This window comes from Nymphaea colorata, chromosome 13 (genome assembly GCF_008831285.2).
Source record: "Nymphaea colorata isolate Beijing-Zhang1983 chromosome 13, ASM883128v2, whole genome shotgun sequence".
NCBI classification, from domain to species: domain Eukaryota; kingdom Viridiplantae; phylum Streptophyta; class Magnoliopsida; order Nymphaeales; family Nymphaeaceae; genus Nymphaea; species Nymphaea colorata.
Window position 1 is genome coordinate 1,786,452 of NC_045150.1, and position 72,089 is coordinate 1,858,540.

At 36.7% G+C, this 72,089-nt stretch overlaps 2 protein-coding genes and 1 long non-coding RNA gene across 7 annotated transcripts; all 3 read right to left on the reverse strand.

Annotated features, from left to right (window-relative positions):
- Positions 1–6,970: 6,970 nt before the first annotated feature.
- Positions 6,971–9,617, reverse strand: LOC116266748 (uncharacterized). Its single transcript, XR_004175419.2, has 3 exons — positions 8,719–9,617; positions 7,916–7,962; positions 6,971–7,545 (listed from the first exon to the last, which is right to left on the reverse strand). It is a non-coding gene; the product is annotated as an uncharacterized LOC116266748 (long non-coding RNA).
- Positions 9,618–19,149: 9,532 nt separating this feature from the next.
- Positions 19,150–24,203, reverse strand: LOC116266817 (WEB family protein At3g51220). 2 transcript variants are annotated; one of them, XM_050081210.1, is made up of 4 exons: positions 24,143–24,203; positions 23,910–23,938; positions 20,224–20,408; positions 19,150–20,126 (listed from the first exon to the last, which is right to left on the reverse strand). In XM_050081210.1, the coding sequence occupies exon 4, from the start codon at positions 20,096–20,098 to the stop codon at positions 19,385–19,387; it is 714 nt and encodes a 237-aa protein (XP_049937167.1). In that variant the 5' UTR covers positions 20,099–20,126; positions 20,224–20,408; positions 23,910–23,938; positions 24,143–24,203; the 3' UTR covers positions 19,150–19,384. The 2 variants fall into 2 exon arrangements, with proteins under 2 accessions (XP_049937167.1, XP_049937166.1); XM_050081209.1 differs by lacking the exons at positions 23,910–23,938; positions 24,143–24,203 and adding an exon at positions 20,779–21,807 and having other exon boundaries at positions 19,150–20,408.
- Positions 24,098–31,712, reverse strand: LOC116266816 (probable magnesium transporter NIPA6). Of its 4 annotated transcripts, XM_031648214.2 has the most exons (11): positions 31,551–31,709; positions 31,333–31,410; positions 30,934–31,165; positions 30,767–30,823; positions 30,566–30,656; positions 30,284–30,444; positions 30,035–30,162; positions 29,783–29,920; positions 25,652–25,744; positions 25,454–25,571; positions 24,098–24,716 (listed from the first exon to the last, which is right to left on the reverse strand). In XM_031648214.2, exons 3-11 carry the CDS (start codon positions 31,082–31,084, stop codon positions 24,586–24,588), a joined length of 1,068 nt encoding a protein of 355 aa, XP_031504074.1. In that variant the 5' UTR covers positions 31,085–31,165; positions 31,333–31,410; positions 31,551–31,709; the 3' UTR covers positions 24,098–24,585. The 4 variants fall into 4 exon arrangements, with proteins under 4 accessions (XP_031504074.1, XP_031504073.1, XP_049937165.1 ...); XM_031648213.2 differs by having other exon boundaries at positions 31,333–31,709; XM_050081208.1 differs by lacking the exons at positions 31,333–31,410; positions 31,551–31,709 and having other exon boundaries at positions 30,934–31,317.
- Positions 31,713–72,089: the final 40,377 nt, after the last annotated feature.

Here is a 72,089-nt window from a genome sequence, read left to right on the forward strand (position 1 = left end):
ACGGAGAAGCTCTAACCTAGGGGCAAAACCGCAACCCTAGGAGAGAGAAAATTATTTCCACTTAATCAACTAATTTACAATAAGTGGAGATTATAAGAGAGAGAGGTAGAGAGCTCTGCCTAGGGTACCGAGCCAGCCTCGGTATCCGCACCCATGGGACCGGGTCCATACCCGGACCCGGTTCCCTATTACAAGATATTCTAACACTCCCCCTCAAGCTTGGCATACTTGTCGAACATGCCAAGCTTGCTAACATTCTTCTCAAATTGAGATGTACATAAGGCTTTAGTCAAAACTCAAAACATCTGCAACTTGATCTTCAGACTTCATATAAGGCAGGATTAATTCCTTTGAATCTATGCGTTTCCATATGAAATAGCGATCTATCTCCACATGTTTGGTTATGTCATGAAGGACCGGATTATTAGCTAAGTTAATCGCAGACTTGTTGTCACAATACATCTTCATCTTCTCTTTCATTTCAACCCCAATATCTGCTAGAAGAATCTTTAGCCATAACATTTCTGTAACCCCCATAGCAACTGCCCTGTATTCAGCCTCAGCACTGGATCTAAAACAGACTTCCTGCCTTTTACTCCTCCATACCACCAGGTTACCCCCCAGAAAGATACAGTACCTTGTGGTAGACCTTCTAGTATCTGTGCACCCTGCCCAATCGGCGTCAGAGTATCCTTCAATATTCAGTTGGTCTTGCTGAGTATACAGTAATCCTTTCCCTGGGTCATTCTTTAGGTACCCCAACACTCTTTCTGCACTCTTCCAGTGACAAACAGTAGGAGCATGCATAAACTGACTCAACACATTTAAGCATAAGTAATATCAGGGCGAGTAAGAGAAAGATAAATAAGCTTACCAACCAGCCTCTGATATCGTCTTTTTCCTTCCTCGTCTAGGATGTTACCAGTTTTGATACTTATCTTTGTACCAGACTTCATTGGAGTTAGAAAGGGCCTGCATCCCAGTTTACCTGTCTCCTTTAGAAGATCCAGAGTGTACTTCCTTTGGCTCATAACAAGTCCTGTCTCTGATCGAACAATCTCTATTCCCAGAAAGTACCTTAATTTTCCCAGCTCTTTAAGATCAAATTCAGCAGCTAATCTCTCCTTCATCTTCCTTTTCTCTTCTTCGTCGTCACCTGTGACAATCATATCATCAACATATACAAGAAGAAGGCTCACCAGACCATTTCTCTGCTTAATGAATAGGGTGTGATCTCCGTTTCCCTGTTTGTATCCATTAGTCTTCATTACTACCCTCAGTCTTTCAAACCATGCTCTAGAAGATTGCTTCAGTCCATACAAGGCTTTCTTGAGATGACAACATTTTTCGCTTTGGACATACCCAGTAGGCATGCTCATATAGACCTCTTCCTCTAGATGGCAGTTCAGGAATGCATTCTTGACATCAAGCTGGTCTATGCTCCATTTCTTTTGCACTGCTAGTGCTAAGATGACTCTCACTATCTTCAGTTTAGCAACAAGAGCAAATGTTTCAAGATAATCAATTTTATATTTTTGGCTGAACCCCTTTGCCACTAGGCGAGCCTTATATCGTTCCACAGTACCATCAGGTTTGTACTTCACATTAAACACCCACTTGGAACCAACTAAGTGAGTCCCCTTGGAAATATCAACCACTTCCCAAGTGTTGTTCTTTGCCAAGACATCCATCTCATCTGTCATGGCATGTAGCCATTTAGGATCCTCTTTAGCAACTTCCACACACCTGGGAATCACAGACATAGACAAGGAAGTAATAAAGCATTTGTAATCCTTGCTGAGTTTCACATATGAAACAAATCTCTGAATGGGGTGAGAAGTACATGACCTGGTTCCCTTGCGCAAGGCTATGGGAAGATCTTCATTTAGTGGACTTGGTTCATTCGGGAAACTCACAGGATTGGGATTGGTTACATCAACATCTTCAAGCACATCTTTCTTCTTCCTGGTGTACACCTGGCCAAACAAATGACCACGGGCAGTGGGCTGTTCATCCCCAGGGCCCCCTTCCACATGACTGTCTCTATCATCTCTGACTGTGTCTGCCACACTGTGACTAACCTTGTAGTCCAAGAAATCCATAAACTGAATCAGCTAATTTGAAGAATACTTTTCCACACTGTTTCCTATACACTCCCCCTAAAGAGGATTCACAGGAAAGTACGCCTCATGTTCATGAAAGGTAACATCCTGGGAGACATAAATTTTGGAGGTGGTAGGATCAATACATTTGTATCCCTTCTGAGTTGAGGAATACCCCAAGAAAACAGCTTTGATAGACCGAGGGTCAAGCTTCTTGAGGGTTGGACGTGGTCATGGACAAGACAAACATACCCAAACACCCGAGGAGTTAGAGGCCAAGGGTTACATGAGCACAGAATAAGGGGAACGACCATTCAACACACGAGTAGGCATACGATTAATTAGGTGAGCACTAGTGAGAAGAGCATCACCCCAGCTTAGGAACGTGTCTATGAAACATAATAGCCTGGGTGACATCTAATAAATGGCGATTTTTCTGTTCAGCCATGCCATTTTGGGGAGGTGTGTAACTACAAGACGTCTCATGAACAATACCCTTGCTCCTCAAGAAGTCATCTAGAGATTGGGAGACATACTCTCGAGCATTATCAGTGCGGAAAGCTTGAACAGATGTCTGAAATTGAGTCTCAACAAATGCAACAAAATTTTTGACAATGACGAGAACTTCACTACGTTCTTTCAACAGGTACACGAACGTACAACAGGAGTAGTCATCAATAAGAGTCATAAAGTAATGAAAACCACGACAAGTGGGTACTCCCGAAGGACCCCAAACATCAGAGTGAACCAAAGCAAACGGACGGGTGGTTTTATTAAAAGAAATAGGGTACGAAGCCCTAACATGTTTAGCCAACTGACACACTTCACAGGTGAAGGAGCCCATGGAAACAGAAGTAAAAAACCTAGGAAACAACTTCTTAATCAACTGGAATGGAAGATGTCCAAGCCGCTCGTGCCATCGCATGATAGTAGATTTGTCATCCACACCTGACAACTGTCCACTAGTGGCTGAAATGAGAGCAGAAGCAACCTGCACGGGCAGTCTGTAAAGTCCATCAATAACCGAACCAATCCCAATCTTCTTCCCCGTCACCAAGTCCTGCAGGAAACAACGATCAACAGAGAAGATTAGATTGCAATTGAGTTCTTTGGTAATACTGCTGACAGATAACAGGTTTACAGGAATATTGGGAACATGAAGAGCATTACGAAAACAGTATTTATTCAACAAGGACAAACTCCCTTTTCCAGCCACAGAAATAGAAGACCCATCAGCCATAGACACGCGTTGCTGCCCGGAAGACAATTTGTATTCTTGAAACATCTTAGGGTCCCCAGTCATATGATGCGTAGCTCCACTGTCAACAATCCAATCACCAAGAAAGGAATTACCTTGATCGCTAGTGGCAACAAGAGCTTAGGCTAACTTAGCTCTCTCAGACGTGGATGCTTCCTCTGGAGTAGTAGAGGCCATAGATAGCCTACTGATGTAAGCTTGCAATTCCTTGATTTGATCAGAGGAGAGCTTTGATTTTTCAACACTCGAGGAGCTATCCTGACTAGAAGCAGGCACAAGAGGACCCCGCCGACTAGAAGGAGGACGACCATGGGTAAGCCGCTTTTCAGGGTGAATATCCCAACAAAAATCAACGCCCCAACTTGTTACAATGACTACAACGTCGAACATGACGCTGTCCAGTCCCTGAAGTACGGCTAACAAAGGCTGAGGGGGAACTCCCATGACTGGAGTCAATATGCATCACCTGACGTCGTTGTTCCTCAGATTCCACCCGAGCATACACTTCCTCAATCCCAGGGATCTCATCACAGTTGAGAATTTGACTCCTAATGGATTCAAATTCATCACGCAGACCTCCAAGAAAAATAAAGGTCCGGTCCATCCATTCTTTTTCCCAGTACAAGGCATGATCAGAACCACAATTCCAGTCATCATTCACATGATAGTCCAGTTCCTCCCATTTAGTTTTCAGGGCTGCATAGAAGGATGCCACAGACAAGTCACCCTGTTTAAGGGAGTAGATGCTACGTTTAATCTGGTACGTACGCAGGACTCTTTTCTTACGGCCATACATCCTCGCAAGCACAGTCCACATATCATAGGCGGTCGACTTTCGCAAAATAAGTGGCTGAATATCAGCAGAAACAGAGCTAATGATCCACACCTTAACTTGACTATCTTCCAATGCCTAAGTCGCCCAATGAGGATCTGTTTTACTGGGCGCAGGTTTCTCTCCCGTGATATAAGAAAGACGACCGCGACTAGTTATCCCTATTTCAAGTGTAGCAGACCAAGAGAGATAGTTGTCTTTATTCAGCCGAATGGAGGTGACTTGAACCGGCAAGTGCTCGCTCTTAGTATTGTTGTTTGTGTCAAAGGCAACATCGATCTTGAGAGTCATGTCTTCTGCCATCAGGAACACCAAAGAGAGACAAAGAACCAGCACCAGGAAACACGACCAGGGTTGTGGCCCAAGAACCACGACGATGGCACAGGAGGCAACGGTGCCAACGGCGGCAGCGCTAAGAAGATGACGGCGGCAGTGGCGGCGCTAAGAAGACGACGGCGGCGACGGTGCTAAGAAGAACCGTAATTGGCAAGGATTCTTAGGAGCTGTTTGGTAACAGTTATTACCGTTCTGTGATCAATTTGAAGGATAATCAATTTGTCCCTCAAAAAAAAAAGAAAAAAATAAACAAAAAACAAAAAACAAAAACAAAATGGAGAACGCTTGTAAGCAAGCCAACAAGAATCATCACTTATTTTTAACAGTCTTCATTGACTACGATATTAGCTTGTCGAGCCAATTCTTGGAGATGAGAAGTTTGTGAGGCGCTTGAGTAACTTCAAGCCAAGGTTCAACATGATAGCTGTTACTGTGTGTTTCAAATGCCATCACACAAGTTAAGAGGAGATATTTTCTTGCTGAATGTGACAGGCAGCCTCCTGCTATTGGACAAATACAAATATAAAACGACAATTCAGTTGGTACAGATGGCAAAGGGGCCAAAAAACATGATCGTTATGCTCTGAAAATCATCATTTCTTCCGATAACACACTGTCCTCTTCTTGTGATGGTTGCTGCTCTCCTGTGTTTTATGTGGTCCATGCTGACAGCATTAGGGCTATCAAATTTACGTTATAGTGAGGCAGGAAGCTCTAGAAATGTGATCACAGTTGGGCTTTCCTTGTTCCTCTCTTTGTCAATACCAGCCTACTTCCAGCAATATGGAACCATACCAAATGCTAATGGTTCTGTACCAAGTTATTTTCAGCTATACATTGTTGCATCTCATGGGCCCATCCAAACAAAGAATGATGGTGTATATTTCCTTTGGTTTTGTTTGTTTATTTTTCTTGTTTTCATCTTACTCTGTTAGTAATAGAAAGCGGTTTCTGAATTTCCTATTTGTTATTGGTTTTAGCATCTATTCATATATGGAACTATTAACCAAGTATCATGCACACAATTCCTTTTCTTGTTTAAGAACGTAGACAACCTTATGGTCTGTACAGCATGCTTACACAATAATGCACTAATGCAGCTCCAAATGACTTCACTCTTAGGCATGCATAGTATGAATCAATGTACTCATATAGAAACTGAGCTGCTAGGTGAAATGGTCACAGTCCATAATTTAAAAAAAAAAAATTATGAATTGATTTTTTGTGTTTAATTTTCTGGAGTTCTCTGTTGGATTGTTGGTTCTAACTTTTGGTGTATTTATTTTTCTGTAAGGTTCTTTGTTAAACACCAGATCTCTTTACATTCTGCTGGTATTAGTGATTCTCTGATGTTCCTAGTAGGTGGGCGACTGAGACTGATTTTCTTTTCTTTGTCTTGCAAAGTCGAGAGGAGTTGGAGTTTTATGGAGGCAGGTGATTGAACAAAAAAAGAAAGGAATTGGTGGGTGTATTATACATGTACAAGTGTGAGGTCTCCACAATGAAACGGAAGAGCCAGATGGAAAAGTCACTGTAATTTTAAGAGATTTTTTGACTTTTTTCTTGAAATTGCACAGGCATTATGTGAAGGCTAACAATTCATGAGCGGTTTTTGTTTAGAGTTTTGTAAATGTATGTGAGTTTCCCATATGAAAATATGTTGTTGGGAGGTTTCTTTTGTGAGCATCTATTAAAATTTCACTGTCCTTGTCCATTTTTTGAAGTTGGAAGTAACTCACATGTGAGCTAGCGTTATGTGATGTCCACTATATGATATAACATGTTTGAAAAATAAGATATCATATAGCAGACAGAACAAATATAATAGCCAAAATTGATTAGAAAAGATACAAACACCAGATAGAACATGCAGTTCAAACAAAACATAAACAAACACCACACAGGACAGACAGAACTAACCATGGAAGACACAAACATTGGACAGAACGGGTGGATCGGATAAGACAGAAACAAACGTCAGACAGAACAGACAAAATAGACACACACGAAACAAACGCTGGACAAGAAACGCTGGACAAGAAACGTTGGACAAGAAGAACACAATGTTATGTTCTTAAAATCATCAAATGGTGGACAAGAAACATCATTGTCCATGAGGACATGGCATTAGTATAATGGACAGGACGTCCTGTCTGTCCTGTTCCAATGGACAACAATCAAGCGACCTCTTAGAGGTCGTTTGATTGCTGTCCATTGGGACATGACAAACAAGACGTCTTGTTCATTACACTACTGTCCTGTTCTCATAGACAATAGTGTTCTTTGTCCACCGTTTGATGATTTTAAGAACGAAACATTATGTTCATCTTGTCCAGTGTTTGTTTCGCATATGTCCGTTTTGTCTGTCCTGTCTGACATTTGTTTTAACAAAGATTTTCTCATGAACCTCTTTGGGTTTAAGAGGGATGTCAATGGTTCCGATGCATTATGACATTATATTCAAACCCGAATTCAAGTAAACAAATTTGATAATATATATCCAATTACGACCAAACAATCATTATATTCACTCCACAAATTTTATAATCATTATAAAAAACGAAATTTCGTCTATGATATGTGATTGGGACACATAGAGACAAGAGTAGCAACATTACAATTTCCTTCTTTTTTTTCTTCTTGCCCTTTTGTTCTTCAATAAAGTGCTGAAGAAAAGGCTCCGCCTTCATGATGACAAATGGTAAGCAACCAAGGCTGTCTATTTCCTCTCTCGCTCATTCTCTTGTTCTTGGGGATTGCGTATAGGCCATAGGTTACACTTTCTTTTATAGCAGCTACGATCACAGACTCACACAGTACTTGAAATGTAGAGATTCGTCAAACTCAGATGAATTGTGTGACCAAGAGCTGTTGTTGATCTTCCCTTCAAAATTAGCAAGAACACATGATTCCTTGACGCCAAATTCTGGGGGGAAAGGACGCCGGCGACATTCATTCTAAAACATGAAGCTGCTAATCTCGTCAGAAGCCTGACAGAGGACGCACCGTTTGCACGTCTGATCACCATAAATAAAAATTTGTAAAGCAAAATTATATGCCTTATGACATGTCTGATCAGTTCTAAAGAAACATGCTTCAGTTCATGTGCGTAGAGAAAAACTCAACTTCACATATGCAAAATTCCAGCAAAAAAACATATAAATTCAAAAAATTCAAGTTGGCATATGACAATTCTAGCCAAACATAGATAAACCACAAAAATGCAAGCATATACATGAAAATTAAGCAAAAAACAGGTAAACTTACATAATGCAATTCTAGGCAAAAGAGGCAAACTCAAATTTACATATGGTGACTTGATTCTAGACCAATTAGAACAAAATCTCAAATTTATAGATCTAGAGGTAGAAGTTGGCGAGTACTCACTTGTGCTTGATGCGATTAAGCTACTTGAGTCTTCAGCCATCAAGAATCTGCAACCAGATGATAAGTGGTGTGCTTTAGTGCCCTTTCACCTCCCATGTTCTCATTCTTTCTCATTTTTTTCTGCATTTTCATTTTTTCTATTCTCTCTAAACTAAATTCATGTGCACCTTTAGATTCATCGATTCTAATGAAGAGAAAATATCTGAAAATCAGTTTCAGAATAACATGAATAACAGAAGATCCCATTCATTCATTTGTTTGGCATGCGAGCTTGTTCTAGGCATAAAACAGAAACCCCACAATGTTCATGGAGTACTAATAGGGTAGAGTGTACCATCAGTATGTTTGATGATGAAATACACATAATATGTACAAATCGTCAGTCTAAAAAAAGATCAGTTTGTTTTCTAATCTACTCCTACTTACAGTTTTGCACCATTGAGTAGAAGATATCATGTTGATTAGTTCAAGCTACAGTATAGGCCTGTGAGGTAGATGCTTTGGTTACATGCAAGCATGTCTAGATAGAAAAAAAGAACATCCTCAAAACCAGTTCCTTTCGGCAAAGAATCATTCAAGAGGTGAGCACCCTGTGAGGTAGATGCTTTGGTTACATGCAAGCATGTCTAGATAGAAAAAAAGAACGTCCTCAAAACCAGTTCCTTTCAGCAAAGAATCATTCAAGAGGTGAGCACCAAGTTTTTATTCAGAAGGAGAAGAAAAGCTTCAAGACCAAATGGCCAGAACTACATAGCCATTAGCCATGATAGAACAGTTTAACACAAAAGGGCCCATGAAGTTACCTGTCCTCCCAAGAAAAACCCAGTGAGCATCTATTGCATTGGGATCATGCTGACAACAAAAAAATGATATGCCTTGGCTGTGATGATCCACAAGATTCCAAGCTGCACCAATAACAAGAAGCCTATCACCTAGAGATTTGAAAACAATGCCACATCCTCTGCTATGATTCGCTTCCACAGGGACTACACCTAGGTCCTTCCATGAGTTGCTCTGCTTCAAGTAAACTTTCAGTTCGTTTGTGGTTGTTAGGGAACATATAACAAAATTGAACGGGTGCTTTTACCGACAGATGTGCAAGGGGATCAAAACTGAACCAACCAAAAAGAAAGAAAAAAATCAATTCAATCAGTAAATTTCTTAGAAATCAAGAACTAGCAGCAGATTCACGCAAGAATACATTCAGTGAATCCAAGATTATCCATGACCAATAAGCTAAAAGTTAGAAAGGAAGACAACAAAAACGACAAAAATCGTCAAGAATATCTGGAAAGTTGAATCAGAAATGGGGGAAGGGTGCAACAGATGAATCGATAGAGGCACAACAGGAAGAGACGGAAAGTGGCAATTTTTTTGCAGGAAACACGGGAAGGAAATGAGAGTAGTACTCAATGATGAAAGGCAGGACACGGCTGACAATGGAGATGGTGATTCCAGGTTGTCGTGACTAAGAAGTCAGCGATGAACGGCCACTACGACGGCACAGACCGCGACAGTGAGGACGATCTGCACGGTGAGGATGCAATAGATCTTCAGGATGAGAAAGAGAAAGGGCGAGGGCAGCTCGGGGGTGGAGACGGAGGAGAAGGAGCAGCTCGGGCGGAGGCGAAGGAGAAGGAGAGAAGAAAAGAAAGAGAGGGCGAGGCAAGATCGGGGTCGGGGGAGAGTCTGCATTCTCGATACGCTGTTCCCTGGTTTACCACGGAACACATTGGAATGCCTCACCCATTTATACCCCTTGTTCTCCGTTCGTCGTGTCCTAAGCGTTCTCTGTCTGACGTTTGCATCCATTTTACCAAAACATAACGGTGTCTGTTCTGTTCCAGGGTGTTCCAACGCAATCAAACGACCTCTAAGTGTATATGTATCATCCACCCCTCCCTCCTCTCTTACCCTTCCTTGTCGTTAGTGGCACTACAACAGAACTGGGAAACCCCACACTGTTCCTCCTATGGCATTGGTGGCAGACATAGAGGACCTTGCTCCGAATGCTAAATGAAGAAAACTAGTAGTGCTGGCATCTCCAAGTGTTGGTCTGTTCATGTTTAAGTTGCCAATTTCCAATGGTATGCTAGTCATCAGAGCTTCCAAAAGAAGATTTGTGAGTCATTAAGTTGGCATTGTCATGTTTTTTCCTATATTCGATGGGCTTTGGGTGCATTAGGATGCACTAATTTGATTATCAACGTCAGAAGTATGCATTGGCGCTACACTTTGATCGATCGACAGTGGACCTGCATTGATGCTAAGGATTTAGTGCCATGTAGAAGCAGTTAATGCTAAGGACATGCAGCTGATGGCCTTTCACTTCTCCTGGCTAGGCAAGCAGATCACAACCAAAGTCAGACTTGCTCTCTCCCATTCTCTCCCTCTTTTCCTCACTCGCTGATGCTTCATTTGTTCATGTGATGGCTTGGGTGACATGGGAGAAGTATGCATGGAGGCCACATCGGATAACTATGTGTAGATGTTCTCCAATTTCAGGATCGCCGTCATAGCCACAATTTATTACAATGGCCATGACTACATGAATCTCACTACTCGCACACTGTAGACTTGGCTATGTGTTCTTTTTGCCGACCTGATCGATCCTCAGGCGTGCACTTCATTGTTCCATGTCTGCACCCTTGGTGGTTGTGTCTCAGCGAGCAAAAGCATCCGTGGCCACTTGAACACCATCGTTTGCTACCCTGACTTGTTCCTTTCCTACCACCTCATTGATATGTATGCCAAATGTGTCTGGCCATGATTCACAGGGAGAATGTTTGAGGAATTTTTTGAAAGAAATGTAGTGTCTTGGACTGCACTTCTCAGTGGCTCTGATAAAACCGGAAAATAGAACATTCAATGAGGAAATTTTTGTCCCTTTGGAGTGATCTATAACAAGGATAGATGATTTTAGTTCCACCTTATGAAGGTACAAATGCAACACCTGCATGCACTTGCATTTTTTTTTATCAATTCATATCTAATTGCTGCATTCTGCATTGATTGTCATATAATTCGGTAGATTCTTTGTCCTGTGGCAAGAAAAGCACTGAAAATAGTTGTCACAAATAAATAGATTAGAGAAATCTTCACTTTTTGCAAGTTGTATTATAACTTGTATTGCATGAATTTCAAACAGTAGTTGAAGGCGATTTAGTTACTTGAATTTTTCCTTAAAAAATAAATCAGTTTACATACATTCAAGAAGAACACCTTTTGTCCCTCTGAGTTGATAGGAATGAGCCATTTTAGATCCTAAGAAGGCATAATGTAACTCCTCATTGCACTTGGTTTATCTATAGATATGCAAATTGATTGTTATGTAATTAGATGGTTCTTTGTCATGGGTTGCACCCATCAAGCACCAGGTATCCGAATCCAATTTGAACTAGTTACATTCGGTTGAGCAGAGCCAATTTTGTTGGGTAGCAACTTGTACATTCTTTTGGCATTATTAAATCACACATTCCACCACAACCTCAATCCTAAATAACTAGCCAACAAAATCAACTACATTAATATGTTTGCATACTATCACCGTGCAACCAAGCCACTTAAGGTGGAGAGATAGCGATCATTATAAACTTTTAAGCAGGTTAATGTTTGATCTAACGTTTCCCCTTTAGTATTGCCTTTTAGCATGGACATCCTCTCATGGTTCCAGCATTTGGAGTCCCTCTCACTCATCATCCTTGACTATACAGTTTATGTTGAGGATGATAAAAAGGGATATGTTATCTATTGTTTCAAAAAAGAATAGAAGTTCTAAAGCTTGGAACATGTAATATCTCATTAATTAGCCCCTCATCACAGAAAACACGTTAAAAAAAAATAAGAACGTCAAAAATTGGTAACCCGAATAAATCTAGGAAAAAATGTTCCTTTTTGAAAAAAGATGCAAAAAAAGAAAGAAAGAAAGAAAAAATGGTATCTGGGAACCAAAGTAAGCCAGTATATGGGAAATTGACATTGTGGAAAATCCTTTCCTTATTTGTCCTTCGGCATTTTCAACTCGTAAGTGATGATATCAGTTCGGATATTCAGGTGGGTGATTAATTGAGCCTACTTACGCCGTTTTAACTTTCATGTGTGTTGTAAATGAAATATTTTCTCAAAAAATCATGAACGTATATATGCTATCATTCAAGTCTTCGATTAACACGGCTATATCTTGAAATTCTAGAAGTTTCCTTTGTACATTGTTCCCAACCTGCATGGGTTCTCCTTGTTTCATGTGAAGGAGAAGAAACTGATAAGAGAGGCTTTAAAAGACAGAACCTTTCACAGCTCAGTTGTCTCTGATAGGAATATAAAACATATGCTTAGAGCAATGCATAGACCTGAGATTCACTTTGTTGGTGCATTAGTATGATGTAATGAACCAATGGCTGCTTCATGACTTACAGGGTCTTGGAGAGGAAATTTACACAAAAAAGGAACTTACCTCTTCAATTTTCACAGTATGATTCTCTGATGGTGAAAAAGCCTTTGATGGTGACAAAGTCATAAAGTTATTATTCTACATATATCAAAATATGAAAGTGTACTTGGCTACCCATTGCGCTTCAATAGTAATTTAATCTGGTAATGTCATGTATACTGCTTGTTGTATTTCAAATTTGTTACATTTAATATTGTTCCTATTTAAGTTAAATTTATCAAAGTGACTATTACTATTTGCTCATAGTATGCTTCTTATGACTACGGTGAATATGACTTGTCCATGGTCTTAGTAGGCATCGGTGATGGACCTTGGGGTATGATGCACCGATCTGATGACAACATCCCAGCGTTGGTCTTTGGATAATTTTCAGCAATTGGAAACTAATATTTATAGCCACAAGTGTGGGTCTTATGTCTATAGTGGGATCATTGTTCCTGCACTTTGTGAATTTCACAAAAATAATTTTCAAGAATTCTCCCATGTCTAAAATGGAGACAAAATTTGCTCTTCCGGCTCCAAAGTAACATTGGCCTCGCCGACTTGCCGTTTGCCATCCGACATCCACTGTCGCTGCACGGTCGGCCCGCCACCACCACCGCCATCGCTTCACAAAACGGTGCATGCCCTGTAGCTACGAGCCACCACAGTCCACTATCGTTCGACATCCACGGTCTTTTTTGGTTAGAAAATGGTGATCTAGGTCTTTTTAAGGACGGAATTTGCTGGTTGACTCTATTGTTTGGCTGTTTGGTGCATGAATTTTGTTCTTAGTTTATGGAGATCGATCAAAATCGTAAACTTTTTTTTGCGATTGCTTGTCGAATAGATCAACTTTGGGTTCTGTTTATGGAGCTTCTTCATGGATGCAGAGATTTACTTCGTCTTCATTTTTTGCTTCATTTAGATTGCTGAGATGTGCAATTTAGTAGATGTATTGGTGTTTTTTTTGGCTGGATTTTGTCTCCATTTTGATGGTTTTCTCGCTTGCTTAGTTACTGGAATTGAGAAGCTTGTTATTCTAGGCGAGTTGTGTTGTGCTCGTACGTGATTGTGGGCAAGTGGTGCTCGTATGATAGGAAAGCTTGATTGGGTAATAAATTTGATATATGTTGTCATTGTCTTTTTAAGTTGTCTTTTTGGTGTAAATTAAACGTGCTCTCTTGATCTCTCTTAGCCTAATAAACGAGTCCATTTGTTTGAGATTTCCCTCCGCTGAGCTCGTTATATTTGCCAGTTTGTGAATTGTATGTTCAGTTAATTTTGATGGTCTAGGTTGAAGAATTACTGTTTCTGGACTTTGATTCATGAATGAATATGTATTCTACATTAACGTTCAACAACGGATCTTGATTCTCTGGAAATTGGTTTAGAATATGCTCCAAGTCTGAAACTGTGTAGGAGTATAGGTCCTTAATGTTTCCCTTGTTTACTCTTCTAAATATTTAAAAGTACTATGGACATCTTAACTTGTGAGACAATGAGCTACAAAGAAGTTGGTATTAATCATCCTCTCAAATTACATTTCCAAAAGGAATTTAATTTATGCACATATTGTTTACACAACAAATTTTATGTGGTTGCTATTAATTTCATTTTCCAGTTGTTATTTTGTCATTTAACATTTCCAAAACATGACATGCTAAGAAAGTATTTAGGAATATGTTGCTGGGTTGCTTCAAACTTATTTAGTCCTACACATCTGTTTACAAGGTTTTTTCGATCTTTAGGGTTATATTTTTCATATTGGAAATGCTTTCTACCGTGCACTAGCAAGAAGTTTCCTCCTCTTCTGTTTCAAATTTGAGCGATGATTGGTATGGCAGGGGAGGTGGATTTGCGACATGCTTGATTTCATGTCAAGGGCATGATTTTGTGTGTTTCTTCTTTTTTTTTTTTTTTTGGTAGCTTGTGTTCTACTATTGAGATTACCTCATGTAGGATTTTCTGTTGAGGTGATGTTTGTCAAGTTAGATCTGAGCTTGTTGCAAGAATTTTAGTATACTTGTATTCACATCTCTCTGGCTGTTCATATAATCTTCTTTTGCAAGAGATGATTGAATAGTGAATGTACATCTTTGAGGGACTATGGATATTTCTTACCTAATTTTTTGGATTTTGCTATAGTCGCTGTAATGTACATAGCTGATCTGTATTTGATTTTGGTCCATTTAAAAATGAGAAAATACATAGGATCAATCAAATTTAATTAAATTTTTAGTTATTAATGATTTCATATACATGATTAGTGAGTAAAAATTTGATTAGCTTTTTGGTTACTAAATGATTTCATATACATAACGCCATATGAATCTTGGTATCCCTTTCTTTAGTTCATAAGTTGAATGCATACATTAATGCATTTGAATCATTTCATGTGTTTAGCTTGTTTGGATTCCATTCAAATAGTAAGTTGTCTTTTAGCATTGGGAATGAAGAATATTGTCTAACTGTAGATATGAAGAAAAATGAATCTTTTTTCATTTATTGAAAAGGAAGTTGAATCCAGGAGGAAAAGAACTTCAATCGAAAACGTTGGTACAATTTAAGATAAAAGAGTATGCAAAATGCAATCACTATGGTAAATGATTAGGTGGACATGGTTCTAATGGTACTAGTCACTTAAGACGAGATATAGATACATGTGCCAAAAAAACAAGTTACTGATGGAAAACAATAAACTTTGTCATTTAGAATTAGTGAATCTGGTGCAACTTCTTTATACCTACATAAATTTGATATGGAGACTATAAAAAAATGTATGGCTGATCTCTAGTATTATTCAAAGTTTTGTTGTAGATGATACTATTTTTACAAACCCTGGTTGTCCATTCTTCAACAGCTTCCACACAAACATTTTGACTGGTGGCTTGCCAGACCAAGTAGGTCTGGGCTACTTGTTATATATAGCATAATTGGAAGGGCAGCAATTTGTAGTTTTCAAACTTGTGCAGACATAATGTGTAGTTAATTAAGGCCAACCATCCATGTTGCAGTTGTTTTCAAATATCTCCAAACATAATTTTGTGACAGCATCTCTATGGAATTTCAGTTTCAACCAATTAAAGTTGTGATATTATTAAAGAAAATAATAATAATGTTTAGTAACACACCTTTTCATTACAAAAAAGAAACAATTTGCAATCTATTCTTTCATTATTAATAATAACAATTTGCAACGACATGTTTCGTTAAAAAAAAAATTCTATTCCAAACTCACATTTGCAATGGCTTTTTTTTTTTGTTGTGGTAGAGAATTGGCAATGAATCTTTTTTTGTTGCTAATCATTAATTATTAGTAACAAAACATATTTTCATTACTAATTTATCTAGTGTCACGACCTTTACTAACAGTGCTTGTAAGGGGCATTTTTTGTTTATGAAAATCTTTAGCAATGATTATGGTGCATTACTAAAAATTTCTATTGTGCGTTACTAAAAATCTCTCTACTGTTGTAGTGATTTTCACTTCTACAAATCTGAAACTCTTGAAAAATTAAAAGAGTTTGAAAGACTTGTTGAAAAGCAAAATGATTACACTATAAAAATTTTACTCCAGATAGAGGGAGAATTTATTGTCTGATGATTTGATTTTTTTGTTACGCAAAACGAGATTCATAGGTAGTTGATGATAAGAATGACTCCTAAACAGAGTGGTGTGGTAGAAAGAAAGAAGAGAATAGTTATGAAAATGACATGTGGTATGCTAAATGTCAAGCATCTACTTTTGAATTTCTGGGTAGAAGTTGTAGCTACTTCAGTCTATTTATTGGATATTTGACCAACAAAAATAGTTTGAAACAAAAGTCTCTACGAAGCATACAAGACAAGAAAACCAAATATAAGTAATCTAATAATTTTTTGTTCTGTTGCCTATGCTTTGATTGATGCAAGAAATGCTTTAGGCTAGAAAAAAAAGAGTGAAAAATGCATTTTTATTAGTTATAATAATGAATCTTAGGGTTATCAATTGTATGATCATGTTTCAAAGAAATTAATAATTCACTATGATATAGCTTTTGATGAAAATAGTAGTTGAGAATGGAGTAAATAAGATGTTAAGCAGTTGGTGTTTGATGAAAATGCATTTGGCCAAGGCAAGAATAATCAACCGTCATCTAACTCGACACAGCCTCCAAACAACAATGATGGTGGAGAGTCAAATAATGAGAGAACACCACCAAGAAAAGTAGGTTTTCAACAAGATATCTTTAAAAGTGCATTCGCACTTATGGAAACCCTTGAGTTATGGAAAAACATATGAAAATGATAAATGGAAAACATCTATGCAAGAAGGATTGCATGCCATTGAGAAAAATGATACATGGGAACTAATAAATTTACTACATGGAATGAGTCTTACAATTTAAAATGTGCTCACAAAGCAAAATATGACGATAATGAAAATGTAAAAAATATAACTTCAGATTAGTAGCTAAAGGATATGTTAAAAAATGTGAACTTGATTTTTTTGAAACGCATTCTCTCATGGTCAGATCTGAAACAGTTAGACTAATCCTTGCAGTGGCAACACAAAAGGGTTGAAAAGTTTTTCAACTTGATGCCAAATCAATTTTTCAAGTGCGTACTTGAATAAAGTTATTCATGTTGAACAACCGTAAGGTATCATTGCTGTTGGGCAAGAAAAGAAAGTAGACAAATTGGTAACTGGTTGGAATCATACTCCCATCAAAATGGACTTCATCGAAGCAAAAATGAACATACATTATATATAAAAGTAGAAAGTAATGAACTTTTGTTTGTGTGTATATGTTTTGATGATATTATTTATAATGGCTTTTCAACAAAATTATGTGATCAGTTCAGGTTGAAAATGAAGAAGGGATTTGAAATGTCAGATTAGGTCACTTGCATTATTTTTCGGGTCTTTAGGTGAGGCAGACTAATGATAGAATATTTATTTTTCAAGAAAAATAGGCAGATGAATTATTGAAGAAATTTAATTTGGATAAATGCAAGAACAGTTCTACTCCTACGAATACAAGAGACGAACTCAAAGTTGATGGTAGAACTACTAAAGCAAATAGGAACATGATATCTTTTTGAAGCATTGTGTGGAGCTTAGTATATTTGGCACATAGATGACCTCACATTATGTCTGCAGTTGGATTGATTCCTACATTTATGTGTAAACAAAATGTTCCTCATCTTGGAGCTACAAAAAGAATGCGGCACTATATTTGAAGAACCTCAAATATTTGTTATTTGGTTGAAATTAGTCACTAATTTAAAATTATATGGTTTCTCTTATAGTGATTGGGTAGGTCCAATGGGGGATAGTAAAAGTATGTGTGGGTGGGTGTTCATTATTGGATCCAGTACCATGTCTTAGAGCTCAAAGAAACAAAACTCTATCATCTTTTGAAGCAAAATATGTTGTTGCAACTTGTCAAGCTATTTAGATGAGGCGTATCCTTAATGATATGCAGATTTAGTAGATTTGGCCTACTGAAATTTTCTGCGATAACAAACTATTCTATGGCAAAAAACCCAGTATTGCATGGAAGGACAAAACATATTGAACGCAAGCATCAGTTCATTTGTGAAGTTGTTACCAATGAAGTAATGTCAGTGAGCTATTGGAATACATATAACCAAGTTGTATATGGTCTTACTAAGACGTTATCTTTATCTCAAGTTTGTTAAATTTAGAGAGTTGATGAGAACATTTGAGTTACCACATCAAGGGGGAGAAAGCGTAGCTTGATCTGTTGAACAAGTCATAGTGGTCAATCAAATTGCCGTAGTTATTGTCCATTTATGGTTCATGCGAGAGTTCTAGTTCATTGGTTTTCATGGTTAATTAATATGTTGGTATGGGATAATGTCATCATGTATCGTACTGGTGTCATAATGATAGTTATGGTCCCTGCATATGTTACAAAAGGTCTCTTTGTTTTAAGAGGAATGGTAAAATATCTAGTAAGCAGAACTCAAGAAACTTACTTGCATTGTAATTGTATAGTAATGATGAGAGTAATGGTGTTGCTTGAAGAATAGTGGATAAATAATAGGGAAAAATAAATAGAGATAGTGTGGTTTTAATAATGGGCATTTTAAGGTTTAGGAGTTACTTACATCCTATATGTAATGTATATACCCATGTTCAGTTGAGGCAAAGAATGCAACGAAATGATGTGAAGTTTGCCAAGTGTCTCTCTTTAGTTTGCTTTATCATTTTTAATTCCTGGAGGTTCTTGTTCATATACTCAAGAAAGTCCAACACAATGAAGCAAATGAAAATCAGTACTTGATTATCTTAAATTCCAACAAGATATTTTTTGTTACCCTTTTGGGGATTATTGGGGCAATTATTTCTCCAAATGAAATCACAAAATTTGTGGAAGCAACAACAATTACTTCTGCAAGTACCTCTCCAAGTTAACAAGACTCCAGACACGAAAACTCGGTCTAAGAACAATATTCCAAGTTAGGTAAAGAATTCTAAAGACAAATATTCAAATCGGCGGAAGAGGAAGGGGTAGGGGCGGGAGGTAGACATCGAGAGGGAGGCATTAGCTTCCTTATATATATAACCAAATGACTAAAATAAAAATTGATGCACGATTTACTATTATCTGTCTTGTAAGCTATCCACTAACATTTGATATAAATAAACCTAATGAAATTTGGAAACCGCTTCACACATAGAGGAGGAGCTTCAAGCCTTCAAGCCTATGTTTTTATGTTTTTATTCTCTCATCATCTTTTTACCTTTACGACAGTTGCACGTAATTTTAGTAACAAAGTACATTGCATCAAATAACAGTCACTTGGGAACTTTTAGTTGAATTATTCAAAAGTACAGACAAAGAAAGCAATTTAAATAAATTGTAGTTACAGTCTTCAAGCCAACTTCAACACCCCAATCAAAGGAAAACCCCTTCCTTTCCCCCTGGATTCTTTCACATGATACATGGTCCAAGCTACTTCAAATTCTACACATGTTTCACTCGAATATAGCTTCCACATAATATAACGTGAACATGCCGGCAGAATTATCCTTGTCTGCTCGTCCACTTCTTTATGTGAAGCACGTCGCCAACAAGAGGAATGATTGGCTTCTTCTTCACTAATTTCCTGTTTTGCTGTCTCCATTGTATAGTGTCGCCTTCTTCCTCTTCTTCTTGGTCACGCATGATTAGTAGCTCAGCCAAAGATTGCCTTCTCTTATATGATATGCCAGCATTCAGATCCCTGCCCTCACCAACAACGTTGTCGCTTATATCGTTGTAGTCGCCATAGTAAAGAGCAGCATCATGACTTCTTTCTTTCTTGGCTGCCAGCACGGTAACTGCTGAAGCCTCATTGACAGCGATTCTCGACATTTTCTCCCTGATTTCGTGGTTCAGTGAAGCGACCGCCATCTCGGTAGCGGACTCTCTCTCCTTGAGATTCTTAACCTCTAGCTTGGTCTTATCCAGTTCTGCTTCCAGCCTCTGGAGTGACAAAGCCAGATCAACTTCACTGACGGGACTGTCGAGTTTGATTGCGATCGACTTACTGTTGCCAGCGGAGGCGGCCGGCTTCTCGGCGTACACTTCGCCTACGAGGAAGCGCTCGCCGAAGAGGGCAACGGCCTCTTTCACCGACCGGAACGGCCGACTAGTATCGATCTCCACTCGCTGGTGCGAAGGTGCCTCAGATGGGAGGGTTTCCATGGAAACTCTTCTGTACATGAAAGACCGACTCAATGAATGCTGCTGCGCCATACTTATGATGTTGGTGCCTTTGCTTCCACTTCACATGGTACAGAGATATGTGAAGTTGGTGTTATCGGTTGATTGAAGAATGGATTGGCAGAAGCACAGGAGCAGAACAGAAGACGACTTCTCACCTAACGTGAGAGGGAACAACGGCCTTGTGGTTGCCCTCTGGTCATATATTTAGGTGCCTGTGAAAGACGGGCAGGGTGGGTCACCTGCAGGAGCAGCTCCTGTCAATCTGAGCGTTGGCTCCAGTGATGGATAGTCAGGATTCGACGCCCGCTGGTGGGGACCTGAAGAAACCCATGTTTTCTTCCTGGCCGGAGCAAAGATATTCAAATTAGGCCAGCTGCCAAATTTGGTAGGTTTGGAAGAGTTTACTGCAGCTGTTCTTTAGGGATTTTGTGACTAGTTTAATCATGCAATTTTTTTTTTATAGAAATCCTGGATGCGTCGATCCTATCGAAATTGGTATATGTTGGTAATATTGTTATTTTCTTAACTAAAATTAAAATTATTTTTTTAACAGTTAAAATACTAAAAAATGAGAAAAAAATAAACATTATTACTGTGCTGCTGCATTTTTACAGAGGACAAGAGGGATACGCATCCGTATATACAGGCTAACATACGTTGGTTTTACTAGATAGCATATCAAAAGTTTTTCTTTCGATCCACTATCTTACATTAAGATAAGACATTAAATTCGGTGTCCACCATCTCATCATTCCCGGACCTCTCTAATCCTTAGTCCACCAACATGGTGAAACTTATTGACCCGAACTCTGGAACTTATAAGTGGATCTGAAAGGAAAAATATGGATTTCAAATGATCTCCCAATTCTTAATAAATTTAAAACATTATAAAAGCATTAATATTAAATCTTCATAAAATCCAATCCATGCATTAATTTCAATTATCTTTTTTCAGACTTATAGACCAGATCCTTCAAGTTCATCAGTGAAAACAGATTTAAAAGGTCCAGCAGGAAAACAGCCAAACAAGTCGATCGAATGGTACTCATACTGCCAAAAAACCAGCAATAGTGGTGTGTCAATTCCACCTCCCTCCAAGTTCCTTAGTGGATGGAAATGGTAACCAATAAAGAAGATTCACGATAAGCTAAGTCCACAATTCGAACGACGAAGTTAGTGAAGTATTTGGTGAATGCCTAAGAAATTTAAAGAAGCCTGAAATATGGTTCTAATGAAATATTTGAAGTTCATGGCTGAGATGTGGACCAGATTGGACATCCATACGGATCCTCTGAGAATCACTTAGAATGTGCATGTCCAAGTTATTGCAAAGTATCTGCGTGTGCCCACATGTTAGGCCTAATGCCCATTTCAAACCCACCTCTAATCTAGATCCGCTTGATACGGATTTGGATCTCAAGGGACTAGATAAGTCCAAATACATAACCGCGGACTTTCACAACCTTCTTCTCAAGACGTTGACCTTCTTTAATCTTTGTTCAGCATCCCTGTTGACAATATTTCCGTCCAAAATTACCTTCAATTTGCTGTGGGGATTGGAATAATTATTAACCACTAGATAATGGTCATAGGCATTAACACTAGGAACTAGATGCTATTTGACTAGTGAATATCAATCCTGATAACTAATAGATGTTCAAACATTAAAAAGCCAACATTCAGCAGCTTTTTGTATCCGGTCGTGCATAATCTTCACTGCATATAAAGTGCAGCTACATATAAAGCGCAATTGTAAAGATTAATTTGGCAATTATAAACGTGTAGTTTATGTATACATATACACGTATAAAATATACATATATAATATGTATACTATTATAATATGTGTATGTTATGTATATATATGTTAGTGTACATGTATACTATAATATACACATATAATCACTTATGTGTATATATATACGTATATGTTGTATAACTTATACAACATAGTATATAACATATGTATATACTATATGGATATAGACATCGTGTGTATAACAATATATAATGTACATCTAACGTTACATATTATAATATACACATATATGTATACTATATAGATTATGTTATGTATATGTAATATATAATATGTTGTATTTAACTATTTATATACGTATTATGTATACAAATATGTATACATAATATTCATTAATATTATTATGTATAACATTATATAATTGTGTACATATACAATTATGTATTTCATACATACCTATACAAGTACATTATATGTATTATGTATTGGATGTGCCTCCTTAACCACAACAAAGTGAATAAAAACTAGTATCCTTCTAACCTTGAGTGCAAGGGGTAACATTCATGAGACTGGTTAGTCATGTCTTTTCGTGGGAGTAGTATCCACGGCACTCTCAGCTATAAGAGCTAAGGCCATTCCCATTATCCATACTCCTTTGGTTCTGAATGAGTTGTACTAAGGTAACTTTTTAACAGTAAGACCCATGTCACGGGTCACATTGGTATGGGTAGGGTAAGACTTATGTCACATAAGTAGGTAGGGGTGCTGGTATGGGTACTAGTGCGGGTAGTACAAACCATTTAAAAAAAAACTGGGTGAAAGGTTATGGCCGCAAATACAAAACAAATGAGAGATCGTTAAGATGCAACCAATCACTGCATCAGAAAACCCTGAAAACCAAGCAATACAAAAAAAAAAAAAAGAACTCGCATACCTTTATGTAAACCAGATCAGCAGAAGCAAGTTAAAGGACAAAGAACGAGGAGGAGGCGGAGCGGCGGAAGAAAAGAAAGAAACAAAAAATCACCGTTCGTTGGAGTGTAATCGCTAGAGATTCACTAGAGAATCACCATTCGCCGAAGAGGAAGAAGCAGAGAATCACCGTTTGTCGAAGTGGAGAATCACGGTTCATCGCTTACTGGAGTGGAGAATCACCTCCCATTGTCGTTCTCTATCGGTGAAGAAGCAAAACCGTCGAAGCAGTTTGGAAAAACTCAATGGTTACGATATTTTTAACATGAAAAATGTAAACCTCTTTAAAAACCTAAAGCATAAGTACCTCGTTAAAAACCTAAAGGGTAAGTATGTACAATTTTGACTCGTCGACCTCGGGTACATACAGTCAATGGCATACTTGCAACGTATCCGAGGCCGACGCACCCGTACTGGTACCGGGTGCGGGTACTGCTCCTTCAAAGCAGTACCTGGACTAATTACCACTGTGGTTTGCATACAACCATATGCTTTTTCCACTTCAAGTATGGACTGCCCCGTCTTCTTTTTCTTTTTCAACGACAAGATTGAGGGTGCGGACCACCAAGTTTTACAAGAAGAAACAATGAGAATGTTCAGTCAACGGAATGAATACTTGATTCAAACACTTCAATTTCACACTCTTTTATCACCTTAGAACTTGCTCTTTCATAAACCTTTCTCCCCCTTTCATTTTCTTTGAAGAACTTGGCGGCGATGAGTCTTGATTACAAAGTCTAAATAGAACAATACAACCTCAAGCAACAGAAGTGTTTGAACCTTATTTAAGGCTTTTAGCGCCCCTTACCACCTGTGTTTGTGACAGTTGTTAAGTATTCAAGAAAAATCATATGCTTTAGCGTTATCACTAAATGGGGTTTGGCATAATGAGAAAGGGGGTGCCTGGCATACGAATGGTCATGGTTCAGCTCCCGTCAAGTAGAAAAGACGGGTTTTATTTACCCGTAATCGGCTTGCTGTTTTACCGCTGGTCTCTAGAGGACTCAGGTGTGTGTTTTTTCTAAACAGGTTTAGGGAAGGGGGAAGAAATGGGCGCACAGTAAACTTTGCAGATATGAAATCACACAAATAATTGGTGTTCGATTATACCTTGGATCCAGAGCTGGAAGAGAAGCAGACTGCACCCAAAAAAGAAAAGTTTAAATCCCAACTGAAGTAAATCATACTTCAAAAATCCGAGTCTAATATATGCCTCCCAGTGAACACTTTCACAAGTACGTCGTCTGGTTGTTCTGACACCATCACTTTATTTGTTTCCTCTCGTTTCGACAAGGTAATGTTTCAAAATGAAAATTACAACATCAATAAATAATTGGACTTACAGGTACAGTGGTTAGTGCACCAATTTACAGTCCCTGCATCATTTCTTGACCTGTACAGGCAACACATTGGAGGCATCTGCAGTAAAAAAAAAATTAAAAGAATAATGGAAAAAAAGGCAATTGGAGGAGACCAAACCACACATGACTATCACAGCAAAAAGTTTGCAGCTCCAAAAGAAATGATATAGGCAGGCCAATAAGTTATACGATTAATTCGCAGATGCCCATGTGGGCCTCTAATAGGCTCCGAATAAGTAGGAAAATGGAACACCCAATGGTATAGCAGTGAACGGACAGCTTCATGCGGATCACCAAGCCAGAAGAACCTGAAGCCAACACTACCAAAATTGGCCTCATTCCATCACGCTGATGATGTAATGATTCCCTACTTCAAATTGAACATGCTTCTGCTGCAATACTACCAAAGCCTTGGGAACTTCTTGCTATACAAAGTAGTCCTGCCGGAGAATAGTAACCAAATCTGGAGATAATCCGTCATCTCTTTGCTTCTCAGACTCTCCATTTGGTAGATGTACAAGCCATGAAACTGAAGGAGCAAGTGGTGAATACAAGCCTGCAGTAATTTATGTAGATTAGCAGTTGCATAACTCGCCAGCTTAAAGAAAAATATGGACAAAGACCACTACCGTCTGATTCAGCATTAAATGGATACTTCAGTGCCAAACTTGGCTGATACAGAGGTATCACAGCCACCAGTTGTTCATTTTTAAAATTATTTTACATATTTTAACTTTTAAGGCATTTATTAATTTGAAAATATTTATTTATTCATTTTAGGTATAAATAATATTGTTTGCCAATTCACAACCAATTCAGCAATCTAAATTGCACCTGGTCAATTTGGTTCATCTTCCAATTTTCATGACACCGACAGGGACTCAATTTTAGGGAAATCACAACATAAAAGCCACAGCGATGCATTAGAAAACAGCCCAAATGAGAAACCAAAAGTTTCAAACACTAAAATAATTTGGCAATTACATAAAAGAATAATTAGCGGATGGCTTTGCTTTATGGTTTCACAGATTTCTCTACCATTTCACGTCATGAACACTAAAAGGGAAAAAAGTTATTTAAGTAAAAGGAGCTAATGAGGCTGTCAATGCATTCAGTGGACAAAATCTAACTGCACCACCACGTATTCCACTCACGTCTGTACTGGACACAAGGTCACATTAGATATATCCAGTATGCAGTTTCATTTGTCAGGGACATGACAAAGTTCACGTTCACCATTGCTCAATAGAAAAATAACAAGAAGTTAGAAATATCAACCACCTAAAGCTTTACCTGTTTCTGGAGGTGGTTCAGGTTCTTTAGTTGCATGCAATATTGTGGTTCCTGAGAGCACTGTAATTATTCCACATATCTCTGATGCTATGCTACTAGCACTCTGGCCAGACCAGTCCTACGCATACAAAAACTAAAAAGAATATGAAAATCCATGAATAAAAAGATGCAAAGGGACACACCGATGTTTTTGTATACCTTGAACATTATGGAGCTTGCCAAGATGGTCAGAGTTGTGAACATAGCATAATAGATTGGCGAAACAACTGCTGTGTTGAATGTATCAAGTGCCTGAAAAAAAAAAAAAAAAAGGGAAGGATCACAATTAACAACAGAAGGGACTTAGAAACTTGGACCAGCTTATTACTATTCCCTGATGTTTTACTATGTCATTCATGCTCCCAATCAAAAGAAGATGCAACTGAAAGGTCCAGTGGAAGAAGCCTGACTATGATGTACAGACTTACAGTCCTGTGAGACGTGCATACCTCTCATAAACACCAAAATTGTCTAGAATCTATCCACTTAGAGGAGGTTTGAAATTTTCTTGTCATAGTAAAAGGACATCAGTTTCTTCACTGCTAAAAATGACACACCATCCAGGTTCAGTTACAATTATGAATTGACTGAAGATCATGTGATTACTGATTAACTAAAGCATGTGACAGAGATTAGAGAAAGACAATTTGTCTCGAGAAATTGCTCTTGTTTGTTCTTGCCAAACCAGCAGTTGGTAATTCAAAAGAGACAACTCCCAACCAGAAGGCTCAACCAAACTCACTTACCAACAGCTTGGGTCTAAGTTGAGTATAAGACCTGAATAGGTCTATTGGGTTCTCAAGGGCCCCTATCAGGGCAGACCACTGCAGCCCATCATCCACTCCTAAGTACCATATTATTCTATGTGCTCAAGTGATGAATAAAGCCTAGAGCCTAAGTGTCATAGGCTGAACTAAGAATATGTTTGGTAGCTCCAGATCTTAGATCCAACCTCATATCTGACATGAGATCCACGGTTCTTGCAAAGATGATTTCTAGGATCCAGATCAAAGAGGGGGGTGGGGATTGGATCTTTTGAGCACACATAACATCCACATGAGAAGCTGTGGCAGGAGTTCTCGAAGCCTTCTCTGGCTGGGAAAGAGGGCTTCGAGGCCCACTTTCCTGCTGAAGAAGAGGGTAAATGTGTGTATATATATGTCATAGCCACAAATATCGTTCTTGGGTTTTTATCGGAAAGGTTTTTCTCGGATATTTTTTTTGGAAATTTTTTTTTTGGGGTGAAAATTTCGAGAAAATCTCAGAATTTTTTTTAAAAAATAAAAAATCAAAAGGTTAGGTAAAAATATAAGAAACAAAAAGCTAGTAAGAAGACATAAAAAACATCTAGTTAAAATGATAAAAATGATAAAGTAATAAGTATTATATTGCATCTAGGAGGTCATGTTAAATACCAAAAATAAGAAGAAATAATACAATGAAACAAAAGTTGAAAAAAATAAAAATAGAAAAAGAAATAAAAATAAATGAAAAAATAGAGATAAATTGATTTTTAACATTTCTTTCAAAATATAATGATATTTTCTCGTTTTCATCATTTTCTTCATTTTTTTGTTAATATCGCAATATCTTTTGAAAATATTGTGATAGTTGTGGATATATATATATACGAGAGAGAGAGAGAGAGAGAGAGAGAGAGAGAGAGAGAGAGAGAGAGGTGCATCATGGCCATGGCTGCCGAGGGTGAGAGAGAGTGTTCTATGTGAATACATGTACAGACCATCAAATAGGCATTTAAACTATGTCATATGGATGCGGGTCAGGATGCGGAGAAAATAATTTCTCAAAAAAGTTTAGGTGCGGGCACAGCGAGGATGCATATATGTGTCTGTATATATATGTATATAAATCATTTTTTACATAATTATTTAACTGTTCAGTAACCTTGTTTATCTATATTTACACATAACTTTATTAGAGATAGTTTAGTTATGTGCACATTTAAAATGATTAGACTGGCCCGGTTTGACTGACCGAACCGGATGAGTTGTGTTGGAAAAGCACCAGCTTGGACATCGGTGCAGCAGCCATGTGAAATAGCATTTAAATGTCACCTCGGATCTGAATATGAGGATCTCAAGTCCAAACACATAAAAACCCCTCAAATCTAAGATCCAAAGGAAACAAACATGTTTAATAGTACAAAAAAAAAAAGACAAAAATGTAGAATGCAACAATAAATGGTATTATGTAGCCACAGAAACAAACACATACAATTACACACAGTCACATAAAGATTGTTAAAATAACAAAAAACCATGTAGATAAATATACATATACTCTCTCTCTCTCTCTCACACACACACACACACACAAAAATTGTGTCTAATGCTTATGACAATGCACACACACACACACATACACACACACACACATATATACGTATATATATATATTATATTATATTATATTATATTATACTATATGTCACATAGGTATGGGTACGGGTGCCGGTGCGGGTACCGGTGCAGGTACGAGTACTGACCATTTTCAAAAAACTCGGGTGCGGGGTTACGGCCGTATATATATATATAACAATAAGAAATACTTAGAAAATATGTATCAAAATAAAGAATATACATCAACATAAACAAATAAATAACATAGAAAATATATATCAATGGTTTTTGCAGCAGTGTGTTTAAGAAACCTATGAAAAACTTTAAACATATGGACAACCAAGCAGCCCCCTCGTCAAATATGAATATCAATCGAATTTTCACATCCAAAGAATAAAATAAAAAGTAAGGGGAAAAAATTAAATCAAAGTAAAATGAAGCAGTTTGGATCTATAGGTACCCAAGTGTCAAAGTGCCCATTTTGGGTACGGGTACGGCGACATGGGTACGGCGACACGGGTACGTGAACCTTACTGAAGTACCCATGCGACTGAGATTATATTATACTATATTTATATATATTGTGTTGTCAAAATAAGGAAACGAAAGCATTTCTCAACAAAAAACTCATGATTATCAAGTATGAACTAATATCAATAAAATAACTGGATGGTATGATAAAACAAACATGTTAAACATTTCATAATATAATACAAACATAACTAAAAGCTTGAGAGATCAAATTTAATGAAGTTCAACAACTATAGTTTACATGTTTTATAGCAACCAAAAAAAAGTTGCAAGTAAACATCAATGCATTTCAATTTAATAAAGCATGAAAACTCTTACCATTTCCTAAATGTCAAGAGCTAATATTTTAATTCTAATTTCTAAAACTAAAGTCTTAATATAAAACTTTAAATTATATGGGTTGAACATTGTTAATCAATGGGTATATGGGTCCTAATGAACCTAGACAATTGGTAAGTGCACTTTGGTTTCGGTTCAGAAAAGTTTTATTATGATTTTACTCCAGAAAGCTACACACTTTTGGGAGCCAGAAACTATTCGACCACTTTGCAAGTTCGAGAATTTAGAAGACCATGTCCAGTAAAACATGGTGTTCTTCTATTTCACTGTAAAAGTTTCCAATACATCCTAATTGTGTAAGCAGATTAATGCCAATGGGGTTTGAAAACTATTTGACATAAATAAATCTAATCAAATTAAACACCATATTACTATGTACTTATCAGATAAAGTCTGACCCTTTTGCATGCCTACTTATTTGTAGAGGACTGACATATAGCATATAGAACATATTTTCATCATAACCTCATGCCAGAGCAGTTTGCACATTGGCTACCTGTTGTAGAATATGAAATAATTTCTGGATAACTTATGACACTAAAAAGCAACTTGATTCAAACGATGGTCAAATTCAAGTCCGATGTGCATGCAGATCTGTGCTGATAAACTCAACTTAGCCACCAAAAGGAAAAAAGAACAAGTCAAATCTCCACATGCCACTCTTAATTCAGGTGCATTTTATCACAAGTTATAGAGATTAGGGTCTAGTAGACCCTAATCTCTATAACTCGTGATGAGGTGTAGAGTTTTCAACTAAGGCAGACACATGTAGGTACGTTATTTGTTGATGAATGCAAAGGCTCATGCAGAAGAGTTGAAAGAGAATCACATAGTGCTTATCAATAGAGATTTTACAAATCATAGTTTGTGGTCATCAACATATCAATATATAGTCTTCAAGATAAATTACGTAGGCAGAATAGTAAAAGCAGCTTCTTTCTTCAAAATACATACTTTAATTAAACACATGCATGATATTTTAGATGGTTGGAGCTAGCTAAAAAATGTTTTACCCTCTATGAGAAGCAAGACTCATATAATATGAAAAGATTTATCTCACCATGTTCAGATAATTCAACTGAATCACGATACATGTCACTGCAACCATAGCAAAAATCCATGTCTGTGGATATCCAGCTTGGTTTGTACCCTCGATTGTGAGTTTGATGGCAATTCCAACAGCTTTGATGCTCATAACCTGCAACAGAACACAACAAGGATGTGCCACTCATGATTCCATGAATCAAATGGAACTTAATCTTAAGAGTAGAAAAATTGAAGAAACCAATCAAAAGAAACTGATAGGAGTTACTGTGAGTGAGCCGACTAGAGAACATATGCCCAAGTACACCATTATATTCGTCTGGCCATATCGAGGGGCAAAATGCAACATTAATGCTAGTGATGTTGCAACCACCGACGCGGTATACAGAAGAAAGGCTGAAAATTTCACAAATGCCAAAGTAAGCAAGATTTATTGCAAGATGATGATTGAGGATTATCCGCCAGCAGAAGTTAATAAGGCAGTGATCTGGAGAGATCCATTGGTTAAGATTCTTACCTGGCTGGGTTGCCAAATCCCAGATCTCTGTTACTGAGGTGAGGCTGTGCTCTGAAGGTGCATGAAGCACAATGACAGTAGAGCCTACTATGCACAACAGGCAACCAAGCATTCCCATTTTGTCCAATTTCTCATTCAACATGAAATGTGCTAGGACAGCGCTGTTATGCAGTAACATTTAGTCAACATTAGTATGCCTGTGGTCTTGGTCTGAGATATGGACTTCAGCCGCCAACCAACAGAATTTATGTCACTTCAACAAATGTCCTACAATATCTTTACCTTACAATTATGCTTAATGCCCCTAATGGTGTCACCAGAACGGCTGGAGCAAAAATATAAGCTACAAAGTTTGCGATCTCCCCACCAATCACTACATATATACATTTCAGAATCTGTAAGAGATCTAACCATTTCAATCCAAAATCTACAGTCATACGGAGCCCGGAAGGAAATATACAAGGAGTATTTCAACAGACTTACTAGTCACCATTCCTGCCCACCAAAGGGGCTCCAATAGATAACCATATCCTCCAGAACCTTACATGCAAAAAGAGCAAAGTTACCACACTCAAGTCCTTAAAGTCCAACAAAATCCAACCCTCATTGCAGAACGAGGGAGAAATTGAACTACGCAGCTCGAGTGTTACCTGCACGATCACCATATGCACCTGCACGTTTAAGCCCCTTCTTCTTCAATATGAAACTCGATCCAATGAACGCGCTGGAAACCCCAGCAAGAAGAAGCCCCTTGAGATTGTCGGCATCCAACACCGAACCGACTTGACTCCGCAAAGTCATGGTCAATCGCCCCTCTGGTTCACCATAAGGCAGCTTCGGCGAATCTCATTCACACCACCATGCTTTCCAGAACCCCTAAAACTAGCATACCATAAAGCCAAATTTGGAGGTTAAAGCTGATACCCATATAAAAACTTTCTCTCAAACAATTCAATGAAAGCCAACGAACACTCCCTGTCTTCCAAACTCCCCCATCTTCAATAAACGCAAGAGCAGGTGAAATATTTAAGCCCGTAACAGGAAGTTACCTGTAACTGGTGGGGGGAATTCAACCCCGACAGAACTAGAATTCAGAACTCTCAGAAGCATCCGAAGTTGACCACGAACTAAACGAAATAAAGAGAGGTTGAGGTTTGGATATCTAGATGGATAGCTAATAAAAAAAATAAACTACAGTTTGCCAACAGGAGGAAAATGAACACGAAAAACAGATCAAACTAGGTGCTGGCCTCGTGTTCGGCCTCACCTGCCAGTCCAAGGGGGGGAGAGAGAGAGACGACGATGACGATTAAGTTTTCTTTCCGTCCCATATACGAGGTAAACATCGCTGGAGAAAGGGAGGAGGAATTTGCCACGAATACAACGAATATGCGTGTTGGACTGGCGGCCTCGCCAGTCGCCAGAGTCGCCGTAACACATGGCACGGATCGGATCATGTGTAAATTCATACCGAGTTCGCTTAACTGGTACTGGATTGGGAAATTATTAGGAGATTTTATCGGACAAGAGGACCGCATGCTCGGGTTGGATCATTTCTTGTAAAAGTCGATTTGTGAACTTAAATCCGCGGAGCTGCCGTTTCCGTGAATCAGATTCAGCTGATGGTTGTCAATCACAAATTTTAATTCAACGCAAAAATTGCAAAATTAATTTGCACAAACTTTAATTCAACACAGATATTCGAAGAAAAAAAGCTAAAAAGAGATTAACTTTTGAGCAAATAGCAGATCAATTCTCCGTAGACCGCTGGGATGGCTAGATTGTAGAGTTCAGGAGCTAACACTCTTGCCCGTGGTTGCTGCCCATGTGCCGTAGATAGATTTACAGCTATTAGTTTCTTACTCAAGGTGTTCTGTAAGTCAACCTAAAGCGACAAACTTAAAAGCAAAAATGAAGATAAGGTCTTTTATGTGAAAGGTGGTTTGCCCCAAGTAAAAATTATCTACTTTTCATATGCTCTACAAAGAAAAACTTGGGACCTCATTGCAAAAAAAAACAACATAAGACTGGATTTAGGATATTATATGAAGGAAGCGTTGATGAAATTAAGAACTTTCTCGTTTAGAAAGGGAAGAGTTCCTGGTGCGGCCAATGGACATTTATTATTGGCGTGAGTACAAAGAGTATTTCATCTTACTCCTTAGTTGAAAATAAAAATTCACACTCTTTTCTCATCCTCTTATGATAGTAGGTCTGCTTTCAATTTCTAAGAGTGATGTCCTATACTTCAATAATTTTTTTTTATCATTTTTTATAAAAATTAATATTTCTTTCATTAGGCATCTCTTTTAGATTTCCGCGTCTTTTTATAAATTTTTATATTAAAAAAAATCTGTAGAAGTAGAAAACTTACATACAATTAATTAAAAACAAAAAAATAGTATTTTAAAATAGGTAAATCTTGGCACATGCCCGTCTTGAATGGACTACAAAATTTAAAACAATTTACCACAGAATTCTATTCAAATCGGCCAATTCAGTCTGATTATAATAACACTGACACTTGATGGTAGGAGGTTGCGATTTTATGAGAGAAATTAGTTGGAGCTTGGGATGGCCCAAGGATTTCAGTTTATATATATATATATATATATATATATATCCATTAATAAATTATCCATTTTCAAATGTCTTCTTGTATCTACGTTGGCCAACGGACAAGCCATTTAAGCCCTTGAATTAAAAAAAAAAAAACGAAATCCCCGACAAACGCAAGAAAGAAAAGGAGAAAACTTACATTTCATAAAATGCTAGAAATGTCCCATACTCCCATTCCTTTTCATAAGTTACCCAAAGAACCTACACGTTCATGTTCGGATGCGGATGCACAACGGATGCCCTAACGATACGGATTTGGCGTGTAGTTGTAGAAGAGCACTTGTGATCTTTAAAGTGTATAGAAACAGTTCGCTGCACGCTTTCGTGATCGCCTTGATAAGTCCGAGAGTGAGAGTTGGTGTTGGAGATGGGGTTTCCAACAAAGGAATATGGACTTGATGGTAGTTCAATGTGATATGAGGGAAGTCACGGGATGCTCTCTTTCAATTCCTTCAAATTGTGAAAAAGGATTCTGTGGCATTTGAGAAAAACTCTGCACCATTGTCAGTCCTAGTTTCTTTACATGAATTTGAAACTGGTATTTTGCATGGAAATAAAATTTTGCACTACGTATATGTAAAGTTTCTAATCTATACTTTATGAGGTATAGCCTTGCGGGTTAAAAAGAACGCGTCAACCAGAGAAAGAAAACGATGCGCCCCAAGTAAAGAAGATGTTTGGTAACCCATCCAAATGATGTACTCAATTAATCAAAATGGAAATATAGTATAAATGGAAAAATATGGGAATTTTATAAGATAACAAACCAAACACCGTTAATCAGAAAACCAATGATAAAGATAAAGACACAAGTCTAATAGCAAATAAGTGACCTAATTAGAGGATGCCATCCGTACGTTAGGTTCTTTAGGCACCGTTATGCCAACAATGTGTTCTTCTTCCTCAAACATGTAATGGTCATTCTCAATCTACCTTCCCGATCATCATTTTGGAGCGATGGTCTTCAATAATGCATTAACCACTGTCAAATATCATAATGTAATCACACTCATTAACAAGCTTAATTAGGGAAATTGAATGAAACCTTTGGAACACAAAGAACATTGGAAGCGTAATTTGAGGGCATAATTGGACTTGACAAATTGAAAAGCATATGAAAAGGAAACACTGGGTAGTCCAAGTAGTCAATAATTGGTTGAAGCAAGGGCAATCAGATTTGACATGGAATGGGGCGTATGATCCACAGCCCTTGTGTCTATGATTCAACAATTAGAAGAAACCAAGCATGCAATGAGGTGATGAATTACTGCATTGGCTTGAGAATGTTGGTGGTTGTTTTGATTCATGAAAATAGTCAAGTAAATAGAAATATTCAGGCATAAAAAAAGGATAGAAGATTGTTGACTGACTATTAAAGGATTCAGCAGCAAAGCCAAGACACCTTAACTTAGGCTATTGCTTTTGGTCACAAGAAGCAGTTCTATTGCAAGATCTGCGAATGGAGTAATACTTGGCCTTTATTTGAGCAGATTTGCCACAATGATCACAACAACATTGACTTTTGCCTCTTTGCTTGGCTGATGCAACCTAATTTTTGTAGTGCAGTGGATTCAGATGCTACAAAGCGTGTGGTTGTCTTTGATCAATAAAGAACATGCCCTTGAAATGGTTTCATGGGTTCCATAAGCAAAATTTAATTCTTATCATGTTCGCATCACTGAGACCCATCAGGAACTGGATGAGTTTAACCAGTTGTTACAAATCATGAATAAGATACGTGGCTCCTCAAGCACAAGCAGGAAGAGTGACATAACATGCATATTCATCCCACAAAGATTCGATTTTAGAAAAATATGATGCTACTAATGACTCTATATGTTGGAAATTTATTATCTTCTGTCATGTTTGATAAAAATCTGAGTGCATCAAATTAAAAAAAGAGCTCTTGAAATCTAGCCCATAACATCATAAGCAGTTTGTGCATATGTAACTGCAGCCTACAAATCTTTGTTATTAGAATTTTATAGCCATGACTGAACCACATTGTCACATATGTAACAAGTGATGGAGGTCATAATCAATTGTCCTAAAATTTATCAACCACAAAGACAATTAATATTGTGTTTAGCACTTCTTAAGGCCACATTTGTAGCTCGATGCTACATAGCATAATTGTTGCCAACCACTAGATGAGTGACCAGATTTATGTCTAGATTGTCTGGGTGGTATAGCATATAAGGGACTACTGAGATTCCTTCCCCTGTTGTGGTTCTTGACAATGAAGTGAGTGATGTTCATTTAGCAGTTATATGAACCTTGACAATGTTATCATCAGAACATGATATGAAATAGGTGGTGATCTTGTGGCAACCGTTCGAATCTTGACATAACTACTATTTGAAGGGATTGAAGGATAAATTGTGAATGGATTCATGGCTCAGTTCTGAAGTTGTCAATGGCATAGTGTTTTTTTGAACACATTAATGATTAATCAGTAAGATATTTTTACACTATAATGGAAAAAGGTAAGAAGGACATGTCCAAAGTACTGTAAAATCATGTGTTGTTTGGTATAGATGCCCCTTCATACTCATCTATTTAATGAATAGTCAATCTCTTACACTTGTCCAATTCACCTATATATAGGTGAGACAACGTAATGAGAATCATGCTTTTCTGGGATCTATGGATGTAGGTCACGTACGACCGAACCACATAAATCCCTCTTTGCTTTTGCTTTTGTTTCTTGTTCTTCAACATGCTTATATGAATGCTACAAGTTTCGACATGGTATGTGGGTATGATTTTTAGGTTTCTGTCAATTCTTATCATAAAAAATGTTGGCAGTGTCAAATTTATTCTCTAATTCCCAATCATCTCAACAAGTGATGTTGATCCAAAAAGTAGTCAATGATTAGTTGAAATTCACAATGAAACCTCTAAACGGCTTTAATTATCTTCCTTGGTCAAAATCATTTGCATTATTTCTTAGCAATAAAAGCAAATTAGGCTATGTGAAAGGAAAAAAAACACTTATACCAGTTGCTGATGATTCCAAATATAACAACAGAGAATCAAATGATCATTTGTTTATGTTGTGACTCCTTAATAACCTTAATTAAATGATTTCCTTTTTCTCAATCTATAGCTATTTGGGAAACAACTAAGAGATAATCATATAACAAACAATATAACAATATTGTCAACAAGAGATATTGATTAACTCAAGAACTTTACAAATTAAAAATTGAAAATTATAAGTATTCTTGATATGATATGTGGGAAGATTGAGTTTGATTCTCATATCCCACCTATTATTAACCATTTTTTTCAAAGGTGGCATGAGTGGGAGAAAGCTTTCCAAATGTTAGTTGGGCTTGGATAAAATAATCAACAAGTCTAAAATCAAATTTTAATATCTGAATTTCGCATCCTATATATTGGGTGCACTACTATCATGAGAGAGGAGGCGTGGTCGAAAATCATAAATAACAAAAGTGATGAAGTCAACACCATGAAGTCTAAGGAAGCAGGTTATACACACAATCATGGTGCATGAAAATTTCATCACATAAGCTACTTATCTTCCATGTGTCATGCGGACGCCAAATCAGCATTGCGTCTAGGTCCATCGAGTGGAAGCCAAAATAGCGACTAGAGTTTATTGAGAGGAATGCCCTGAAGAATGTAGGAATTATCATGTCAATCTATATCATAGCCAATACACCCCTCCCAGCAGCAAAAAAAGACACTTCATTTTTCATACAGAGCAAGTGGAGGTGATAAAGGTTATTGGTCAGCACAAAACATCTTCGTTGGCATCGGGCCGTTCCGGCTTGATAAGAGTCGGGCCCAGGCCGGCTCGACACCCGAAAAATAGTCTGGGCCAGGCCCGATACCCAACATCCGAGCCTTGGCCAGGTTAAAATAAAAAAATATTTTTTACATGTAAAATAAAATTTTTTAAATATAAAATATATTTTTAATAATAAAATATATATCATTATTAAATAAAAATAATATAAAAAATAAATCAGACCGAATTGGGCCCCCATTGGGCTGACCTGAGCTGATTTTTTTGGGCCTGGACTTGGGCCCTATTTGGCTGGGTACTACCCATCGGGTACCCAGGACCGATGCCCAGGCTTACCAACAGAGGTGGTGATGGTCGTCAGTCAGAGCAGAGCAAGCAGAGTAGTCAAGTGAGAGGAAGCAGAGACGATAAAGGTCATAGGTCAGAGCAGAGCAAGTAGAGTTATCAAGGAAGAGGGAATGGAGGCGGTAAAGGTCATTTGTTAGAGCAGAACAAGTGGAATCTATCGGCTAGAGAAAGCATCAGCAATGACAGATTTAGATGGTTTTCATCCAGTTGTTGGCACCCTTTTCATTATCTTAGACCTTTTTCATTATCTCAGACGCTATAGAACATGTTGTTTAGTCTTATCCATTTTGTTATTTCAAACCTCTTTTTGATATCTCAAACCTATAAGATGCATTATTTGGTTATGCCTATTTCGTTATCTCATATCACTCTCCTGATTTGAGACACTATAAGATGTGTTATTTGGATTCGCCATTTTTGTTATCTTAAATGCTACATGACTTAGTTTTGTTATCTTATACCCATTTGTTATCTCAATGAAATGAGATGCGGTATTTGGTCATGCCTGTTTTTATATGCTATAGAACACATTATTTGGGCCTGCCCATTTTGTTATCTCATACCCATTTCGTTATATCAAAAACCATATGACGTGTTTTTTGGTCCTACCATTTTGTTATCTCATACTACTTTCGTGATCTCAAAAGATGATATAGGAAGCAGTATTTGGTCCTGCCCATTTCACTATCTCATACTTATTTTGTTATCTCAGACACTATAAGATGGGTTATTTAGTCTCGCTCATTCCCTTTATGTTAGACCCTTTTCATTATTTGAGGCACTATAGGACACTTTATTTGGTTTTGCAAGTTTTGTTATATGAGTCGTTATAGGACACATTATTTGGTCCTGCCTCTTTCATTATATATCAAATGTAGTAAGACATTATCTCATGATTCTTTTGTTGTTTGTAAACTGATCATGTTTACTTTTCTAAGCCATATGGAAGAATATCATACTGACCGTTTATTGTACAACATCTATTGGTGTAAAGTTGAACAATATATTAAACCAAACACAATGAACTTGGGAAGAGATGGATTGATAGGTGTGAACGATTAGTCGACAAAACTGATATAGGGTACGACAGCTGAAACTGCCATTACGCCAAAGGTGGACAAAGGGAATAAAGTGGAAAATCAAAATGAAAAGAAAGAAATCGTGGAAGCAGTCGAGAAGTCCAGTATGAAGGAGTTGAAACTTGAGATCATGGAGGAGAGTCGATCGTTAGAGGGAGCAAAGGAAGCAATCGTGCAGCTGGGGGTGGAAGGAGTAGAAGATATCCTCATTTGCTTGAGCAATGCATTCTTGAGGAGAGAAGAAGCAGACATTGAAGAAGTTGTGGGAAAGCAACATGGCTTAAATGTTCAAAAGAAAGCTGCACCAAAAATTAGAGATGCCATTCAAAGTAAAACAAAATAACTCTATGTTAAAGTGGGAGAGCAAAGTGGGAAGAAAAAGCAGCAAATGTGTGACATCAACGTAAGTAATCCATGAGGTTCTCTTATCCTACAATGGATGTTTTTTCAACTATTTGTAATTAAACTTTTTGTGTTTGATAAGTCTTTGGCACAGGTATGGTGTTACAAAAATGTAGACACTACCAATAACATTTTGTGGTTAAATGGTATGAAATTACTCTTGGACTTCCGAAAGAAGAGACTAGAGAAATGAAATTCAAGGAGCTTCTAGCTCGTAGCTCATTGGAAATCTAACGGAGGCCCTTGTACACTATGACCCAGAAGTGAGATTCTTGGACAAATACATTCATGTTTGATGGATTCATGACGACAATTAACTGAGAAGATGTTGCTACGTTGTTTGATTTGAGAATTCACAACAAATTTGTGCTGGGTACATCCTACTACACATTGAGAAGGAAGAGGAGCAATTTTCTAGGCTGATGAAATCCGAGTTCAAAAATGATGTTAGCTTCAAGGAAAAGTTGATGTCGATCATTGTGACCATGCTACAACATAATTAACAACATGTAAAGCATGATGCATCATCACAAGAAGCAGACCAAGCACTGAGGTTCTTTATTCTTTATTTATTTGCCTTTTGTCGATTTAGTGACAATTCAGGTTCGAGGATAAGCCGACAGTATGTCTAATTCTTGGATGATTTAGACCAAGTGCACAACTAAGCATAGAGAGTAGCTGCACTTGCGCATCTATACAGCATTGGCTGGAGCAATTGAAGAACTAGATTGCGTCCATGGAAGGATTTTGGTTGTTGATACAGGTATAGGTGGTGTGTCCATTAGGTTATTTTATTGAAAAAATGTCTATCACACATCTTGTAATATCTTGACTTGCTCTATAGTTTTGGATGTGGGAGCACATACCTTTTATTACACTAGCTGTAGACCATCCATTTATAGACACACGACCACTATATGCAAAGTATAGAGGTTTGATTATCATAGACTATCATGATCGAGATGCATCCAGGCCAATCATATTGAATCTTCAACTTGATAAGGTATGTATAGCAAATAGTGTTTAATAGTTTGCTCAATAAGGATGCTGGAATACTTATAAACTATGTATCATTCCACTTATGTGTATGTGTCGTTTAGACCATACAGTTAGAAAAATAACCGATTGGAATAACATAAAAGCACTTGAGCTATCATGCAGTGATTTTTGTTTTTTTGCAAGAACTATATATAAAAAGCATGGGGGTCTAGGCCAGTCGATTCCACAACCACCCTAGTCCTACACGAGAGTAAAGAAAAAACTACATTCAGGACTAGAGTTGACTAGAAATTTTTGTTTAAGAATGAGCCCTATAACTGGTGTCATCAAGGTGAGATGGCAGTTTTATATGACGGTGAGGGGTTTGCACAGAATACCATGAGCAGTATTGAGATGTAGTTCATCATTGCAGACCTTAAAGCTCTTTTATCAAGTGGCCCCCTTGTCAGTCACCATCTATAACATAAGGAAATTCCCCATCTTGTGCACCATATGCACATGGAGAAACTTGCCTGCCTCGATCATAATCCATAGATGCACATCTTGTCCTATCATCATCATCATCACTGTCATCATCACCATGATGAACACCAACTCTAACAAAAGAGCATGGTCATAGGGAGATTCATAGCAAACAAGCCTAGAAGCATACAGAGACTACAGGGCAGCAATGCTCAACAACTTAACGACAATGTACTTGGTATTTACATGGCTGATTTTTGTAATCACCAGCAAATTAGTAAGATTACTATGGATAATTTTGTTAAACTTTTGGAGCATAGACATGCAAACAATATCCTTGAAAAGTTGCCTTTAAAGTAACCTTTCATGGTACATATCCTTTAACTTGCTTGTTTCATTATATTATTTGAAACATAAAAATGTTCTTTTAATGCGAATGTTGTGATAGATTGTATTAAGCACAATTTAGGACTTGAAGACAAGAAGCTTGCTGTAGTTGAAATGATTGTTACTTTATTTGGTTTTCCTTTCTTCATTTTTTTTATTACTCACCTACTATGCAATACTCGTGTGTATGGAGATATCAAAACCATTGAGAGATATACATCATCCACGATATGGAAAAACAAGTGCAGATATACAATCCACCCTTAGGCCATGAGGACAATCAAATAGTGGAAGATTGTTGCAGATTGGTATGTGGTTTAACCTTAAGTGTGTTTACAATAACTTATGTGTTTGGTGTGCTAAAATTAGTGGTTCTTCTAAAGTACTGATGCATCAATGATGTCTTCAACCCCAAATCATTCTGAATTTACAAACATGCTCTAATCAAATGTTCACAACAAGCAAACAACTAAGACTATAATGTGTTCGTGACAAAATCCATGTTGGAGATAATGAGTGGAAAAAGAACTAACTTTACCCAAGCTGATGTTAACAAGGCGATTAAAAAATTACTCGAAAACATGCTTCTTGTAGCACGAAAGCTTGACTTGAAAACAAACATGTAAAGGCTTTCTTAAGCAATATTAAACTCTTGTTGAAAGTTGTATTTAGCCATTCTCAAACACTGTTTAGAAGTTGTAACAGATGGTGGTTATCTCTCATCACTAACTAATGGTCCTGATCTCACACCACTAACTGATACTCATTATCTTACACTATTGACAGATACTCGTTGTCTCACACCATTAACAAATACTCATTATCTTCCCACCATAAAAAAGGTCCTTACATCAGACCATTAATTACTACATCAACAAACATTTGTTATCTCACATCATTAACAGATGGTGGTTGTCTTTAACAAAAACACATTATATTTCAGCACTAATAAATACTCATTATTTCACATCCTCAACATATAGTCCTTATTTCAGACCATTAATCACTCCATTAATAGATGGTCATTATCTCACACAACTAACATACACTTGTTATCTCACACCACCAATAGATACTCGTTATCTCACACTATCAACAGACAATCCTTATTTTAGAATCATTTCATTAATAGATGGTCGCTACCTAAAGGCATTAACAAGGTATGGTTATCTCTAACAAACACTTGTTATCTCATATCAGTAACAAATATTCATTATCTCATCCTGTCAATAGATGGTCCTTATCTTAAATGATTAATCACTTTATTAACAAATGGTCATTATCTCATACTACTAACAGACAATGGTTATCGAACACCACTAACAGACGAGCGTTGTCTCACACTACTAATAAATACTTATTATCTCACACTAATAACATACAGTACTTATCTCTCATCATTAACAGACGATCCTTATATCTAACAAACACTCATGATTTCACACCACTAATAGACACTAGTTGTCTCACACCATTAATCACACAGCTAGTAGATATTTGTTAACTCAAAGAAGTAGTCGATAATATTTGTTGATTTATGACATAACCCCTTTCATAGAAACAATTAATAATGTCCGTTAATTTATGATAATCATTTCAGCTTTAGCAGTCGATAATTAACATTAGAGTGTATATTCTAACTACATGTTTATTGTTCACACATAGCTATAGATATCATATTTCTCTATTGCGTTGGATATCATTGATGGAGCTGGCTACTACATTCTTATCCAATATGATGCATAGGAAGACCAACTGAATCCATACACACTATAACAATTAAATAATATTGATCATCACAATGTGCTTATAGTTAAAACATACAATAAAAAATAAATGTGTATAATATAAAAAGTTACCATGATCATATAACTCATGCATAGATGTGCATGGTATCCAAGTTACAACTAGACCAAACTTTGACATAACAAACTCATGTCCTTGAGGATCACTTTTTTGTATGTTTCCTACTCTTGTCATATTTTTCCAATACATTTTTGCCCTACATCGACTTCCTTCAGATCTTGACTTCCTCTTGAAACCATTGATTGGTCTTATCATGCCATGATACTTTATAGTGTTGATCCTTGACTTATGAAACACGATATTTATACAAGAGTCATGGCTCCTCTATTCCAAGAGGCCTGCAATGATGAGATTTGTTTCAGGCTGATTTTTCTCATAACATATGTCAAAATGTTCTTTAGGGCTTCGTTTATCAATTGCATCATGTATTCATAAGTCCGATCATTTATTACTATTAGGTCTACAACATATGTCAATAATTTGCTTTGATGCTTGTAGTGAGATACACCGTGACACTTACAACCATCATCAGAAGGACTTTCAAGACTTCTCTTCATTATCTCCAACTTTGCATATTTGGTCAATCTTCCCATGATATATCTCTTTAGTAGCTCTTTAATGTTTTCATGATCAAGTGTCTTCAAAACATGAGAACACAATATACCTTTAAATTCATATTTCTTACAAGAATATTTGACAACACAAGTTCTGACATGATAGGTCATGTACACATCATTGATAATAGTCAAACCTCTCCTTTGAATGACCTTTTTCTTAAACCATTCGAATTTACTTGGTGTGATACTAATGCTTTCACATACGTAAGACCATCAAAAAATGTGTTAGAGCATTTTATGAATCAAGATATTTGTAAGCAAGAGTATACTCCATTTTTGTAAGCAGCAAGTGACTCTTTATTCTTTGGATGCTTATCATACCTACATAGAAGTATTATCTTCCATATGCCTACACCCATTTTCTATCCTTATATAATTTTCGAAGCCACATATTTTCTTCTAGGTCATATGCTTCAACATTTGTTTTTATGTAGATTCGAATGTCTCATCATTTTCGCACTCAAGGATGCATTTTGCAAGCATTGAAGGGAGTCTTCTGATTTAGAATGTGCTCTACGTTGTTTGCTGCATTTTACAATATATGCCACAAGCATAGTCGATGATGTGCCTCTAGCCATATGAGGGATAATGCAGCTGCTATTGCATTGTCATTGTCTATAAGTATAACCTTAGCATGCTTCTCTCTTATGACTTTAATGGATACCTTGAACAAACACTGAAATATTTTAGTGGTCTGATCAAAGTAGAATGCACCGTCGAGAATGCAAATTTTATAGTGATGGTTCACCCTTACAAACTCGGTAAAGGGCCAACCATGGGTATTGACCTTCACAATTATTTAAAAAATGAGCACATTGTTGAAGCATTCACAATCTACCATTGATCTTGAGTCTACTCAGAAGACATGTGTAGCACAAAAATCATCATCCACTTGAATGACATTGTATGTCTTTGCTTAATCTTTTATGATTGCAATCAACCAATGCCCTAAATTCTCCTTGTTTTGTTGATTTTGTCATCTTTCTTCTCGAGAGGCTTTTATGATCCATGTGTTCAAAAAAGGTCATATGTCTTCATTGGTAGGATGCCTATGTCATAAGCCAGCTAACTTATTTCAGAATGCGATGCTAATAATTTACGATGCAATCTCAACATGCGACTCATGCGGGAAGGTGCCAATGGATGGTTGTGTTCACTCTTCAATATTACAACTATGCTATCTGTAATTGATAAAGGTTGTCTGTCAAATATCATTGAATATATCTCAAACACATTACCTCATACATCAACTCAAACATATTATCTCACACATTCATTTTCTTAGACACATTATCTCAAGCTTGTTGTCTTACATAGATTACCTTAAACATTTATCTCATGCAGTCGTTATCTCACACAAACTACCTCACACATGTTACATCATACACATTATCTGAGACATTATCTAAGACAACCATTATCTCATGCAGATGATCTCATATAGGTTGCCTCATGTAGTCATTATCTCATGTATAAAATAGTGCACTAGTGAACAATAAGGTGCATTGTGAATGCCATATTGTATGACACACCATACCTATTGCATCAACATTTTTTTTGTGTGTTTTGCCTTTCACTTCAAATCTTCTAGAAGTGCTTGTTCGATTTCTTTGAATGTCCATTCATCGAAAAAACTTTGTAGAAGCCATTGTTTTTGCCATTTTACATTGACAAACAAGAAAACATAGTGACATTGTTATGGATTTACCATCCTTTCCATCTGATGACATTCCAGCTATTTCTTCTTCGAGGCCAAGCTTTCTTCGCTGGCAACCTCTCCTCTCCTTGATTGTTTCAACAGGAACCACTCTCTCATTTTTTCCACTTGCAAATCATCCTCCATGATGGTAAAAAATGCATATTAAGAAATAAGAGTGTCTGCTATGTCTATGCAATATTAGGCCTTCAAATAATATGTACATTGTATCTTAAAGGTCAATTGTAGAAGTTCATATATACGTTGCAGGGTCTAACCCCTATATATTCTTATTGTGTGCACAGAGTGGTGCGTAGAACACGTTATGCAAGTCTTAGTGTTCTCGTCTCAAAATATAAGAAGAATCATAGCGGTGAGTCCTCATACAACCAAACTGCCAAAAAAATAAAGAAAAAAAAATTAAATTTTGAGTTTTTTGTAAAAGAAAGACAAATCATTGTCAAAAATTAAACGAAGGAATAGGTTTATTAAAAGGAACCAATAGGTAGGGGTGTCTAGAGACCGACAAAGAAGGTCAAAATATAAACCGGTGCCCTTAGTCTCTGAAAAATTAACTCAAATTCTTAAAGAGTATACATATGCAACATGGCAGCCATAGCCTCCATACATTTGCTTCTTGTTCTATGATTGATTGCCCAGCCTACCATAGATTAGTGATTCTAGGCCTTCGATCATATGACAACTGAATGAATGTTCAAATATTAGGAAAATTTCACTTAAATGGCTCCCATATGTAGATAATTGGAAGGGACGAAGTGAAGTTTCTTTAAAAGGACAGCTTGATTGTGCATCATATATTCCACCTCTACTAAGGTTATGTTTCAAAATTGGACAGTGATGCTGTTTATTAAGGGGAAGGAGTCAAAGGGACAAAATATGTTGGATGAACAAAATATGGCACTACCTGCCATTGGACACAGTGAAAGGGGAGACGTGGCATTTGAGATGCATTTGTAGCCTACAACCCTCCGCAGCATCCCAGGGTGCGGTCCTGCTGCTTGTTGTTGCTGAAAGACAACCAGGGCGAAGACACCAATAGGTGAGAGTACCTTGATGATTAGTTGATGGTTCTTCCCTTCAGATAGATATATTATGGTTAACATGAATTCACGAGGATTTGACACTAGATGAAGAAAATCTGACCTTTCCAAGGGCCAGTGCCAAGGATAGTGGCCGAATATGGTTGTTGCCAGAGGTGGGTGCAAAAGTGTATGGAAGATACTAATGCACTCGAGTGGTGAGTGTAGGTTTTGTCAAGGCAAAAGGTAGAGTCATGACCAAGGAAGTGATACGGGACAAGAATAAGTGAGCACAATGTGATGGGTGAATGTAGTGAGGCAGTGAGGATAGAGAGGTTGTCAGAGATGGTTGGGAAATAGAAACCCTAAGGCAGTGTTTGATGGCCTTGGATATGAGATCTGAGGCTGCATTAAAAAGTATATTTGGATGTTAAAACCGTTGATCTGAGATCCTAGTGGTCTAGGATCATTGCGGTTTTCAATTCTGCGGTGAAACAAACACACCTTAAAATCAAGCTGGGTACCAAGACCTAGATCTTAATTTAGAGTCAAATGCAGACCCTATTCTAGCCCGAGAGCCAACTCCAAGCTCCAATTCCAATCTTTAGATCCAAATCTAAGGTCATTTCTATATTTAAAACCAAAATAAAATCTAATACAACACTTAGATCCAAGCCAACAGTTGGGCTTAGATTCAAAATCTAGGTTATATGGATACTAGATCCAAATATGGACTTTAGATCCAAAAATAGGTTCAAATTTGGTTCATAGATTTTATGTCCAAATCTAGATTTTGGCCCAAATCTAGATCTGGGTCGAGGCCTTAGACCCAAACCTCATCCAAAACTAGTTTTTCAAATTTGCATTCTAGACCAAAAATCATGGATTCGTACATTCAAAACTAGAGGCAGTTAGACTCTAGGTCTAAATGAGAGTCCATATTATAAATTCTATGACCCAATTCAAAAATCCAAGATCTAGTACACATGATCAGTGACCCAAGAATAGCAAACAAAGCAGGTCCATGGCAAGACCCATGATCCAAAACATAAATTATACTATCTCTCTTTAGATCTAACATCTAAAATCTAAAATCTAAATCGGGTCTATGATTGGACCCATGTTTCCAGACACCAATGAGCATCTATTCCGAGCCAGATCATGAATATATCTATGGTCAAAGTTACACTCTAGGTCTGAAATAGAGGCTTATATCAGATCCAAAATTCAACTGTCATAATCCAAAATTAAAGAAAATATTTCAAAATACTTGCCAAGCCAGCTCAAAAAGGGTGAGGAATAATACTAAAAAAAAAATAATATTGTTAAGAGACAATAGTGGAGATGCTGGCCATGTATTGGCTAGCCCTGCCAATACATGATTGGCTCCTAAGCCCACCCGACATGACAGCTCGGGTCCCTTAGGCTGAGGCAAATTTCTCTTCCAGCCTCCTTTTTCTGACTCATGATAATTAAAGTTTCCCTAAAATTTAAAATGGCTCTTGAGAATCATGGTCCGTCAAGAACCCAAACTTGGAGTTTCAAGATTCAAGAGATAGCGTCCAAATATGAGCAAGAGATTTTCAAAATTTGATTTAACACAACATAAAATCTCTCTCTCTCTCTCTCTCTCTCTATATATATATATATATATATATATATATATATATATATATATAAACTATTTGCTAAAGGAATGACATGCCTGCACGTCCTATTCTTGTTCTCTTGTGAATGACACAACACACGAACACATACACTAATCTAGCACTTCTTTCTATAAGTGATCACAAGGCATGACACAAGGTAAGAAAGATTAAACACACGACAATAAATCTTAGAGCACACTTGAAGGACTTTCTCACCGACATTTAGTCAACCCAAAGGGCCATATATATATATGTAAAAAAAAAACTGAAAAATAAATGACATGACTCTTAGTGATTCCACTATGGCCATAATTGACATGCATTAAAAACAAAAAACTGAAAATTAAAATAGGCGCATTAAAAAAAAACTGAAAATTAAAATAGGCAGGGTGAAGGGGCACTTTTCATGGCACGATGGAATTATTGGGGAACCCAAAAGTTGAAACCCTTCACCTTCTTAATAAAGACATGCACACGTTTTTAATTTTTTGCATTAACTTTCATCACTCCCCTTTAATGCAAAGTTTGAAACACCAAGGTGAGACCAAAACTTCATAAATTTTGGGTATGAAAGTGCCTTAGTAAACCCATCCGCAACTTGCTTATTGGTTGAGCAATACTTCAACACGATTTGACCTTTACCAAGAATCTCATGAATGAAATGATGACAAAGTTCAATATGTTTTGTCCATCCATGGTAAATCGGATTTCTTGTCATTGCTATAGTTGCCTTGTTGTCACAATGGATTGGTGTTTCTTGAGTTTGACTTTGACCAAGATATTTTAAAACTCGACGCATCCAAATTGCCTGACAAGTAGCTACAGATGCAGCAATATACTACAGATGCAGCAATATACTCCGCTTCTGAAGATGATAATGCCGTTGTACTTTGCTTCTTTGAACACCATGATATAGCACCTTATCCAAGTGTCAAAAGATAGCCGCTTGTGCTCCTTCGATCATCTACAGCTCATGCTCAGTCACTATCAGTATAACTAAGTAAGTTAAAACAAACATCTGATTTATACCAAATTTCATATTCAGTAGTTTCACTGATGTAACACAAAACACGTTTTGCTGCCCCCAAATGGTGTAATGATGGATTGTGCATGAACCTGAATACCAAGCTGAAAGCAAATAAAATATCTGGTCGTGTATGAGTCAAATATAACAAGCCACCAACTAGTCCTCTAAACAATGTTTCATTGGCCTTAGCAGTCCCATCAAACAAAGTCAACTTTTTACTTGCATTCATGGAAGTAGAACACGACTTGCAATCTAACATTTTATACCTCTTAAGTAGGCTTAATGCATATTTTTCTTGAGAGATAAAAATGCCATTATTTGTTTGGACAACTTGAAGACCAAGGAAGAAATGCAATAAACCCAAATATGACATTTCGAACTCACTTATCATATTGTCCTTGAATTTTTGAATGAGCACATCACTTGATCCTATGTCATCCAACTTGACTTGGGCTTGGAATGCTTATTCTACACTTTTCTTAGTTGACCTATTCATTCTTTATTCATGGGCTAAAAGAGAACCTAATAATTCATTAGCAGAGTATGCAGTCAAATCCTTAGACTCTTTTATAGCTGTAACCAAATGATCAAATTTAGGTGGTAATCCCTTCAATATTTTTTCTACAATTTTCTGGTTATTGATAACCTCTCCAAAAGTTTTCATCTCATTTATAATTATAAAAGCTCTTGAAAAAAAAATTGGGACTGATTCATTGTTTGTCATAAACAATGTCTCAAACTCTTTACAGAGGGTTTGGACTTTCACTGTCGTTAAATTCTTATCACCATGATATTCTTGCTTGAGAATAGTCTAAGCTTCATTTGAACTAGTAGCACCAGCAATTCGAGAAAAGATAGCCTCACTTACAGCTTGTTGAAGAACAAGCAAGGCTTTTGAATCCTTCTTTCGTTGCTCTCTTGATTCAACTATTTTTTCTCCTTGGTTGGAGCTCTCTGCACTTTCTATATAGCCATTTTCAACTAGATCACAAAGGTCTTGTGAAAAAAAGAAAGTCTTCATTTTTATGCTCTAAAATCCATAATTATCACCATTAAATACAGGTATGAGCGATTGAAAAATATTTGAAGTGGTCATGCCATTAGCCATAATGAACAAAAATTTCTCATAGAAATTTTGTCGAACAAGTTGTATGCAGATTTTACCTTGCAGACTTTTCTTTTGTACTTTTACCAACAATCACGACAACACAATCAACCTGGTTCTGATACCACTGTTTGCTAAAGGAATCACCTGTCTGCACGTCCTCTTCTTGTGCTCCTATGAATGACACACCACACAACACAAGAACACATACACCAATCTAGGACTTGTTTCTACAAGTGATCACAAGGCATGATGCAAGGTAGAAAAGATTAAGCACACAACAAGAAATCTTAGAGCACACTTGAAAGCTTTTCTCACTTACATTTAGCCAACCCAAAGGGCCATACATATACATGTACTGTAAAATAAATGACATGACTCTTGGTGATTCCACTATGGCCATAATTGACATGCATTAAAAACAAAAAACTGAAGGGGCACTTGTCATGGCACGATGGAATTATTGAGGAACCCAAAAGTTGAACCCTTCACCTTCTTCATAAAGACATGCACACATTTTAAATATTTTGCATTAACTTTCATCACAAGCACGACCACCGGCCAATGGCCATCTGCTCAAAACATCAATTACCACTAACTTTGGGCTCCTTCAATGCCCTGTTGCTTGCAGGGTTGATGATTGAGCTGGGATATCTAGTACCATCGGCGATTGCAGAGCAGTACGCCATCATTGATGGAGGATGTGCTCAAGTTGGTGACCACAAGCAGCTCTAACGGTGCGCAGGCGATGTTGATGGCGGCAGGAGCTCCAATCTGGGGAGAAAAAAGCACAGGCAGTGTTGGATGGCTTCAGAGGCCTCAATTCCAGGTTCATTGACAAGATTTGGCTCTGTTGGTGATGCATGAGGAGCAGGCCTTGCAAAGGCATGGTTCATGTGTCGTCATTCTGTTGCAACTCCGACATTGTCGGTGGGTAGAGGATGTCACCGACGTCGTGGGCGCATTGAGGATGTCTCCATAAACCACTCACTGATGGTTTAGTCATGCATCACCGACATGATTTCTGGTTTGGCTCCTTTCTTTTCTTTGGTTACTTCCATATGTACATACAGCGTAGGAAACTACCTTGGCTGCCATATGTTTCATCTTCTTCCTCTATGCTTTCGATAAATTAACATTGCTTAGTTTTCATTCCCTTTCTCTCTCTCTCTCTCTCTTTTTTCTGATCTCTATCTCTCTCACAGTCCAATGCTGCCTTGTTGAGGATCAGCTTGAATGTTACCATTATCACATTGATATGACAAGGCGTGCATATTCAATCCATTGGGCTTCATCAACCAGAAGGTATGTTCCTTACACCTCACGCCATATTCCTTCAACAGTAATAAGTTTGGACAAAAAATCAATAATCTACACATTGCTTATAGTAAATATCTCTGTCCTAAAACATCTTTGCTATACAGTTGGTTCTTGATAGCTATTTGTGAGTAGTTGGAAATGTTAAGGGTACTGTAGAAGAACGAAGAATTGAAAAACAGATTTTTATGTGGTTCGGTTCATAGACCTACATCCACTAAGAACACCAGAGCAGCAGCCCCTTTGATTTCCTCTATTTCCATATTTTTTTCTTTGCTTTACAAGGATATATATGATACATGAGGAAAGCAGCAATGTATATGAACGTTGGTGAACTTTACTTACAAGATTCAAGGTTATTGAGGAAACTGACGAGAATGGTAGTAATCATTCCAACGTTCAAAACGATTTCAATGAGGCAAGATTGAGAGGATCCGTTGAGTATGCTGCACTGGCTATAAAGATCACTTTCAACACTCCCCTTCAAGTGGGGCGTAGAGATTCAAACAGCCCCACTTGCTTTTAATATCTTTGAATTGCTTCGTAGGAAGTCCTTTAGTAAACCCGTCAGCCAGCTGCTCTGTGCTCCTAGTATATGGAGTTTCAATTTCTCCTTTTTGGACCTTTTTACGTACATAATGACAATCAATTTCTATGTGTTTGGCATGTTCGTGAAAGACTGAATTTGCAGCTATATGAACTGCAGTTTGATTGTCACAGTGCATGGGAATGAGAGACCTGATAACAAATCCAAGTTCTTGGATGAGTGATTTTATCGAAATGAGCTTGCTTGAGGTAGTCGCCATTGCCCTATATTCAGCCTTGGCACTGGATTTGGAAATTGTGTGTTGTTTTTTTCTTTTTCAAGAAACCAGGTTTTCACCAACATATACACAATAACCTGTCATCGATCTTTTATATGAAGCACCGGCCCAGTCTGCATCTGAGTAACCTTGTATATTGACATTCTCATTCACTTTGTACCACAAACCTTGTCCTGGAGTCTTCTTCAAGTATTTGAGAATTCTTTCCACAGCTTTGACATGAACTGCTTTAGGTGAATGCATATGTTGACTTACCAGGATGACAACATAATTGATGTCAGGTCGTGTGATAGTAAGATGGATTAATTTCTCCATAAGTCTTTGATAGCTTGTCACATTTTCAATAGGGTCATCCTTGGTATTGTCAAGTTTATGGAAGACTTCTATGGGCGTGTCTACTGGCCTAATACTTTTTTTCCTCGTTTCTTTAAGTAAATCAAGTATGTACTTACGTTGGTTTAGAAAGATACCTTTCTTGGATCTAGCAACTTCGATCCCCAAAAGTACTTTAGCCTCCCTAGGTCCTTGATTCAAACGTATTGTGAAGATACCACTTTGTGTGAGCTATCTCTTGTTCATCATTGCCTTTAATTATTATGTCATCCACAGAAATCAATACAACAACAATTTTATCGTCAGATCTCTTGATGAAAACTGAATTATCTGAGTAGCATTTGATGAATTTTTTGTTTTCCAATGCATCACTCAATTTTTGATACCAAGCTCTAGGAGATTGCTTCAATCCATAAATTGACTTCTTGAGTCTGCAAACAAGGTTTGGAGTGCATTCCATAGGATGGCCTGGCAGCAAGGCAGGTTCATATATACTTCTTCTTGAAGGTCACCCTGTAAAAAGCATTCTTCACATCTAATTGAAACAAATACCATTCAAAATTGCAAGCAATGGATAGGAGAATTCTAATGGTGGTCATTTTTGCTACAGGAGCAAAGGTTTCTTCATAGTCTAAACCCTTGTGTTTCAGTATACCCTTTAGCAACAAGGCAAACCTAGTGGCGTTCAATGGAGCCATCACTCTTGTACATAGTTTTGAAAATCCATTTTCACAGGAAGAGTTACTAGTTCCCATGTACGATTTTTGTGGAGAGCATCTAGCTCTTCATGCATGGCTTCAACCCATATTTTTTGGTCTTTGGCTTCTTTGTATGTAGTAGGATCTTTTTGCTTTTCAATGCGACTAAGGAAGGCCACATGGTGTTTGGGTTGGTTGCTATAACTCAAATATTTTTCCAAGAGATGAGAAACCTCGATGTTGTTGACAAACTCTTTCAAATGTCTAGGTGGCTGAATGTTTCGAGAAGATGTCCTAAGAGTAAGTTCAGACGGATGAGATTCTAAGGTTTCCAAGTAAGGTTCGATAGGATCCATAGCCCCAATTTCACTGTTTTGATATGCTTGAGGTTCAAAAGAGGCTTCAGTATTGTTAGGATCAGTTTCAAGGTTTTCAATGGTTCCTTTTTCTTTAGGGTCACTCCAGTGATGGGTTATGGTGATATCAAAGTCATTGTATGATAGACTGTTCGGCGTGACCATGATGTTGTGCTTGGAACTATCCTCCCCTTGTCTTGCATCATGAGAGAAATAAGGCATTTTTTCATCAAAAATTACATCACGAGAGATATGGATCTACTTGATGGTGACATCATAACATCTGAACCCTTTTTTTGTCGATGAGTAGCCCAAGAAAATACATTTTTTTGCTTTATGGCTGAGTTTATCTATAGCTTTACTCTTAAGATAGACAATGCATCCAAACATTCTCATGTGGTCCACTTTAAATTTCCTTTTCATGAGGGCTTCCAAAGGAGTTTTTCCAGCAAGAATTCTTGTGGGTGTGTGATTGATAGTGTAACAAGCTGTCAAATTTGCATCACTCTAAAAATGCTTAGGAACATTCATATCAAATAATAAAAACCTAGTCATTTCTCATTTCTAGAAGGTGAAGATTTTTCCATTCCGCCACCCCATTTTGTTGGAGTGTATCTATATAGGTGAATTGATAATCCATCCTGCTTTCCTTTTTGAATTGTTCAAAGAATTGGTTTTTATATTCCGTACCATTGTCAGAACAAAGACATTTTATACAAGTTGCAAATTTAGTTTCGACCATTTTGTAAAATTCTAGAAATTTTGAAAAAACTTCATGGTATTTAGTAGATAAATCAAATGGCTTTTGAAAAATCACCAATAAAAGTGAGATAATATTGAAAATTTGAGTATGAATTCATAGGGGCCGGCCCCTACACATCGGTATGAACAAGATCAAAAGGAAACATAGCATTATTTAAGGATTCATGGAATGGAAGTCTAGACATTTTAGCGTACTTGCAAATTTTGCAAACATGAAAGTCATAATTCAAATTTGGTAAATAATCATTCAAGGCACGATGTGATGGGTGGCCAAATCTTCGATGCCAAAGTTCGCCTTCTCGGTTGATTTGGGCAGTCAAGGCATATTGATTGAATTTCAACCTGTATAGCTCGTTTTCGTGAGTTCCCTCACCAATCTTCCTCTTCGATATAGGGCCGTGTAAAACAACGTTAGTGGGGGAGAAAATAACTTGGCAATTTAAATCTCTGACAGTTTTTGCAACAGACAACAAGTTGGTTGAGAGATCTGGCATATAGAGCACTTTAGAATTAATACCATTTCTAAGAATGTCTAATTCTCCTTCTCCATGAAAATGCATAGAAGAGTCATTACCAATAACAACAGATTTTTTTTAGTCATAGAAGAATAATTACTAAGGTTATGGCAGTTCATAGACATATGATCACTTGCTCGACAATCCAATAATAAGGTTTGAGTGAAATAAGAGCGTTACCGGTAACACTTGCTGAAGCTGCTGTACTATTTTGATGTTCTTTATCATAGTCATCCTTGACATTTTTCAACAGCTGAGGGAGATTCGAAATATCAAGATTTTTGGCTGCAACATTGGCTACGGTAGTGGTGCTTCTTTTCTCTCCTTTTTTTTCTGTCCTCATAGTGGTGGGTTTTCCATAGAGGAACCAGCACCTTTCCTTAGTATGACCCTCCTTTTTGCAATGAGAACAAAATCGTTTTGGACGATTTTCCCACTTATGTTCACTGCTTTTATTAGCTCCATAGAAGACAACCTGTTCTTTGCTAGAGTTCTCTTTAAAGAATCAGAATTTTAAAGCATAACATTTTTCTTAGATTCATCTCTCATAAGAATTGATCAAACAGTGCTAAGAGAAGGAAGTTCCAGGGACATTAAAATTTAGCTTCGAATGGGTTCATACTTTGTGCCAAGAGTCGCATGAAGTTCAAAAATTTTTTGCTGTTCAGGCAATTTTTCTCTAGATCTAAGAGTAGCTGACATATCCATAAGATAGTCAAGTTCATCCCACATACCTTGGATGTCGCCTAGCAGGTCGTAGAAACTTTTGTTTTGCTTCTTAATGTCCCGAATGCCTTGAGAGAGTTGATACATACGAGCAATGTCGTTTTTTCACTATAGAGTCCCTTCGCCTTTCTCCAAATTTAATGAGTAGTTTCTGCGAAATAGAATCCTCGAGCGACCTTAGGCTCCATAGAGTAATCAACAGGACATTATGAGATGATTGGTAGATCGCCATTCTCTATAAGTCGGATCTGTTTCAATGGGTTTTGGAAGATCTTCAGAGACGAAATCCAGTTCGGTTTATAGGCCTACATCCATGAAGAACACCAGAGCAGCAGCCCAATTGATTTCCTCTATTTCCATTTTTTTTTCTTTGCTTTAGAGGGATATATATGATACATGAGGAAAGCAGCAACGTATATGAACGATGGTGAACTTTACATACAAGATTCAAGGTTATTGAGGAAGCTGATGAGAATGGTAGTAATCCTTCCAACGTTCAAAAGGATTTCAATGAGGGTAGTAATCCTTCCAACGTTCAAAAGGATTTCAATGAGGCAAGATTGAGAGGATCCGTTGTGTATGCTTGGCTATAACGATCACTTTCAACAGGTACTTATCATAATCTAATAAATCTTGCAATGATATCGTTGCTGTGTATGAAAAGCAAATGCTACATCTGGTAAACTATCCTTAACTATTGAACTCAAGGAAATATAAATGTTAATGCAGTCTCTGCTTGTCAACTATTGAATCATTCTAAATTACCTGTGGATTTTAGCAGCGACCACTAACATGGCCTTATGAACATGCTCGAGCCTATGTTTGGATATGCAAGTGCTATTAGTAATTTTTCATTTTTGTTTGCACCAATAAAACTGCATGGAGGTGGTGCCTGTTGCTATTGTTAAGAGCCTTCAACTAGATAAGCTGAAGGGTTGGATTTGAGATTCTTTGGCAATCTCAAATAGAACGAGATGAAAGAGTATGTAGATTTTAAGGAATCAGGAACATATGGCATCCTGTATGATCTATTATGTTCGTAGTGACTTCTCATGCCAATTCAGGCCATGTCCAAAGGAATTGTAAAGGCACAGTTTTGGTTCTTACTTCAAATAGAGCATACATCTTTGAGCTTCCTTCTCATGGACGCACTGCTTGAGAATTTATCTTCTGAATGCTCTCAGCTGCAGGTCATTGTTTAACCTTCTAATGTTATCACGTCTTAGTGGTTTTAGCATTGATACTTGTCTAAAATATTGCAAGGGGCTGCATTAATGCTAATGGAAATTTGGAAACCTACACTTGTGTTGTTTTGTCCACTTGGTTGAGTGGTTGCTGACTTTGCTAGTTTTAAACCAAAGATAATTTTACCACACATACACACATGCAGAAAGAGCTGTACACACACAAAAAACTGGTTCACTGAGGTTTATGCACTTGGTCGTGGTCCATGCAGAAATTTCTTTTACCTTTGTGTATGAAAAGAAACCCTACATCTTAATCAAATTCTCTCGAGTTCCTAAATTTACTGTGTAGCTATCCAATCAACTCCAGTAGCCTATCCAAGGTCTTGTATCACTAAACGTTGTTACCTTATTGGTGCTCATTTAAGAATTAGCTTGTGCCATTGTCACATATATCGTGTAGCAGTATTATATGGCAAGGAATTTCTCGGTGTGTAATACAACAAAGTTGTATATCTCAAAATAAACTCAGCAAATTTTTAAAAAACTTAAAACATTTAATAAATCTTGAAAATTATAAAAAAATAAAAAATAATAAAAAATACAAAAAACATGAAAAAAGTACAGGTGTTTCACGTTTTTTTATATTCCAGTGTTTTTTTAAAAGAGAAGCATTTTTTTTCACATTTTATACGATTGACATATTGTTCGAGTATTATATGCATTTTTTTTTTTTTAATAAGACACATTTTCTGTGACAATGGCCTGTGCTTATGCCCATGTGGCCATATAGATTGGGCCAATATTGGCCAAGAGCAATGCATTCCTTTAACAAAATCTATTAGTCACAAGCCAATCTTGGTCTTGATTTCTCGCTGATTAGATCTCTCCACAACCATCTTAATTTTTCTATAGAAATATTTGATCATTTTCACTTATTATAGTAATTTGCAGTTATATATCTTGTGTGAACCTAATGTTTTGTCCTCTCTCTCTCTCTCTCTCTGTGTCTCTGTGTGTGTGTGCCTATCTCTCTATCTCTCACGTCTGAACCCAATGCTGCAGTGTATTCATACTACCAGAAATGTTGATCCTGGTACTTCAAAATGTAGGATTTTGGTTCGTGTATCAAGTAAACTGGGCAGGTTTTCATGAGATTTTACTCTCCGTTTTAAGAGAAAGAAGATGGAAATGAAGCTTATGAAGTTGGGTTCCTAACTGGTATGTTCAACTGTTATGAAGTTGACAGATAGTTATGGAAAAGAAGTCTGTAATGTTCAACTGTTCTAACAACTCAACCATAAGGATGGAGTTCATCGTAATGGCGGAGGTGTTAGAATAATTGAACGTTACATTAATGAAAAATGTTAGCTAACAACAAGGCTTTCAAATGGTTTTAGATAATAAAGTGCAAAAATTAGTGTGCTATTTCGTTCGTAATAGAATCTTTTCTTCCACAAGCATGATCTTCAAATTGAGAGACATAAGGCTCAATCCCAATGAAGACTGAATCTACCAATGTACCTTACCATGAAATGTGGAAGGATGGTGGGCTGGAGTGCTAAGTGAGAAATCCATAATCAAAATGATGGATACTCTTGTTGGATGTGCATTTTGGAAAAGGTTGCTTCCTTGTGAAACTTGGATTTTGGTGTATAACTGAGCCTATAGTTAGTTTTTACCTGATTGGTTTGTTACTTGCAATTCATTTTATTGAAATGATTGAACATTTTACTGTTGACAAAATTACTAGTAATCATCTATTGTACTTCTGTTGTTGATGCAGTTTATGTAAGCTGATGGTCTATTTTCTACTTAGTTCATTAGATTAGTAGAACATAATTAGTGCTACTCTAGGAACATGGTAATTGGTTGCCTCACTTAGTTCAGAGGATGCTCTTAGGGACATATTTGAAGAGTTACATAGACATTTACCAAGATATCAAAAATTATAAGAAGCAGAAGTGCTTTGCTTTAGATCCTCATACATCCCCCATTTAAGATGTTAATATATCTTCCCACGTCTAACTTTTTCCTAGCTTAGTGACAAGGCCTTGCAACTGTAGTGGATGAAAAGGATGGAGGGACCTTTATTTTACATGCTATGACCTGGTCCATTGTGCTGGCTTGAAAAGTATAATTTGAATCTTTTTTTTTTACCTTGTAATAATTTTTTTTTCTCATAAGATTTTTGACTGTGCAGTTGGCATAATACAATATTGTTGACCATATAAAATTTCACAATCTTGCATGTCATGACCATTCATATGAGATGAACACAAAATAATCAAATATTTACTCACCTCCATATTCTTATTGTAGGAATCCATAAGGGATGATACTCGACTCATCAGTATGAGATCTGATAGTTTTTGTCGCCTTTAACAGGGGTAATCAGATCAATGACTAGAATAAATATTTAAGGTCCCAACATATGATTATCGTCAAACATAAATGTAAAATGGAGTCCTGAATTTGTAAATGAAAAGTTTTTGAAAACTAAGTAGATCTTCAGACATTGGAGAGCATAAATTGGAAATTCCTGAATCAAGTAACATAGTTATGATCTCTATCATCACAGGCCCATGCAAGAGTTGATTCTTAGATCTAATATGAATCAATGCAAAACTAGATTTGTTACACAATCCAGATGTGGTTTCTATGTTTGGCACGTGGGCCTAGGAATATTTCTATTCAAAATTCAAATCCAAATGTTGACTAAGAATGATCCAAACATTCAGTATTTGATCCAGATAGAAGGTTTAAGTTTAGGGTTATTCTAATAGAGTTTTAGGTTCAAAACCTAACTGAGGGTTGATCCAATTTAGAAATGAATTCTTTAATCCAACTTCATTATTTGAATCCAAAATGAAGCATAATGATTCAATTTTGGGGTTTAGATTCTAAAATCCAGAATAAGGATTTGGGACTTTGATCCAAATTGTCACGAGATCCAAATCCAAAAGGTTGATATGGAATCCAATAGAGTCCAATTTTTTTAAGTCTTGAGTTCAATAATCTGAATCCTTTGATCCAAGTTGTATCTAAATCCCATCTAATACTTGATCTCAAATTCAATATTTAAATCCAAATCATTGCGATTATGATTCAGCTCCTCTATGACCCACACGTCTACCCTTATTAGGGTATTGGCTAAACTTGGCTAGGGTTTAAATATGACATGACTAAGGTTTGTCTTTAGCCTAACTAGAGTATAAATTTATCCGGACTAAGGTTCAAACTTATGAACATAATTGTAGACTCAATATTAAGTCTTCGTTAAGATATTGAGAGAAAACTATGGTCTTGAGAGAAAACTATGGTTTTAGGCTGGTTTAATACTAAGGATCAAATCTCAATTATTAATGAATCTAGTTTGAAATAGGCTGGTTTGAAAATGTGCATTTGAAAATTATAATTTTAAAATTTGTATTTTCATATAATCCACGTATGGGATATTGCCAAATATGTACAGTTGATGACATTAACTTGACTAATATGAAACCTGAATCTATGTGTAAATCAATGATACATTACAAAAGCAAGCTACATAGAACTACATAATTAACCTCATTTGTAAAAATAAGACCAAGCAAAACAAATACATGAATGATATGATATTTTGAAAAAAATATTGAATTTAAATTAAAAATAGGGCTTTCTCTTGATAAATCAAGCTTAATGATAAGGGTATATTGCTATAAGCTCATTCAAAATCCTAATTTCATAAAGTGAAGTCCAAATGCAAAATTTTTGAAACAATGCACACTTAACGATGCATGAATACAACTAATCAACTAAATGTATTCTAAAACCATAAAATGATGATCCACATGATTAAACATGTCAATTTTAGGAATTTTATAAAAAAAGTAAAAAAGTTTAAGTTAAACATAAAAATCGGATAAAAACTCTCTATGTGGGAAACAAAAATTTCATTGTCCTAGAAAATTGCTATTCGTTATCTGTAACTAATTTGATTGGTCCAAAAAGATAGGAAAATGTCATCCACTTTTCATGAAGTTTTGAGTGATGGATCTCCATATATCAGATAATCTGTTTCAAGAGATAAATCAGAAAAATATGTTTTCTACAGAAAAATATTAAGCAAGAAATCTAATGCAGAAAACAGATTTTCTGTAGAAAATATAGCAGAAAACAATTTTACTACTATGACTTTTGTACGACTCGAAACATATTTAAACAATCTAGATTGACTTTAAATTTGGACTGTAGAATTTTTGGCATAATAGAAAATCAATAAGATTTAGTAGATCCATAAAATAATCAGAGGTGAAAAGTTAATGATATTCAAAGTTGCTACAAAAGTCACAATTTACAGACAAAGTGAAAAATTTGACCAAGTACTAGAAAATAGTGAAATAGTTTAATAACCCATGCTGCATGAAAGAAAAAGTTAATGAAATGATATCCAATGGTTATGAAGCTTGATATACTTACTCTCTATATATATCAAGCTTCCAATTAAATTGAATTTTTCTATAAAGGTTTTATCGACAAAAAGACATGAACTCAAAAATATGTGCTATTAACTCAAAAACAGGAAAATAGAAAATAATTCAAATCACAAACTTTCTCAAAGTAAAAAACATATCAAAATTGTATGGATTGATATACATTTTATCTGTAATCTCTCCATATATCAAAAATCTATAGAACTTGAAAACACAAGAAAAGACCTACAAATTAGAATTACGCATCTAACAAGTTAATACAAAAAACTTGAAAAACAAAAATTTTGTGGAAAAGATCAAGTTATTATAACAATTTCTACACAAACTTCAAAGATATGTGAAGTAGGGTTGGAAAATCCATCTTGATATGAAATTTGTTCTAGATCTTCTTTACATTCGGCAAACCTACAACAACTTACAAATCTGAAGAAGTGAGTGGCAAAGTTACTAAAAATCATCTTTTGTGTAATGAACTATTCAAACAATGGATGTTGCAATCCTATTTGAAAGGCATATAAAACTTTGTTTTGACTAAAAATTTGAAGATAGTCCCTTGTTTTGAGGGAACTTAGAATCATTCAAGAAGTGTAACTCCACAAAAAGTATTGCATGTGCAAAATTGAGCAGAAATATTGTTTTCTGCAGAGTTTTGCAAAAAACTGCAAAAAAAAGATATCAAACCAAAATGTTGAATTAAGGGGACAAATGAACATAAATCACATATAATTTATGTGAAGGAACTAGACACCTACAGTAAACTCTTTGTTTTTCAAGAACTCAATTTGGACCTTTGGACTGAGAGAACTAAGTAATTAACCTAAGAAAATTTCAGGATTTAGTTATGTCAAAAATTTGGGATAGAAAAACTAGTTCATAAAATTGACATGATGGAGAGGTCAAATCCTAATAAAAATGCACAAAAATTAGTACGCAACACTAGACAATCCACAAAACCAGGTTTTTTTACAGATTGCAAAAACAATATATGGTTTGAGGGATATTGTCATTTGAAGTTAGGCAAAATCAAGCTTATGACAGCAAGTTCGATTTTGTCCTAACTTAAAATTTAACATCTCTTAAACTATATTTTATTGAAAATACCCAAATATGATGAAATTAATCATCACATAAATCAATCAACTAATTACATTATAACTAAAAGAGAAATAAAATTGCATCTAAGAACTTAAATCAAACTAAACACAAATTTAAATCAAGCAAAACAAGTACGTATGCATGGAGATAAAGAAGTACGTGCATGTGCATGTGCATTGTGATTTATGTAAAATAAAAAAAGGCTAATGAAGAACAAAGGGATGTGGAAGAGAAGGATGATGTTCACGTGAGATCCATAGAAAAAAATAGAAAGAAAGAAAGAGAGAGAGAGAGAGAGAGAGAGATAACTAGAGGGAGATAAAAAGAGAGAGAGAGAGAGGGAGTAAGCGAGAGAGAAATCGTGTCATCTTTTTTCTTCATTTTCCCTTGCTGTTCCATGTCCAAATTCTTTGGAAATTTCTTATAAAACCTTATAAAAGCATGTCAAAGATGGAGAATCTATGTTAGCAAAAGAACAAGAAATCAACTAAGTAAAACAAGAGAGACATGAGAACACTTACCTTAGAAAGAACGCCAAAGAAAGGGAATATAGGGGTTGGACGACCCCTAGCCCCTGTTTATAATGATTTTGTTCGATATTCAGGCAATTTCAACCAATTAGAATGTTAGAAAGTTAAAACAAGGATTGATGTGGTGTTAGATAGATTAATAGTGAAGATTTGTTGCAAATGGATCAAGGGCCCACATTTTAACAAATAATATTGATTTGTGAAATAATGTGCAAGAAAATAGGTGTGGGGGATACTCCTTCCTCTTTTTCTCTTGTACTCTCCTTCTGGTGTGATTATGGGCGATACTCCTTCCTCTTTCTCTCATGTACTCTCCTATATATTAAGGTGTATCTTCTGGTGTGATTATGGGCGATACTCCTTCCTCTTTTTCTCTTGTACTCTCCTTCTGGTGTGATTATGGGCGATACTCCTTTCTCTTTCTCTCATGTACTCTCCTATATATTAAGGTGTATCTTCTGGTGTGATTATGGGCGATACTCCTTCCTCTTTCTCCCTTGTATTCTCCTATATATTAAGGTGTATTTTCAAAAAATGATGAACAACAAAGCCTGCCCTTCCTCTTGTAGACGTAAGCAATGTAAGCCGAACAACTTTATCTCATGTTATTGGTACTCTAATTTTTTTTATCTAGTCAAAAACATAAGACACATGAGGTTGCTAGCTACCCGAAGAATGTTGGCATTGATTCAAACAACAACATGCTGAAAATAACCATGATGGCTTTGAATGGCTCAAACTACTCAAGCTGGGTAAAAGCTGCCTGCCTTTTTTTGAGTGGATGCTCCTTGGTGGGATATATCAATGGCAACAATGTTCAACTGAGAAAATTAATTCATCAATATCAAAAATAGCAGTCCAAGAATTGCATGGAAATGTCTTAATTAATTAACTCCTTGGATTCCTTTATTTCAAACCTATTTGTATTCCAAGAAATGACTAAGGATGTACAAGAAAATTTGAAGGAGTCATATGGAGAGCAAAATAACCTTGCTCATATTTATGAACTTAAATTTGAAATTGCTAATCTTTCATTAGATGAAAAGTATATTTCTCTTTATCTTGGTAAGCTTCACGGTCTATATGATGAGATGTTGCAGTACAGTCCCGCCATGCCTGATCCTTAAATCTACAAATAGAGGATGGAGGAAAACAAAGCTTTCAAGGTCTTAGCTTGTCACGAGGAAGACTAAGAAAGTGTCTATAGTCAAATCCTAATGTCGTCTCCTTTAACAAACTTAACATGGTTTGCCAAGCCGTTATACGTGAAGTAGCATGGAAAAAGGTTATGAACTCTTAAAAAAATCTGAAACTAGGGAAGAGAATCAAGAGAACATGACCCATTACACTCAAGGAGATAAAAAATAAAAAATAAAACATCAAAACAGTGGAATGAGCTCTCAAAAAATCATGAAAAAATGAGATGCACTCACTGCAAGTATGCTGGTCACACTTGGGAAAGATGTTGAGAACTTGTTGGCAGGCCATCCAGAGAAAAACCACCATCTCCAAAGTAGTTTGATGTTGCCTACCTTGTCACTAAGGATGATTTGAATTTTTTTTTTCAAAGTTTGTCAAAACCAATTTCATATCTTTCATGCCAGTTAGAAGTTCATCTAAAGGTAATCACAGTGCCCATATTACCACACTAAAAAATTATGAGTGGGTTGTTGACTTTGGAGCCACCGATCACATGACCAGTGAGAGCTCCTTTTTGACAAACCAGGCAAGAATGAAAATAAGCATGTGTTCCTGCTGATGACAATCCTATTGTTTTAATGGACATTAGAAAATTTGATTTTTCAAAAAAAAAAAAAAACTTATAATGTACTATATGTTCTCGAGATAACTACAAGTTTGTTATTGGTTAGCAAGATAACCAAATCACTTACTACTTGACTATTTTTTACTCAAAGACTGACATTTCAAGACCTGGCCTTGATGAAGGTGATTGGTAGGCACCATGAGTAGGTGGTGTGTGCTTGATTGAGGTGGCATCAGCCTTCTTCCTTGTGAATAACAAAATAAAAGAATACGAGTACCACACGTAATGCACTCCAGACTTGGTCACATTTCAAACCGAAGCATGAAATGACTCATTCCTAAACTTAGCATTGAAAGTCGGGTGTGTGATGTATGCAAATTCTCAAAGTCAACCAGGTTACCTTTTGGATCCTTTATTGAAAGATCTAGTGAAACTTTGAACTTGTTCATTCTAATGTATGGGACCAGCCCCCGAAGAATCTTATGTTAATTTTAGCTTTCATTGATTATAAAACTCATATAACATGGATCCATTTTTGATAGAATAGGAGTGAAGTCTGCAAAACCTTTGAAGATTTTTATTTCATAATTAATACTCAATATGGAGTGAAAATCAAAACATTCTATTAGAATACATGAATGAAGTTTTTAAAAATCTTATGAAAAAAAGGGATTCAACCACAATACTCTTTGTACTGGAACTCCACAACAAAATGAAGTTGTAGAACAAAAAATCCGAAACTCTTTAATGTAGCCCAGTTTCTCATGTTATACATGAGCGTCCCACACTTTTTGGGACTGGTAATGTTGGTGTTCCATGTTAGTTTGCAGGTTTCAAATTCCAGAATTGATGGCAATATTCTCATTTAGGTTCTTGTAAAAAGATATGTGTCTATTAACACCTCAAGGATTTTGGATGTAAATGCTATGCACACATTCAAGAAAGATTCAGAAATAAGTTTGAGAAAGGGCCGCGAAATGCATTTTTTTAATGCTCTAGTAAAAAAAAGCTGCAAGTGTTTTGAGCCCACTTCAAAAAGGTCATTAATCAGGTTGACTGCCACTTTGTTAGAGAAAAATTGAAGAAAGCATTATTTACATTCTTTATGCCAAAAGTGAGTTGCAATCGGCTGATACTTTTACAGAAAGCCTTGGAAAGAAAAGACATCAATTCATGACAAACAAGGTGGGCTACATTAACGTATATGCTCCAACTTGAAGGGGAGACTATTGCTTATTATTTGGAGAAAGGTGTTTATCCTTCCTTTATGGATAGATATTGTTGTTGGAGAGATATCTATTATCTAGCAGGAGGCAAACTGTTGTGCGGTTGCTATTTCTTTGGAGATTTACTTCCTTAATTATTGGGCTGAAGATCTGGTGTGAATGTGGACGATACTCCTTCCTGTTTCAATTTTGTATTCTATTACTATACATGAAGGTGTATTTTGAAAAGATGTTGAATAACAGATTGTGCCCATTCTCCTGTGGGTGTAGGCAATGAATGCCAAACCACATCATCACTAGTGTTATTGATGCTCTGCTTTTTATCTAGTGAAAAACATAACAGTATCATTACCCAAAAGTTTACTAGGGTGAAGCACGACCATGCCTTGGTAGGGTATAGAGTACCTCAGTCATGACTTAGCAGTTCTAATCGTAAGATAGTTTTGAAGAGGATCAGTGTCAAACAAAGGAGATTGTGGCTCTTCTAAGGGCCTAGGTTAAACTGATAGTGTAAAGAACTGCTGCAATAGTCTGTACAACATGCTGGCTCACTTGATCAGGGAGGCTAGGTGTTGCCAAGAAGAAATGAAAGGTTTCACCGAATAATTGTGTACAACAATGATAGATGAGTGTAGCATGGGGTAAGGATGGAGAAGTTGTTGGAGACACTTGAGAGAGGCTGAACACAGTATGGTGGGAGGGGGACTGGTATGCAAGTGTAATGAGACTGGTGGGAGGGGCAGCAACCTTCAGCTGATCCTAGGAGAGCCTAGCTAAGGGGATGCTGGCAACATGTGGCAACTTAGGAATCTCCTTCTAGCAAGATACTAAAGCTGCATTCAAGCTTTCCTTCAGGTATGGGAAGTCAGCTTACCTGGGGCTGGTTGCATGATAGTTAACCACTTGCATGGGCTAGACTTGTTCGACACTGGAGGGAATTGTGTAACAATTTCAAAATAGAGACAGTTTGGGGAAGAAAGCAATTCAATTCCTTATGCCATGATAACATGTAATTGTTACAAGGAAGCTGTTAAACAGGGAGCTCTAGAAACTTCCCAACCTTTTCTGAAGTGACAAACTGTGTAAAATCTGAAATAAAATCAAATTGCTAAAAGCGTGGGCATTCTCATGCTTTATACTGAAACCAAATGTTGAAACCAAAATAAAAGCAAGTTGAGGAAACTTTCTAATTGTGGTGCCAAAAAATTTCCCTTAAGTTATTTAAATGATATCAAATGGAAGGATGTTTATCTCTTGAATTGGCACAAATCTTTGGTGTGGCAATCTGACTCCATGCAAGTGGTAGCTATCGTGAAATCCTTATGGGTCCTTTGGTTATGTGCACTACTCGAACACTCACAGAATAAGGAAGATGATATGCGGCTTGTCATCTTCCAAAATAAGTAGGCCAAAATGGGCCCATGCACCGAAGAAAATATCCGAGAACTTTTTCACCCTTGCGGCAATTTAGGCGAGTGCTCGCCTAGTGCGAGCTTGCACCACAAAGCCCATGCTATACAGTATTGCCATTTTGGGCATGCAAGCGTGGGTTGTGCTGACATAAGGGTGGGGGTAAGTTTTGATGCTTGCACACAACTTTTGGCAGAACCCTTAATTGGGGAAGCATGTTTGTTAGTGCTATTCAGGTCTGGTCTATTTGTGTTAGTTCACTCGGTTTGGACCTGGCCTATTGGAGTAGGATACCCACGGCAACTATCAGAGTGTGCTCATACTTGCCTTGCTCGGTTGGTGCTGTTACATGCACATGAGTTGCCTCGTTTCATTGTTGTGCACATGCATACTTCACTCAGCTTGGATTAGACTATCCAATGGGCGTGGAAAAGGTGCACACCTAGGTGGAACTGCATCAAACACCCATGAGGTTCTGTTTTTGAAGGTTAAGACTAAGTCTGTTTTTTATTATATTAATCACGACATGGCATCAATATGCTAAAATGTCATGGCTCGCTTTTCCTTGATGTGAAACTACTTGATCACATTTATTTCGAACAAGTTGACTTTCATATGTAGAGGTCTTCACTTGTGCCATATTATGAAGGATTGAAAGATTACTTTTACTGACGATTTTCCTTTAGTCACATGGCTAGATATTGTAAAAAGGAAAAATGTTTTGATTATTTTCTGAAACTTTATATTATAGTTCAGCAATTGCAAAATAAAAAGTTCAAGACTAACAATGAGATACTCTGCATGAGAAGTTTAAAAGTGTCTGATTGTGCATAAAAAATGCAAAATGATGTTGTTGAGCAGTACTATTTTCATATATTAGGAGACAAGATACCTTTTACTCTAAAAGGGTATTCTTCTAATAGACAGAAGCTTCAATAGAGAGCCACCAAGTGCATTTTCATTGTTTATGCATCTTCTATAAAAGATATTACCTCTATAACGTCTTAATCGGAAAACTCAAGTAAGGTTAATTTGATGCAAATAAACCATTTGTGAAGGAAAGGGAAAGAACTTCAAGGGAAGGAAGCCCAAAAACTACAATTTGTTTTCCGTAACTTAAATCTAGAAGATGAGTTAAGTGAATATGATTTGTTTTTAGTTGCTTTGCTTCTGTAGTTGCCGTCTCTTCATGTTAACATTAATATCTGTTTGAAAGCAATGAAAAAGTACAGGAATGGAACAGTACATTTTTAAATTTTCTTTTATATATATATATACATATATATACATGAAAATTGAAATAAACCAGCTACCAGATATTGTTCGGATGATTAAATAATTAAATCCACCAACAAAAAACACCATAAATTGTCACTAAAAAATCAAAGGTTATAATATACTTTTAGCAGCGGTTTTAAAAAATTTTGTCATTCGACAGCATTTTGTAGCTGGCTGATTTCAATTCCAATATATATATATATATATATATATATATATATATGAGTGAATGGTGACGTTGGCTATCTAGAGTGACACAAGCATCTAATCATGGTTGTTTTCTTATGCAATTGGACGGTAGAGTGAAAAATATAGAGAAGAAGGTGAAAACTATTACTAAAAGTTTCATCACATTTTTCTCATTGTTTTTCTCTTATCCATCCTAATCCGATCGCTGGGCAACTCTGAAAAGCTAGAGTCACAATCAACATATATATATATATACAAAATTGACCCATTTTTCAAAATCTATCAAAAAGAAAGTTTTCTAGATTTTATTTCACAAATATGCGTGAATGTAATTGAATGAGTTGAAGTGAGCCCATGCATATATTGGCACACTCTATTTATGGTGTAGGGTAAGTCTATGTGAGCAAGTGTGAGATATCTGAGTAAGTGAGCCGATGCATATATTTGCAATCATGAACCATAAGCTTAGTTGAGGCCACCATTGTCATCGCAACAGATATAGCACCTTAATCACCCCAATTTTTTCAAAAGTCTATGTTCAACTTTTTTTAACATTTTATGATGAATTTGCAACAAATTTCAGGGACTTTTAGCCTTCAACGCTTCAAGTTCTCTTGATTTTGATGAACTTTTCCTTCGACTTGTACATAATTCAGATTAAACACAAGCTCAACCCCAACTTAGACTTGTACATAATTCAGATTCAATTTAGAAATGGATCCCATCCAAAAACTCATATAGAGACCCAATATCTCAACTTTAGATCCCAAATAGGTTTCTTGATCCATATTCAGATCCAGATTCAATGCCTGCTTTAAATTAAAAAATGATTCATAGATCTAGATTTGGAACGAGATTCTAGCTCTAGATCCATAATTGATCCTTTGATCCATAACTAGATCCAAATCCAAGCTCTAGGTTCAAAACTAAGCACATGATTTAGATTCATATCCAAATCAGGCATTTAGACCAAAAGCATAATTCTTTTATCTGAAACCAGAACCAAAATATAATGTTAGATCCAAATGGGATCCAATTCCATGTTTATATCTCAAGCCACATCAAAATCTGATATGCAGACCAAATATGAGATTTAGACTAAAATCTGAGATTCAAAATCCAAATATTTGATTCTATATGGATTGAGCTTTTGATCTATATCCTTGACCAGATCTAAGCCCCAGATCCATTTTTAGATCTAACTCCACTTTCGAGATCCAAATACATTGCTTGTATCCATTTGTAGTGCCAACCACCATTGACCGGCTTCGGTATTTGGATCTGGTTTGGACTCGAATCCAAGTTGCAGACCTTACCCAATGACGAAGACATTATGGTCATTTCTTAAAACATGATTGATTTTTTTTCAAAATTCTAAAAATATGCTTAAATTTTCCAAAATATCCTTGAATTTCTGAAATAACCTTGATTTTCTTGAAATATCATGTTTTCCAAAAAATAGCTTTTTTTTTGTCAAAAAAATGCCAAAATGCCTTTGTTTTTTCCTGTCTTCGTAGTCCCATAGTTGATGTGGCAGGCTGACCCCATTAGGCCGTACTTGGTGTGGCCGGACTAGCTATGACCCTAGTAGGCTAGGCTTGGCTTGGCTTGCGGCTGCTCAGAATGGGTTTTTTTAAGCCTGCCACTCGCCAGGCGTAGGGGTTGGGACAGTTAAACTCCTCGTCATCTCTATTTTTGTTTAGATTTGACCTTATTAGTATAATTATGTTATTTTAAAGCAAAATAATGATTAAAAAATAGATAATTGCACTTTAAAAAGTCGATAATGTCTTCGGTTCTCTGGGGGTTAAGGGCCTTCTTTAAAGCTTGAGAAGAATAACCGACACAAGTATTTTATTTTAATCTTCTTCTCTATCAACTTAATATGGCTCTATTTTTTTAATAATTTCTCTCTCCTCTTAATCTTTCTTCTTTTATTTCTTTATCACTTACTTCTCACATTTTTCTATCTCACCTTCTCCCTCATATTTATTTTTCTCTTTCATTTCTTTCTTTCTCTACTTTTCTCTCTTTTCATGTCCCTTTCTATTTTCTTTCTTTTTAATTTTTTCTTTCTCTATCTGTCTTAAATATCCCTTTTTAAATTTGTCTCTTTGTCTCTCTGCTTAATCTATCTCTAATTCTCTCTTTTAATCTCTATTTAAAATTTCTTCTTGTATCTCTCTTCAATCTCTCTCTCTCTCTCTCTCTCTCTATATATATATATATATATATATACATATATATATATATATTCCATCTCTCTTTTTCTTGTCTCTCTCTTTCTACTTCTTTCTCTTTCTCACATTTTTAAATGCTCATGCCTTTCCCTTTTTAACTTGTGTTTCTCCCAACTCTCTCTCATTTTTAACTTCTCTCTCCCTCTCTTGTCTCCCCTTTTATTTTTCTTTCTAGCTCTATTTCTCTTTTTCTCTCTTGGCTACTCTCTCTCCCATTTATCTTTCTTTTCTTGGTTTTTTTTATTTGTCTAGCTCTCTAGCTTTGGTTTTCTTGCATGGAATCCTACAAATTGATTTTTTGCTCAAATTGATCGATGATTTTATGACTAGTGATGTAAGCAACTCGCCAGCGAGTACTTGAGGGTGGGATTTTATTTCTTATTTCTATTATTTGTTAGATTAAGACATGTCCAACTTGGGAAACAACCTACTTCAATATGTAAATGTTAACTTTACATGAGCATATCATTTTCAATTTTCAAATACCACTGCTGGTGAATAAAAAAACTTGAAGTAGAAAATGATGTTTCAATACCAATAAAGCACCACAAAAAAACCTCATCTTTGGCGCTAAAATAACGCCACTGTACATGATCTCTGGCATAAGTTTAGCACTGGACAAACCACCACTACTCAGACTGTCACTACCATATGTTATGGCGATAAGATATAGCACCTGTGTAGCGTATATGCCCGATGCTAAATCAGTGCCACAAAAGGATCCTTCACTGGCTCGGCGTTTAGTGTAAACAATGATAGTACTGGTGCTAAGCTACTGTGTGCCAAAGTCAACTTCTTCTGTGGCACTCTTTTATCGCTGGTCTTTAATCTTCAGTGGCATTAACTGTCTCACTCCATTAATTATTTCACTTTCACCAGTGATTTTCTTTTTTAAATATTTTCCACTAGTCTGCTTATCCAATACATCGAGTGCAAAATAAACAAAGAAGACTAAAGGGAGTTGGACTCCCATCCCTTTTTATTTAGAAGAGATGAGATATATATGTAGAAAAACATGTGAAAACATGTGATAGATTTTTTCAGACTTATTATCAACTGAAATTTTTGATAAATCATGAAGTACATCTATAGAACGGTAGAAATAAATGTTTTACATCCCAACATGCCTCAATCTCCCTTGCGGAGCAAAAACCGGTCAGTGAACCCCACTGCACAAACCCGTCCTCTTCTTGTATATTGTACAAAAGTCTCATGAAATTGGGGTGGCAAGATAACTCACTTTTAACAGTAAACCTTACATCCACAAGATAAGAGTCGTAAGGCATTGTAGGATTAACATCACAATCTACGTAGTCCATACTGGTGGCTGGCATGGAAGAAGTCCATGGTCCATCCTTGCTTTTGTCCCAAACCCAGCTATACCGGGACTCGCTATACTCAGCTTCAACTTCAAGAGGTACAATCCAAAAGTGTTTAATTTAGTTCATACTTCCAAGAAATTCTTGTTCTAGATTTGAAATATGAATTGTTATAAAGAGATCTGAAAAGTGATAACATGGTACTGATGTCCAGAGTTCATGATCCAAAACTTCAAGTTCTGAAAATACAATTCCAAAATCCAAGTTCTGAAATTCAAGATCCCAAATCTAAGTTACGAGATCCAAAATCTAGGAACCAAAAACTGAGTTCTGAGATCCAAATCGTAGTATAGTAGACGTGGGTTTAACATCATGCTCTTGATTGAACTGAAATCTAAAGTCCAAATAGGCTAGGAGTAAGTCAGCCAAGGGACTAGGTTAAAGGGGTCGACCCAGCTAAACTGAGTTCGGTTTTGGGGAAGTCCTTATTTGGATGGATCAAACTATATGGCTTACAACCTAAATCTCATGTAGACGTCATCTTGAAATATTG

What these genes read in the sequence shown, in the direction of transcription:
- LOC116266817 (XM_050081210.1), bottom strand. Translation starts at nt 20,098, where the DNA reads ATGGCGCAGCAGCATTCATTGAGTCGGTCTTTCATGTACAGAAGAGTT.
- LOC116266816 (XM_031648214.2), bottom strand. Translation starts at nt 31,084, where the DNA reads ATGACTTTGCGGAGTCAAGTCGGTTCGGTGTTGGATGCCGACAATCTC. An exon ending in CAAGCTCCATAATGTTCAAG is followed by an intron (nt 25,572 to 25,651) that starts GTATACAAAAAC and finishes TTGTATGCGTAG; the next exon opens with GACTGGTCTGGCCAGAGTGC. An exon ending in TGAACCACCTCCAGAAACAG is followed by an intron (nt 24,717 to 25,453) that starts GTAAAGCTTTAG and finishes AAATTACTGCAG; the next exon opens with GCTTGTATTCACCACTTGCT.